Source organism: Cupressus sempervirens, chromosome 3 (assembly GCF_028749045.1).
Source record: "Cupressus sempervirens isolate cs-2001-9-10 chromosome 3, ASM2874904v1, whole genome shotgun sequence".
Taxonomy (NCBI): Eukaryota; Viridiplantae; Streptophyta; class Pinopsida; order Cupressales; family Cupressaceae; genus Cupressus; species Cupressus sempervirens.
Genome location: NC_143120.1, coordinates 602571613 through 602643701, shown reverse-complemented (window position 1 = coordinate 602643701; position 72089 = coordinate 602571613).

Here is a 72089-nt window from a genome sequence, read left to right as displayed (position 1 = left end):
TGGAGATATCCAAGAGGAGAGGACCACATCTTGATAATGTAAGTGATGATGAAGCTATAGCACCAAACCCTAATCTAGAATTTGAAAAAGATCAAGATAAGGAAAGATTGTTGAGAGTATTTTCTAGGGCACACTCAAAGCCATCTATAGAAGTTGTTACTTATGATGAAAAATTGGACACAAATGCTATGTTAGACTCAAACTCTAATATAGAGTTCTTTGACTTGAAATTTTTTTTAATAATAGGAAGGTGAAAATTGCAATTACTAGGCTAAAAGGTCATGCCTCACTATGTTGGAAGCATTTTCAAACTAATCGAAAAAGGAGAGGAAAGGAGAAGATCAGGATTTGGCTAAAATGGTGAATAAGGTAAAGACAAAGTTCCTTCTTGTTGATTACCAAGTTAGCTTGTTGAGGAAAATGCAAAATTTAAGATAAAGGGACACAACTATGAAGGAGTATACTGAGGAATTCTATAGATTGGACATTAGATATGGACATGTAGATGATGATGCTAAGAAATTTGAAAGGTACCTAAATGGATTAAGATCTAGAATTCAAGATAAAATAAGTTATTTGAAATTGGAAAGTATGGAGGAAGCATATCAATATGCCTTGAAAGATGAGGAGATCTTGACAAAGAAGCATGAACAAAGACAAAGAGGTAGGGGTGGAAGATTCCAAGGAGGCAGAGGTAGATCTTATGGAGAAGGTGGCTGATCTAAGAATATTGTGCAAGATAAGGGAAAATCCAAATGGAAAAGATAATAAAGGAAAAACCAAGTGGAAAGGTGATAATTCTTACCAAGGAGGTACTGTTTCTTACCAAGGAAGAAATAGTTCTTATTCTAGAGATTATTTTCATGGTAATTATTTCAAATGTGGCAAAGAAGGACATAGATCTTTTGATTTTAGATCCTCTGGTGATAATGAAAAAGGTACAAAAAATTCTATGGTTCAAGGAGAAATTGAGGATTCACCAAGTGGACCTGAGGCTAGAGAGAATATGATGGTGAGAAGAACTTTATGTAATAAGGGAAGTGATGATGAACCTATTCTAAGGAGAATTCTTTTCAATACCAGATGTATGATGGCTAGAAAATGCTCCAAGATTATCACTGAAAGTGGAAGTTCTTTGGCATCATAAGAGCTAGTTACAAAGTTATAGTTAAAGCCTAAAACATCCTAAAACCTATCATGTTTCATTAATAAAAGATGAGTATAAGATATTGGTTAGTGAATAATAAATTGTGCGTATCAAGAATGGACATTAGTTTGATGAAGTTTTGTGTGATAATATGCCTATGGACTTTTGTCATATTTTGATAGGTAGACCCTAGAAATATGATAGATATGTTATGCAAGATGGAAGGGGTAAAAGCATAGATCTGTGTCACCGTTTGTGATACCAAAACCTGTTTTAGTCAAATCTCATTTCTCTATCAAAACTCATTTTTTTTCAAAAACTAAAAAATACCCTTTTATAGATCTCAGATTCAATATCATCATTATATAAATTTTTGAGTGTTTTGATTAGTTATAATATGTTATAATCTCAAAGTATTATAAGTTGATATTTCAACATTTCAGAAGATGTTCCCTCAAAGAAGGAAAAAAAATAGTAAATCATATCAAAAAAATTTAAAAATTATATTTATCTCTAGAGGAGAGAATCCTCTTCACGAATATGTAATTTTTTTTCAAGAAGGTATAGATTTGATAGGAAAGTTTTGAAGGGAGAAAAAAAAGTTGGATTATGATAAGGTCAAACTTGAGCACTTATAACAAAGAAAATATACATCAAATTTTTTTATTTTTTTTTTGCACTAGCTATACATGTCATCTATAAGATATTTTAGAATCAGAACAAAAAAAGATGATTTGCATATACTTGTTTGATGAGAACTACACCCTATATTTTTTACAGTGAAAAAAGGGACTTCAAAATAAAATAAAATGAATAAATTCATACGCAAAAAAATTATAAAAAATGATAGGCATAAAATTCATCCAATTCTACACATTTCATCAGTTTACATCATTTTCATATTTTAAACACAAATACCATTTTTTTTGTCACTAATGTTGAACTGTCACATTTTGATATCACATTTCTTTATAAAAGGTGACACAGGTTTGTGCTTTTACTCGAAGATTGAATCAATATACATTTTGGGTGAATGGAAGAAAGAAAATATTGTTGCCTTTCACTAAAAGTCTAGACAAGGTTAATTGTAGTACTACTATGAGAATTTGCATGGTTAAAGGAAAATAATTTGAAAAAGAAGCAAAGACAAATCAAGTATATTTTTCCATAATTCCTAGGAGATGGAGTTGTACCAGTAGAAACTCAATGACAGAGTATAGTGGTAATCGAGTGCCAATCAGTAATAATCGAGTGCTAGTCAATAATGACTGAATGATAGATAGTGGAAACCGAGTAACAATAGCAACTAGTAATATTGATCGAGTACCAATAGAAATTGCAAATTTTTAAAATGAGTATAAAGATATTGTTGCAAAAGATATACATAATGGTTTACCAATAATAACAAGTAGAAGTCATTGTGTGGACCTAATTCCCAGAGCTAGTTTTCCAAATAAAGCACCATATAGATTGAAACCTATAGAAAATGAAGAACTTAATGGACAAGTGAATGAGTTGTTCTAGAAAGTTTTGATTAGAGAAAGTTTGAGTCCATATGTTATAGCTATAGTATAAGCACCTAAGAAGAGTAGAGAATGGAGAATGTGTACTGATTCCAAAGCTATTAACAAGATCACAATGAAATATAGGTTTCTTATGCTGAGATGGATGATATAATGGATTGTTTGAGTGGAGCAAAATATTTTACCAAAATTTATTTGAAGAGTGGTTAGCATCAATTCATAATTAGAAAAGGTGATGAGTGGAAGACCGTTTTCAAGAAAAATGAGGGTTTGTATGAATGGTTGGTAATACCTTTTGGTTTGACTAATGCACCTAGTATTTTCATGAGGTTGTAGTATGAAGTTCTCAAGAGCTTTTTGGATAAGTTTGTGATTGTTTATTTGGATGATATTCTAATATTCAATAATACTAAGGAAGAAAATATTGAGCATCTTAGACAAGTATTGTAGAGATTGAAATAGTAGAAGTTGATGTGATGCAGGAGCATCCAAAAGTATAAGGGCAATCCTGTGTCAGCCCAAAAAATTTACTTAGACTTAGTTTCTATTTCATGTGTTTTTATTTCTGGATACCCATTTGGGTCAAATAAAGGTTCCAACTCTCACAGTTCCACTATCAATGTTCTAGGATAGAGTATTTGAACACCTTGGGATATGTGTAAATGCCAAAAAAATAGGAGTATGTAATTTAGCCATCATTTTGGTGAACTAGAAGATGTAAATTGGTTGGAAGATTGTCATTGTAATTTAGAGCATTCCAAAAAAAGAATGAGGTGTTTGGAGACATCCTAAGAATGCTTCAAAGTTAGTTTAGGGGCATTAAATGACCTCAAATAGGGTTGAAAAATGGAGGATGAGCAAAGCTCTCCATAGGGCTATAGAGCGCTTTGAGAGCTTTCCGAAAATGTAAATGGTTTTTCAATTGGAGCTATGGTTCAAAAGTTATGCCTCCTGAAAGTTCAGTTACCATTTCTGGATTCTTCTAATTTTGCGCCAACTTCTAATGTGACTTCTAGAGCCTTCTATTTGGTCAGTGGATGCCTACTATCACTTTCTAGAATGTATTCCTAATCCTTAACCCTCCAAGGTCTATTTAGGAACATTTCTAGCATTGTAAAAGGCAGTTCGAAGTGGAGTTTGAGAGGAGGTACTGAAAGGAGAAATTATCTGCAGATTTATACTATTGTAAGCCCTTAGGGCATGTTTTGAAGTCTATTTTCTTTGTACTGAATGTAATAGCATATTTACATAGTTAATACAATTTTCCCTTTCCTGTTGTGTCCATTCTGTGTTTGGGTCGTGTCCCCATCATGATGATTAGCTTGAAAAAGTGTTCCTTTATGCAAGAGGAGATTGTGTATTTGGAATTTTTGATTTCAATTGATGGTTTGAGAATGGATCCTAAGAATGTCAAAGCAATTTTAGAATGGCCTACACATGAGAATGTGGGCAAGGTAGGATCATTTCATGGTTTGGCTAGTTTCTATAGGACGTTTATAAAGAATTTCAGTTATGTTTGTAATGTTATGAATGAGACAATGAGAGGAGATAAAAATGATTTTAAGTGGACACATGGAGTTGATAAGAGTTTTGAGATTTTGAAACAAGAGGTTGTTGAGATACCTATATTGGTTTTGCCTGATTTCAATAAAGCATTTCAAGTTGAATGTGATACAAGTGATAGTTCAGTAATTCTATTGAGTCAAGAAGGTAAACCTATTTCTTTCTTTAGTGAAAAGTTGAATGATGTTAAAAGGAAATATTTTATGTATGATCAAAAATTTTATGCAATTTTCCAAGCCTTGAAGAAGTGGAGACATTATTTGATTCCTAAGGAGTTTGTGTTGTATATTAATCATAAAGCTTTACAGTACTTGGGAAGTCAACATAAATTGAAATAGAGATATATGAAGTGGGTTGAGTACTTGCAAAGTTTCACATTTATGATTAAGAATAAAAGAGGAGTTGCTAACTGAGTTGTTGATTCATTAAAAATATGTTGTTTATTGACTGAGATGAAGGTTGAAGTTCTTGGTGTTAATAAAATGAAAGAGTTGTATGATACTAACCCTAATTTTTTAGAGGCAGGTAAAAGCACATATCTGTGTCAGCATTTATGATACAAAAACCTATTTTGGTCAAATCTCATTTCTCTATCATAACTCATTTTTTTTCAAAAACTAAAAATACCCTTTTATAGATCTTAGTTCAATATCATCATTATATAAATTTTTGAGTGTTTTGATTAGTTATAATATGTTATAATCTCAAAATATTATAAGTCAATATTTCAACACTTCAGAAGATGCTCCCTCAAAAAAGGAAAAAAATAGTAAATCATATTAAATTTTTTTTAAAGAAATATTTATCTCTAGAGGAGAGAATCCTCTTCATAAATATGTAATTTTTTTTCAAGAAAGTATAGATTTGGAAGGAAAGTTTTGACAGGAGGAAAAAACTGTTGGATTCTGATAAGGTTGAACTTGAGTACTTATAAAAAAGAAAATATACATAAAAAATAATTATTTCTTTTTTTATTCACTAGCTATACATGTCATCTATAACATATTTTCAAATCAAAATAAAAAAAGATGATTTGCATATACTTGTTTGATGGGTACTACACCCTATATTTTTTATAGTTAAAAAAGGGACTTGAAAATAAAATAAAATGAATAAATTCTTACTCAAAAAAATTATCAAAATTATAGGCATAAAATTCATCCAATTCTACACATTTCATCAGTTTACATCATCTTCATATTTTAAACACAGATACCATTTTTTTTTGTCATTAATGTTGAACTGTGACATTCTGATATCATGTTTCTTTATAAAAGGTGACACATGTTTATACTTTTACCCAAGCATGGAGAGAGTGTAGAGCACAATATCTATTACATCACATGAGTAAGTATAATGAGTATTTCATTCAAGAAGGTATGTTATTCAAAGGAATCCAGTTATGTATACCAAGAAGTGCTATGAGAGTTTATTTATTTAAGAACAAGCATTGTGGTGGATTGGCTGGCCATTTTGGAATTGATAAGACATTGAGTTTACTAAAGGATAAGTATTATCAGCCACAAATATATAAGGATGTTCAAAATTTTGTAAGGAGTTGTGGAGTTTGTCAAGTTGCAAAAGGAGTAAGCCAAAATATTGGTTTGTATACACCTATTTCTATTCCTGAGAAACCTTGGAATGACATCAGTATGGATTTTGTTCTTGGATTACCTAAGATAGTAAAGGAGCATGATTCCATATTTGTTGTTGTGGATATATTTTCTAAGGTGAATCATTTCATACCATGTAGGAAGACATTAGATGCTGAGCATGTTGCTGAAATTTTCTTTAAAGATATTGTTAGATTGCATGGATTACCAAGAAATATTATTTTTCACAGAGACAATAAGTTTTTTGGTTATTTTTGGAGAACTTTGTGAAAGAAGATGGGTACTAAGTTGAGATTTAGTTCTACATTCCATCCACAGAAAGATGAGAATACAAAGGTTGTGAATAGAAGCTTGGGTAATTTGTTGAGATGTTTAGTTGGAGATAACCCAAGTAATTGGGAGCTTATATTGGTACAACATGAATTTTCATATAATAATTCTATGAATAGGATTATAGGGAAAATACCTTTTGATATTGTTACTAGAATGTAGCCTAGAGGAATATTAGATTTGAGGGATGTTGTTGGTGAAGAAAAGAGAAGTGTTGTAGGGAAAGAATTTCCTAATTTTATTGTGTCTTTGCATAAGGAAGTGAAGTTGAGTTTGAAACAAAGTAATCATAAGTATAAGGAAAATGCTAATAAGTCTAGAAGACATGATGTTTTTGTTCTTGTTGATTAGGTGGTGGTTTATTTGAAGAAACATAGATTTCCTATTGGAAGATACAGTAAATTGAGGATGAGGAAGTTTGGATCTTGTAAGATCTTGAAGAAGTTTGACAGTGAAAATACTTATGAAGTTGAGTTACCTAATGACATAGATATATCTCCTATATTCAATATTGCTGATTTGCATAAGTATCATGAGTTAGATGATGATTTTTTTTGTATCAAATGATTATTCTAAGAAGAAAATTGAAGAGGTTGAATAGATATTGGATCAGAGAATTCATAAGATCGCAAGAGGAAAAGATTACTATGAGTATTTAGTGAAATGGAAGAATAGACCAGTTGAAGATGCTATATGGATTTGCATAAGTATCATGAGTTGGATGATTATCCTAAGAAGCATATTGAAGAGGTTAAAAAGATATTGGATCAAAGAATTGGTAAGAGCACAAGAGGAAAAGATTACTATGAGTATTTAGTAAAATGGAAGAATAGACTAGTTGAAGATCCTACAAAGATTTCTCAAATTGATTTGGATTTATCTCAAGTTATGAAACTTGCATGATTCAAGAGAATCAATTCTTCAACCCTAGTCATCTAATCTAGGAGCATCTTGGGTTTCTTTTTAATCCTTCACTTTTGTTCATTCCAACACTTTTGATCAATTTCTTTCGGACCATGTCGAGCTCTTTAGTATGAACTAAGTTGTTCCTTTGGTTGTTGAGCTCTTTGATATGAACCAAGTTGTTCCTTTGGTGACCGAATTCCATCAGTGTGAACCAAGTTGTTCCTTTGGTGACCGAATTCCATCAGTGTGAACCAAGTTGTTCTTATGTTGACCAAGTGTGTCTTCATTTTCCAAGTGAACCTCTGTTGTTGACACTCAAGCCCTTCTTTGATCGAGTTGTCTATGCGTTTGGTTCTCAGTTGGAGCCGACTCTTGCATTTAATTTAGATTGTGAATTTAATGATAGGATCTTATTTGGGGATGAGTGTTTATCATTTTGAGTTTGGCCTTTCTTTGATTTAATGCTCTAAAATATTGTGTAAGCCATTTTGGCAAGTATAAGTAGAGGTATTTGGTTTAGTTTAAGGGTAAAACTTAGAGTATTGGGAGTCAAAGAAGATGTTGCAAGTCTGCAGCTAAATATAGAACTTAGGGTTATATTTTTCATTTGTTTGTAACCTAGAAGGCCTTACAACTTGGTATGTATGTTGAACATTTGATGAATCAATAAAAGTATTCTCTCTCTCTCTCTCTCTCTCTCTCTCTCTCTCTCTCTCTCTCTCTCTCTCTCTCCTTGTTGTTTTCTATGTTTTTCTTCTATTGTGTTTACTAATTGAGGTGGTTGGACAATTGGGTGCACCTTTGGCCCTAGATGTTTCATCCCTCACACCACTTTGATAACTATACACCTTCTACTATTGAGTCTTCTTTTAAGTCATGACTAATTCTTATCTAAAAGAAAGACAAACATGTAAAGAGTGATAGTGACAGTTCTAATGATGAGATTGATGAACTTGAAGCCTTTATTAGAAAAATATTTAGAAGAGGCTGAGATAAATACAAAGTAAAATTACTTTTAATTTTATGCAACAAGGTTGGTCATATTTATGCTAGGTGTCCTGGCAGAGAGTACAAGGATGAAAGAAATGAAATCAAGTACAAAGGAAGAAGAGATGACCAAGAATACAAATGAAACAAGGATGAAAAAGATAAGAAATCCTGTTATATTATTGAAGAAGAAATTGACAATGAATTTGAAAGTACTAATGATGAAATTGTCTATATTTCTATGAGAGAAGATTCTGATGAAGATGATAAAACTACATTAATCTCATATCTAATCAACACTAATAGATGGATAATTGATAATGGATCCTCCAATCATATAATTTGTGATAAAGATAAATTTTAGGATATAGATCCATACAAACTTGGATATGTCAAATTTGGTAATGATATTCCATGTGTTGTAAAAGGCAATGGGACTATTCAATTGACTGACAAGATCAAATGTGATAATGTTTACTAGGTTGAAGGATTTAACTATAATCTATTCAGTGTTTCATAGATGAATAAATAAAGTTATAGAGTTGAGTTTCATCTCAAGAAGGCCAAGATATATGATGTTGATAGTAAGCTAATTGGAAGTGGTGATCAGGGAAGAGGTAACTTGTCTTATCTAAATTTATCTAATGAGACATGCTTCTTTGCACAAAAAGAAGATGTTTGGTTATGACATAAGAGGTTATGCGATGTGAATTTTGACAATTTGATAACTATTAGTAAAATGAATAAAGTAAGAGGGTTGCCTAAACTAAAGAAGCTTGACAATGCTATGTGTAAACAATGTCAATTGGGAAAATGATCAAGTCTAGTTTCAAGAGAAAAACATACACATCTATTGATTTTTTGGATTTGGTTCATACCAACATATGTGCACCTATTGATGGTAAAATCTATTGTGGAGATAAGTATTTCATTCTATTTGTTGATGACTATTATTATAATGCCCTACCAAGAGATCCTTAGAAACAAGGATAAATATAAGCCAAGATAATAATTTTTTTAAAAAATAAGTACGGATGCACATGGCATACAACATATGAGGATTACAAATATTGCAATAGAAGACTAATCAAATATCCTAATGCCAATGGATCTATCAGAAGCTATCCTAGTAGCTAAGATGTTAGATAAATTCAAGAATAAACATCTAGACATTATTTTGGTGTAAAAAGGAAAAAATCCTAGATGCTGGAAATGAAGTTTTAACACTTAGGGAAATATTGGATTTTTGCAACCTATCACCAAGGAATTTTGGTGCATAGATGCACTTTTTACAAAGGTGTGTTGACAGTTTTCAAGAATAAGTGCATTAATAGTTAACTATCAATTCCTAATTTAAAGTATTCTATGCACTAAAAACATATTTTGATGGTTGTTCAACTCTCAAAAATGCCTAGAGAAGGTCAAGCTTCCATTTTTAGAGCTTCTAGAGACTTCCAAATCATCTCACAATTTCCTTCTTATTATATTATTATTCTTTCATTTTTTTGTGTTATGTAAAGGCTCGTGCACCCATTAATGGATATAAACAAGGGTGGAGACCTATTTAGCACCATTTAGAGAGTCAATTTGTATATAATTAGATTTGTTTTATTAGTTTTTAGATTGAGTTTTCATTTTAAGAGCTCACACTCCTAACACAAAAGAAGGACATATTTTCTCATAGATACATGGATGTAATATGTACTCTAGGCCATTATTTTGATGCAATAATATATGCTATTGGAGCCAATGGATTGATTGTGTTATCATGATTGTGTGATCTTTTAGTTCTGGTGTTTTCCTCATGTTAACAAATTTCATTAATGTAATGAATTGGAGAAAGGATCATCTTCCTTCTTGCATAGCGTCTTGTCTCACATGAGTGCACTTTCTATGGCCTTGCAATTTTATGAAACATGAAACATCTTTCAGTTTATATTGAGTTCCCATCAACAATTGCATCAGTGTAGTTAAGGAAGCAGTACTCCTCATTTCATTGGTTTCCTACCTGATCCTTTTTGACAATTTAATTTACAGATGTGTTGTTACCTTGATTTATGTCTGCTAGGAATTTCCCTTAAGTTATTTTCTTTAAACTCTCCATAACTTATCTTTTTTATTAGCTTTTCTAACAATTTTTTAAAATAGGAATTCATATAGTTGCATTGATAAATTGCATTCAAATCAAACTAGAAAATACCAAAAATATATTTATTTTGTGGTTACTTTTTCAATTCCACTAGATCAAATAGATTATCCAAAATTGGTTCAGACCAACAAAGGTGTCCCCATGAACACACACATTTATCGTTAATTGAGTAGATTTCAGTAGGTTGTAAGACTACTTGGAACCTTGAATTTGATCTTTGATTAGTTTTTCAAAAGAGGGGTTCAAAAGGGTCCTTGTTGTTTAGCATGATGCAAAATAATAGCTCAACAAAAGTGGCACTAGAAGGGGGGCCTACAAACCATTCAGATAAGAACAAAATAACTTGTTGTTTGAAAATTTTGCAATTTTTGAAAGTTTGGAGAAGTTACCATCTAACACTATCAGAAGTTGTGTAGGTGTGTTGTTTCAAAGAGGTGCACTTCTCTAGAAGTGTGTTTTTCTAGAATTGATGCAAATTGGAAGATCCTAATCCACCATATCTATTGTAACAAGATTTACAATCTTCAATTGGTACACACGAGTTCCTAGAACTTAGTTATTTTTGCAAGCCTCGCAGTAATAAAGGATTGTCAAGAATTTTATCACTTCCATTCCAAATTTCATCATCTTCATCTCTACCTCTGAATCAACAACCACCTATCATTCCACCAAATCTTCCACCAATGAACTTCTTTGCTAATGCAATAGATTCACCAATCAACTTTGAAGTTACAGTCAATGACCTTCCCAAGAATTCTAAGAAATTATGCCCAAGGTTCATCTGTGAAGAAACACAAATAGCTAAGGACCATATCAAGGTATTCAAAGATAATTGCAATTGCAAATAGATTCAAGAAGAGAATGTGGTCCTATGTTTATTCACATACTCATTAGGAGAAGTTGCCTTTAACTATTACATGGATTTCCACTAGGATGTACCCAAAATAGGAACAATTTCAAAATTTTCTAAACCCAACTATGATACATCATTGGTTCATATCAATCAAGAGGGATCTAGTGAAAACCATTTAAAACATTTCGATCATCTCTTTCACATGGCCTACAATAAGTTGGAAACACCTTACACCATACCAGTTGAAGTTGCAATCCAAATTTACCAAAATACTATGGATCATCTTACAAATATTTTCTTAAGAAGACTACCTGCTATAGACATCAACACATGGGACAAAGTTTTCTCAGAAGAAATTACCTTTACTAAACAAGCCAATCCTAATGGAGGGGGATTGATGCTTCCAGCTCAAGCTACTACAATAGTACTAACATATCCTGTTGGAGCATAAGTGATGCCTAGTTAATTCATTCCAATAAATCCAATTCCACTATAATAGGCACCAACTATAACACTTCTAACCATAGCTTACCTAGGATACAAACCTCGAAAAGATGCTTTCTTTGAGCAGAAGGTAGCAACATCCGCTGAAGTAGAAAATAATATTGCATCTGAGATCAACCAAATGAAGAAGACCATGTCTCAAATTACCAATGAACTAACCCATTTGATGTTGTCACAAGGTCAGAATAATAGATTTTAGAGAATGAATGAAGGCCCCTACAACAACAACTATGGTCAAAATTACAACAAGAATTTCAGTGTAAATAACAATGTAGGGAATAATTTCAATCCTCCAAATCACAACAACAATTTCAAAAGATAGAATTGATAATGGAACATCTGTCCAAACAATGGAAGCATCCCATAGATAAAAACAACAATTCTTAGTTTGTAGACATCAATAAATACAATAGTAATCAAAATGTACCCAACAATGATGGCACATATTTCAATGTAAATAAAGAAGTGAACAAAAATTCACAAGGAAAAAATAACAAGCCCCTTATGCAATTAAATACCCTACTATTAGAATCTTATGATTCTCCACAGAATTCAAGGATGGAAGAATAACTTATTAAAGAATTTACTTTTCCATTTAGTCAAGAATCAAATCCTCAACTAGAAGGGGTGCTTACATTTTAGAATGACAATCAAAATACTTATAACTTGTGGTATCAAAGGGAACCCATGACTAATGTGATTCCTCCTTCTTTGCAACCAATGCCTTCAAATCCAAGGGCTAATAAAAATCTAGTACCTATCAGAGTGTTTTGTGTTGGACAAAAAAATGAAAACCAAGGAAATGTGCCTACAATACTGAAGAATCCTTCTTGATCATCTAAAAAGTATAGTGCAGTCGAAGATTTAAAAATAATGAAGTTCAATATATCCTTATTCGATATGCTACAATTTTTCCCTAATCAAAGGGAAGAATTGATAAAAATTCTTGATAATTTAAAGGCAACACCTAGTGTAGGTCCTCAAAAGATAGTATCACAACAAGTCAACACTTGTGAGGCTATGTCAACCATGTATAAAGACAAGTTGGGAGTGCCGCCTTTCTGGCTCAATATCAAAATATTTGGAAGAAACCTTAACAATTGTCTCATTTATTCAGGAGCTTCTTGTAATGTATGCCAATTTTGATAGCTCAAAGGTTGGGAGTCACTCCTCAACCTATGAATCAAATAGTGATTCAACTCAACAAGATGGAAGTAAAATTTATTGGGGTATTGAAAGATATTTGAATACAATTAACTACAGACCCTAGAATTTTAGATATCATAGATATACATGTGGTGGGAATTCTAGAAATATACAAATTGTTGTTGAGTAGAGAATAGATAAAATGCTTAAGAGGATAGTTCTTAATTGATTTTACTCAACTATGACTATGTTGGAAAGGATTGAATAATCATATCAAGATCAACTCTGAGCCAAAACTAGAGAAAATGACCATATGATACAATGCAACAATCTGAATAAAGAATCTACGATCCCTACCCCAAAAGAAGAGGTCATGACTTAGTTCATAGACATCATGGTTATGAACTTACAATGCTTAGGCAAAGAATCAGACCCAAATTTTTTTCTTCTTCCAAGATTTTGAAGGCTATAGAAAGTAAGTTATTTGAAATTTAAATTCTCACATTACCAAGAAGCAATCACTTGGATACTAACTCAAATAATGCAATTAAAAAATGGACAAATTTTGAGGGAGATACAAGAAGAAAATTTAAGTTCAACATGTGAAATTTAAATGCTCTCATTACGAGGAAGCAATTTCTTGGGTACTAACTTAGATAATGCAATTAAAAAATGGATAGATTCCGAGGGAGATACAAGAAGAAAACTTAAGATCCACATGCATATCTGAAGTGGTGAACAATGTTGAAGAGGAAAAAGATCTTAATGCATCATATAGTGACAACTCTTTTGATGGTGGGGGTTTATCTTGTCCCCCATTAGGGATGATGAAAGTACTTAGGAGAAGATATTTTGTAAAAGGTCAAGCTTAGACCTCAGTATTTGTTCATCCTAAGCCAAAATTTGATTAAATCATAGAATGGATTGGGGAGATTCAATATCAACAAGAGAAATGGAAAATCCCCATATCAAAGGTAACCAATGGAAATTCACCAAGCTCGCCACGTGAAATATTGTAATGGATCTTGAAGAAAAAATCCTTTAAAGTTCAAGTGAAATAAAAGCTTCAAACAAATAAAAATAAGTCCAAATAGCCCAAAGAACAACCAATAGGAACACTTACGTTTGATGACTCTAAATAGAAATTAGGAGCTGGTGTAGATATTGAATTAATTATTCCCAAGGGTGGGTATTTTATGCTACATATCATTTACAATTTAGATATACTAACAATGTTTCAGAATATGATGCCTTGATTCAAAAACTTCTCTTCGCACTAGAGAAAGATGTCAAAGCTCTCATAATAGAACGAGATTCTCAATTGGTGATTAGACAGGTTAAATCAATCTACTATTACAACAATAGAAGACCACTTTCTTATTGGAATAGAATTTGGGACTTGATGGAATATTTTAAAGAATTGAACATAAGGTCCATCCCAAGAAGGAGAAACATGGTATTTGATGGTCTTGTGATTTTAGATAGTGCATTAAAACCCATTGAAAGAAAAAAACTCAATAGGTTTTTGGTTGAATTGGTTGGTGCCCTATCTATTTTGGAAAGCATTATGAACTTCCAAAATGACCAACAATATATTCTCAAGTTAATTATATGCAATAGCCTTTTCAAAGGAAAAGATGTTGATGGTAAACCCAAGGACAAAGATCTAGAAGATGAAGATGGGAATATAAATTTGAAGACCAATACTATTCCTAAGGGAATGGTAGATTTGGAATGCATCTTTGATTGAGATGCATCAACATGTAGTAAAAAGAACTGTTGAAGAAAAGGGAAGTGAAAAATGTGATTCATCTAATTTCAGCATGGAAGAAGATCCTAAGATGGTAAGAATTGGAAAGACATGTAACCATCAAGAATGAGAAAATATGCTTCAATTACTTATAGAATATAAAGATTTTATAGCATGGAGTTATGAAGAACTCAAAATGTATGATCCTAAAATCATCACCCATGACATGCCATTGAAACCTAATGCCAAACCTTTTCATTAGAGACAAAAACTAGTGAATCCCATTATTGAACCATTAATAATGAAAGAGGTCCAAAATTTTCTTGATTCTAAAATTATCTTTCCAATCAGACATTTGGCATGTGTTTCTAACTTAGTACCAGTAAGAAAAAAGATGGGAGAAATTTTCTTTTGTGTGGATTTTTATAATTTGAACCTAGCATCCAAGAAGGATAACTACCCTTTGCTCTCACTTGATGAAGTATTATAAATTGTGAATAGTTATCAAATGATGTCTTTTCTAGATGGATATTTAGGATACAACTAGGTGATGGTCAACGAAGAAGATAGGTTAAAAACTACATTCACAACAAAATGGGGAAATTTTGCATATAGTAGAATGCCCTTTGGATTGATCAACGTAGGAGCTATCTTTGAAAGGGCCATGGAAAAAGAATTCAAAGGGTAGATCAATAAATGTATAGTTATCTATATGGGGCACATTATTTTTTAAATTGGGATATCCATTGATTTTGAAAGGGTAGAAGCTAATCTAAAGTTGTTACCTCCTCATAGTCATAAAGAGCTCAAATATTTCTTTGAGAAGATTAATTTTGTGTGTACGTTCATTAGTAGATTTGTTGAGATAGTACACCCCATCAATTACTTGCTAAAGAAGAGAGAAAAAATTGAATGGGTCCTAGAAATAAAGAAATATTTTTAAGACATCAAAGTAGCTATCTCTATGCCTCCAGTATTTGTAAGTGCAAACTATGATTTTCTTTTCAAATTTTCATTTTATTTTATAGAACATTCATGTGCTAGGATTATTACTCAGAAGAAAGACAAAGAAGATGAGAGACCCATCACAATCAAGAGTTGCCATTAAAGAATGTTGAATTGAACTACTCCAATATTGACAAGCAATCTTTCATTCAAATAAAGGAAGTTAAGAAATTTTTCCATTACATACTCAGGAGTAAGGTATAAGTTATTATGCAAATCTTAAAATCAAAACATTTCTAATGTAGAATGGATTAGGTGAAAGATGAGGAAAATGGATGGCTATATTATAAGAGTCAATTATGGAGATTGAACCAATGAAGTTGGTGAGAGGAAAAGGACTAACCAAGATGATAGTTGATAATCAGGTCAGTACTGACAATGAAATTAGATTTGATGAAAAAATTAGTACTAGTGATGAACAAAATATCATAGTGTCTTAAGTGGACATTGAATAAGGAATCATCACAGATGTTTGGTATCAATAAATTGTGTACTATCTCTTTTAGAATCAACACCCTAACTAGATGAATAGTTCTCATCGCAGAGGACTCAAGATGAAGTGTGAATCCTATATGCTTCAATATAGGAAAATTTACAAACAAAACTATGAGGGAATTTATCTAAAGTGTTCAAATCATGAGGAAGTGAGAGGTATTGGAATAGTATCATGATAAGTATAGCATGAGACATGGATAAAAAAAGGCTAATTTTGAGATTAGGTTACTTTTGGCATGAAATATCTCAAATATACATTTGAATATGTATGTTCTTTCCATATTTATTAGATGAGTGCCAACTAGGAGAGACATCTAGCTATGCCACTACAACTAGTGTTTAAGGTACACCTTTTTGCCAAGTGGGGGTTGGAATTTATTGGACTAGTAAACCCACCATCATCCATAGGACATATGTTTTTCCTCATAGCTATAGACTATTGCACATGTTGGACAAAAGTTGAGACTTATAGGAACTGAATAGTAAAAGTAATTATTGATTTCTTGGAAGAGCATATTATTACTAGGTTTGGGATGTCATTCTTCCATGTATACAACAGTGGGTCATCTTTTGTGTCAATCTTCTTTACTCAATGGCCATAAAAAAATTAGGTTATAATCAAGTTCTCATCTAATTACTATCCCCAAGGGAATGGTATGGCTAAGTCCACCAATAAGAACTTGATCATGGTGATAAAATATTTTCTCAAAGAGAAGCCAAATGATTGGAACACTTAATTAAAATATGCATTGTAGATAGAAAAAGTTAGGATAAACAATACTTTGGGAACATCCCCATATCTACTCATCTACAAACTTGAACTAGTATACCCACTCAATCTCAAGATTCCAATTGTTGAGGATGCTAACAGAGTTCAAATCATATTGATGAATCTTTTAGAATTGGATGAGAAAAGGATAGAACCTTTAGAGAACATGTCAAAACCTTAGGCTATCATAAAATAGTTGTTCTAAAAGTAAGCTACAATCAAATCTTTTAGAAACTTAGACCTTGTTCTCTTGTGGGACAAGGTAAAAAAAAAAGTCAGGTAGTCACACCAAGTTTCAACACTTGTGGATTGTTCCTTATCAAATTTTGGAGATTTTGGGAGAAAATACTAACCTGCATTACAATAGGTGTATCATAGTCATGCAATAGGCATTTCTTAGGAATAATTTATTCAAACAAAGGACTATTTCTCCCACTACGAGGTGCATTTAATCTTATCAACCTAGGGACATATACTTGAAATGGTCGGCACAGTATGTGCACTAAGTCTCCTAATGAGCCACTAAGCTTATGTTGCAGGAAAGTAAAAATGCAAGGAAAAGAACTTACACTATTTTTGTAGGAAACTAACACACTTAACTCTATGAATACTAGAAATACAATGAAAAGATAACAAATATTCCAACTTGGCTCATCCAATAAAACTATTCTCACATATGCTACAGGAACATTCACAAAGTGCGATGCTACAGGAAGGAACTCACAACTTCTACTTAAGATAATATGTATGCTTGAAAATAAATCTATTCTATCCTAATCTAATCCACCTTCCAAGTGGGCCCCCTTGGTTGGCCTCTCTAAACTACTAACACAAGATAAAAGTTGAAAACTATTTCATTCAATTTAGAAATTCATTACATAACACAGAACTGTAAAAACACAACTGTAAAAGTTAACAATCTATTCTCAGAAACTATTTCTTCTCATTGGTTCAAAAACTTAACACACTTGGGTCAATTCCTATATATATAGGAAATAAACACTTATTTCATAATAGAAAAGAAAATGACCTAGCTTTAAATCCATAAGAGAGAAAATAGGAGGATAACAACTGAAGGCAGGAAGAGAGAATAATGGCTTAAGGTGGGACTAATAAATTCTGAACATCCACTCACCAAAGAATAAATGCAGAGAAGGTAATAAGTCTTCATAGCTTCTCCTTTCTCACTATTGTGTCTTCTGGAACCGTTGCAGCTTTCATCCACTATGGCTGCTCCTTAACGTTCTCTTCTCCTTAAATCCTATTGGTGCTTAACTTTTGAATTCCTCTAATCATCTTTCAAACTTCATTAATAGGTTAGTTTCAATACAAAGACACATTTAAAAATAAACATTTATCAAATTAAATTCAAATATAAGAGCACACATTTTGATAACTATATGAAACACTGCATACTATATATAATATTAGCAAAAGATAGCGCAGTTTCTACCCCATAGGTTTGGTAAACATAGGTCCACAAATGCTTTGACAAAGATAAAATAGAGTATCAACAAATTATCTTAAACCTCATAAAATAAAGGCAAATTTTGGTCTCATCATTTTTCCCCTACCAAACTAATGCTTGTCCTCAAGCATTCCATTTTCTTGTTAGTGACCCGAACTCTCCAATTTATGTTTTTCCCTTTCTATTTCTCTTAAAAGTGTAGTAAAATCCTCTAGTTCTCTCCTACACTTATCTCTTGTGATCTTCCTACAACTTGTCAACTCTATCAAAATTAATGTCATACAAGGGCCATAGGAACATTGGAGGTTGCATTGTTAAGGGACACCACAACTCTGGTCTGGGCTACTTCCCTAATTCTAAATATTTTGGAACTCTGTGAAGTGCTACTTCCAAGTTAATAGGGTTGTGTGGTTCTGACTTCTTAAGAGATTTAGGTAGTCTGGCCCACCTACTCCTAGCACTAGTCATGGCTCTCAAAAATGCAAAGTAGAGAAAATTTTGATATTCAGCATAAACCTTAGTTCTAGTAGCAAATATATTCTCCCTCACTTCTAGATTCTTCTTTCCATAGGTCAATGTGAACCAATCCCTGAGCATTTCATCTGGCTTACTACTTTTTGCTCTTAAAGGTAAAGGTTATGTTCTTTCCTCATCCCTATAGTTATTCAACTTCCTATCATAATTTTATTCATTGGACATCCATGACATGAGGGATTTTAGGTGTACATCTCCTATGTAAAGCAAGGGATTCCATTCAGTCTCCAAAGGAATAACAAAATTATGAACATATAATTCACACAATAAGTTCTACTGCCATGGTAGTAGAGTATGATATAGTCCATAAAATTCATGTGCTGATTTAAACTCTGCATTCACATTCTTGAGGGTTAACATTAATTGAAATGAAAGAAATCGCTCTTTCAATTAGAGAGCATAAACTCTAGATGGTGGCCTACAAGCAAGGGCCTGGTCAGCTAGCTTAAGAGCATGGTCCATGCGTTATTTTTGGCTTTCTAGCTATTCCTTTAATTCTGCAATTCCCTCATTTTGAGATACTATAATCTTATTCATCTTTTTATTTTCTTCTTTCCACAAAGCCTCAGCAAACAAATACTATCCATACAATTAAAAGAGGAGTTTCTATAGTGTGATAGCATTATTGTCTTCTTCATGATCCTGTTTCCTCTTTCTTTGTTCTTGCCATAGATGTTGTGCTAAACCAGTGATCCATGTTGATCTATGTGTAACTAAGGTAGTATTTGGATCAACATATTCAAGAACTATCTAATACCTACAACTAGAAGTGTCTGGTAAGTCTGCTGGGGTATCATCTAGATTTTCTTTAATTTCTTCCCTACACTCTTCAGTAAGATTATTAAGAGTGCTTGTAATCTCAAGATGAGGAAGAGAATGATTGGAAACAATTTGTAAAGGGGATTCTCTAGTGTATGTTTTAGATAGAATAGGATCCTTAGAAACTTGCCCTCTCATTCTAGGGCTTCTCCTTATAGGGGTTTCTTCCTATGTTACAACCTTTTGCCTACTTTTCCCCTTGGGTGTTTCTACTATAGGAGTAGTTACTGCAAGACCCTTCTTTGTTCTCTTTTGTTTTACAATTGTAGGGCTTGGCTCTTGCTGAACATAAATTTCTTCTGGCAATTTTTGTTTCCTCTTAGCTTTGCTGATAGTAGGTTTAGGAATTTCTTGTATAGGTAGAGGCACATTTTCTTGAATAGGGGTAGTTTCTTTTTCATTTCCTTGAATCTTTTTAGTTTCAGCCTCTTGAATGTTTTGTTCGGCAGGCTCACTAGTGGGAGCTACATTTTCCTCACTGTGTTGTTCACTAGGGCCAGCTTGGGGTTGCAAGATTTTAAATTGCACAAATTCATCCCATGCTAAGGGGGATACATCCCTAAGTGACCTCTCTATTAACAACTTAATTAAAGCATGATGAGTAACATAATTCTCTTTTCCTTTTTGATTCTCCTCCACAATAATGCAAAGCATATTATACAAGAAATTTGAAATATTCTTAGCAAGATTATTCCTTACACAACTAAGTAGCTTGAAATGATGTACATGCAAGTATGAAAATCTGCCTTCATATGTAAAATACTTGATTATGTGCATGGCTAATTCATTGTATGGTTAGGGTAGTGACATTTTGTTACAACCTTGTTTTGTGACATCCAATTGAGGATCAGGTGGACTAGTAAATTGGGCTCTTGCTGACCTAGTATCATGTGTGCTAGGGTAGTGTTCTCCAACCGTAGGTAACCCAGTTACATCAGCGATGTGCTTCTCTGTTGCAACTACTATTAATCCCCAAAAAGAAGCTTCACCCTCATCAAATGTCCTTGTAAATTCTACAACCGCCTCTTCATCATCTACGATTAAACTCAAAAAATACCCTAGCCATCCACATGCATTAAACCTTCTTATAGCTTCTACATCTGAGAGAAATACAATGTGCTCTACTAGCTCTCTTCTTTGCAACTGCCCACCCATTTCCTTAGCACTTCCTCTGTTAACTCTATTTTCTCCCTTTTTGTATTCAAGCTTCAAACTGCTATGTTATTCTTTAGAATCATCACACTTCTTTATTTTAGGAAGCAATTAATTGTTATAACAAGTTGTTATGGACAATAATTAAGTTTTGAATGAAGGTAAATCATAAACTTGTGTGAGAATCATTTGGAAACAAGGTTCAAATGATGAAAAATATTAAACATAGGTCACATCACAGCTTGACATAGAAAATCATTCAAAAATAAGGAGTACAACACCTCACTTTGCGTACTTATGGCAATAAATTTTCATAAATGAAGGGTAATGAAAAGATTTTTAAAATCATCACAAATAAATAGAAATGCCTTTGGATATTATGACCTTCCTTACCTCCTGCTAAATTTAGACAACTGTCCTCACTTGTCAGACCTAATACAGATAAGGGATTAGCATAAGCTGCCATTATATAGATTATGCAGTATTAAATATAATTAACAAAATTTGTGGACTGTAAATGAAATATAATTTGAAAATGTTATACCTCTCAATTTGATTGTCACACATACCAAAAGGTGGCAGAAATAATATTAGTGGCAGCATCCTTCAACATTCCACAAAATTTTATTGAAAACATGGAAATTTTGATGACATGGAAAGTGGGTGGATGGAAGATAAAGAAATGAGATGAGGTGGATGGGTGGAAGGTAAAGAGATGAGGTGGAAAGAAAAAATGAATACAAAAAAAAAATGAACTTTATGCGAATATAAAGTTGTTATTATGAGCATGCACACAAAAAAAACTAATGTTGATGTGCAGCAGTCAGAAGGGTGACACCTTTGGCTATAGGAAGAGTTACTTGAGTTGTATTTGAATCCAACTATTGGAACTACTATAGGAAATCTTCTTTTGTTTGTGGTTGTTTGTATAACTTGAGTCGGTGACCATTGACTAACAATTTGAAAGGTACCTGATCAATTGTAGTTAGTTGAATAGCTCTATTCTGAAAGACATGACTAATTGCACATGGTCCAAGCCATCTTGTCTGTAGCTTCCCTAGCATATCCTTGAATTGAGAATCATATAATAATTCCCAATCACCAACTTGAAATCATTTACTGATAATATGAGAATCATGCCATTGTTTCCTTTGTTTTTGTAGTAGTTTAGCATGTTCCAAAGTAGCTTTGCACATCTTATCCAAAGAGTTAAGATGTAGAAGATGTTCTCTTTGTGCTATAGGGAGTTCAATATCCAATTCCAAGGATGTCCTTAGAGTTTTATGTTCAAATTCAATTGGAGGCATTGCCACCTTTCCATATAGGAGCTCAAATGGTGTGAATCATGTAGTAGTCTTCCAAGTTGTTTTGTAAGCCCAAAGAACTTCTTGTGATATGCTGGTCCAATTTCGACAGTGCAAATGGACTATTTTTGTTAGAATATTTTCCAACTCCTAGTTTGTAACCTCTACTTGTCCATTACCTTGTGGATGATAAGGACTAGATTTTTAGTGCTTGATGTTATACTATTTCATCAATTTTGAGATTAGATTAGAGGTAAATTGTGCACCTTGATCAGTGACTAGCTCTTTGGGTACACCATAGTAAGTAAAAATCTTTTCATACAAGAATTCAACAAATTTTTCATCACAAGCATGCTTCATAGCCTTAACTTCAACCTATTTTGTCATGTAATTAGTGCACACCAGAATATAGGACTTCCCATTAGATGGAGGAACAATTGGACCAATGAAGTACATTCCCCATTTGTTAAATGGTGTTAATGCCATCTGAGGATGAAGATGCATTTCATCTATTCTGGTTGGCTGGCCCATCCTTTGACACTTGTCACATCTCCTTGTATAGTTGACTGCATCCTTGTGAAGTGTAGGCCAATAATAACCAGTTGTCAAGATTTTGAAAGTTGTTTTTTTTGCTACAAAGTGTCCTCTGCATGGTTCATTATGACATGCATGTAGAATGTCATATGTCTTATCTTCTCTCACACATCTTCTCATAACTTGATTAGGTCTAGTGTGGAACAAGATATTATCTATCTAGGAAAATCAAAAACTTTTCTCTACAAGTAGCTTCCTTTCTTTGTAAGAAAACTATGCTGGTATTTTATTGGCTGCAATGTAGTTAGCAATGTCTACATACCATGGAGTTTGAACAACAATATGAAACAAATGCTCATCTAGAAATGCATCATCTACCAAAGTAGTGTCATTATCATCATGATGGATTCTTGATAAATAATTAGCTACAACACTGGCTTTTCCAGGCTTATCAACTATGGTTATGTCAAATTCTTGCAACAATAGTAACCATCTTGCTAACCTACCTATTATAGAAAGTTTGTTCATGAGATATTTAATTGGTACTTGATCAGTATGAACAAATATGGAATAGCTAGTTATGTAATGCTGAAATTTGTTTAGGGCATAAACTACTGCTAGCAATTCTTTTTCAATCACAGTGTAGTTTAGCTCTGGTCCATGAAGGCTCTTACTAATGTAATAGATGGTATTTTCAAGATTTTGGGATTTCTATGCTAGGACTGCACCTATGGCATAATCAGAGGCATTTGTATATATGTGAAAAGGTAAATTCCAATTAGGGCCTTGCAAAACTAGTTCTGTGGTTAGAAGTTTCTTAAGCTGTAGGAAGGCTTCATCACATTCAGATGTCCAACTAAATTCAACTTCGTTTGTGAGTAACTTATAAAAAGGACTAGATTTTTTGCTAAAATCTTTTATGAAACATTTGTAATATCCAACATGACCTAGAAAGGATCTTACATCTTTTGATTTTGTAGGTATGGGCAATGTTTGAATTACCTCCATCTTAGCTATGTCCACATGTATTCCTATAGCGAATATGAAATAACCAAGTAGCACGCCCTCCTGCATGAGCATGAAACACTTTTCACTGTTAATTTCCAAATTATGTTCTTGACATCTTACCAAAACCTTTTCAAGATTCACTATTGCTTCTTCAAAAGTGACTCCAAATGTTGTGAAGTCATCCATGTAGATTTCCATACAATCATGTGATATATCAACAAAGATACTAATAATTGCTCATTGAAATGTTGCAGGACCATTGCATAGACCAAATGGTAACATAAAATATGCCAAAGTACCCCATGGACATGTAAATTTGGTTTTATCTTGATCTTCAGAAGCAATACTGATTTGGTTATAACAACTATACCCATCTAGAAGAGAGAAATACTTCTTTCCAGCTAGTGTATCCAAAACTTGGTCTATGAATGGTAAAGGAAAGTGATCTTTTTAGTAGCCTTGTTCAATTCTCTATAATATACATAGATTCTCCATTTTCCTCCTTTCTTAGGCACTGTGACCAGAGGTGATACCCATTTACTATTAGACATAGGATAAATGAAAGCAACATCAAGCAATTTTTGCAATTCAATTTTAACTATTTCTCTAAGGCTTGGATTTATTAACAGAGTGGTAAACAACCTTCATTAATGTATATCCTATGAGTGCATAGTGTAGGACTCAACCCTTTTATATCACCATAGTCCCATGCAAAAGCCTTCTCATGCCTTTGAATCAATCCTTTTAACTATTCCATCTATGTGGGTGTTAATTTGGGATTAACATGAAGTTTATGACCTTTGGTTAGTTCAACAGTAGTAATGGAGTCCATCATAGTAGCTTCAAATATTGGACTTTCTTCTAATTCACAAGGTAGGAGTGAACAAATAATTTTAGGCTCTTTGAACAAAGTACAATTCTTATCACATTCCTCATATGTGATCAATTCTAACACAGAACTTTCAGATACATCTTTTTCTACCACACAAGTATTAGTGAGGATACTTTGAAGTACTGAATCTTCCTCTTGAAATTTTAGAAAAGACTGTCTATGCAACATCATGAGTTATACTATAAAATTTAACTCCTCTTCTTCATCTCCTAAATCTGGCCAAACAAATGTGCTCAAATCTAGTAATGGTTGGGCTAGAGGATATACATCAAATTGCTTTATGGCTTGGCCATTTGATATGGTCATATTCCCTTATCTACAACTTATATTTGCATTAGTTGTGGCTAACCATGGTCTACCTAAGATGACAAGATAACCAGATAGGTTAACTTTAGGGGACAAAATCATGAAGTTTGCAAGATACTCTAGAGAATCTAAGGTTACAACTATGTTTTCCATCATCCCATCAGGGGTGACATTGGTACTATCTGCAAGCTATAGAATGGTTGGTGTAGGCCTTAATCCTTCTATTTTAACCTTCTTCATAGTATCCTAGGTCATCACATTTATAGCAACTCCAAGATCTATTAAAGCATTTTTAACAAATTGACCATTTATACTGACATTCACTACTGGACTTCCTAGATTAGAATATTTTGGTGTAATCAATTTCCCTAGCATGATGTCAGCCAATTGTCCCACAACATGGATTGTGGTGAGGTCCTTCTTCTTCCTTCCAAGTTTCTTCAAGTAGGCTTCCCTAATCACTTTTCCATAGATTCAAATGTCCTTAATAGCTGTAAATAGTGGTATTTGGAAATGTATATTTTCAACTGATCAATGGTGTCAAAAGGTTGTTCCTTAGTTTGTTCAAGTATCTTTTGTATCAGTTTTTCTAGAAAAGGAGGTTCTACTGCTGGTTGAATTGATATTGACATGGTGACATTAGGTGAGTGAACAGGTTTAGCAACTAAAGGTTTTGATGTTTCTAGTATTTTAGTTATAAGAGGTGGTTTAGGCACTGGTAAAGTCATACCAGATCTCAAATCTATATCTACAACACCCAAAGCATAAGTAGGATATTGCTAAGTATCAGCACTATACATAGGCTGCTATGGTTGTTGGCTACTTATATTTGGTAGAGGTTGTGCTAGTAATTGTGTTTGCTTTTGAGGTCTAGGATTTGCAGGTGGTGGCATTAGAGTAGGTTGTTGAACTAGAGGGGGTAATTGTGGAGCACCGGTATTTTGGTTGGGCCATTGTTGAGATCCCTTCCATTGGTTCATAGACTACCAATTCCCTTGGGGTAGTTGCCATTGGTTCTGCTAGATTTGCCAGTAGTTTTGTTGGTTTTGTTGGTTCTGTGGCCATTGGTTACTCTATTGATTAGGCCAAGATGGTTGGGAATTTTAGGGCCATTGGGATTGTTGTGGGTTATTTTTCCCAGCATTGATCCAATTGGATTGATTTTGTGGAGGACCTTGGAAATTATGGTTTTTCCATTGATTACCATATGAATTTGAACTTTGCAAGGGGTCCTAATGCATACCTTAATGTTGTGCCCATGGTCAGCATTGAGAAACAAAGAATACTTGCTCATCATCTCCATCTATCTTGATGTACTCAGTTGGAAGATGTTGGTTCTCCATGCTTGTGACCAATTTACATTGGCAATCCTTCTTTTGCTTCTAGAAATGAGGGTAGTATTTAGCCAGTTGTAACTCAATTTCAGCTTGCTTCTTCTTTGCAGTCATCATATCTAGCTATGTAGTGACATCATTGATGATATCTTGTTTACAATCTGATAATAGGTTAGATATCTCAAGCTTCAAAATGCCTTGAGTAATTCCTTTAGTACTGTGGAACGAGGTCATCGGCCTTTCTTCATGGTTGAACTTGAATAGTTCTGATAGATCTTCTTGAGATCATCCCAAGAAGCTTGATATACATCACCACCAGCCATCACATCTAATGCTTCTAAGCAGTCATCATTCGCACCTCTCATAAAGACTAGCTTTTGTGAATCATTAGACAATGTATGCTGAGGGTTCTTTTGCAGTGTGTATAAGAAATGTGAAACATAATCTTCTAGTGTTTCTTCCTTCTTCTATGATATCCTAAAGATATCATCCCCTCTTGAACCAAATGCTTTGCAATATTCTTTATATTTATCTATAAATAGAGCTTGCATCTCATCCCAACTTCTTGCTGCATTGGCTCCTAAGCCCATGAACCAGCATAGAGCTTATTCTTTCAATGCTACTAGAAACAATTTAAGCTTATGGGCATCAATGTTGTAGTCAAAACTACAAAAAAGGATATCAAATTCAAGTAAGAAAGTATCAAGGTCTTCAATTGCAAGGCCATAGAACTTTGGAAGAGTAGTACGAGGTATGTTCTTTAGATTGGCATTGGTTACAAGACTTGGATTCGAAAATGGAAAAGTAGGTTGTGCCATGATTGGAGGTATTAGATTTTGAGGTTGTTGCTGACAAGGGACATTGGGCACTAGATGATTAACAACTGGTGAATTCAGAGTAGAGTTATCAAGAAAACTAGCCAAGAATTCGGTGAAGGGTTGAAGACTGGTTATCTATAATGGTTCAGCTCTTGATGATGATGTTGTGGGAAAAATAGGACTTGCGTCTTCAAAAGGTAACTCAAATTCTTCTTCTTCAACTTCTTTGTTCAAATTAATAGATCCTCATGGAAGAAAATTACCATATTAATCTTGTCATCTTCCTCTTTGATGCATGCAATTAAAATTTTCACACTGGTGGAAGAAACTTCAAACTAGAGATTTCTAAAAACTTTATCTAGGAACTATGACTCAAAAATGCTCCTAGATTGACACCATCCCCAGCAACAGTGCTAAAAAATGACCCACCTCACAATAGGTGCATCATAGTCATGCACTAGGCCTTGCTTAGGAATAATATATTCAAACTAAGGACTATTTCTCCTACTATGAGTTGCATTTAATCTTATCAACCCAGGGACGTATACTTGAAATGGTCGGCACAGTATGTGCACTAGGTCTCCTAATGAGTCACTAAGCTTATGCTACAAGAAAGTAAAAATGCAAGGAAAAGAACTGACACTATCTCTACAAGAAACTAACACACTTAACTCTATGAATACTAGAAATATTATGAAAAGATAACAAATATTCCAACTTGGCTCATCCACTAAAACTATTCTCAAATATGCTACGAGAACATTCACAGAGTGCAATGCTATAGGAAGGAACTCACAACTTCTACTTAAGATACTACGAATGCTTGAAAATAAATCTATTCTATCCTAATCTAATCCACCTTCCAACTGGGCCCCCTTGGTCAACTTCTCTAAACTACTAACACAAGATAAAAGCTGAAAACTAGTTCATTCAATTTAGAAATTCAGTATATAACATAGAATTGTAAAAACACAACTATAAAAGTTAACAGTCTATTCTTAGAAACTATTTCTTGTCACTAGTTCAAAAACTTAACACACTTGGGTCGATTCCTATATATATAGGAAATCAACATTTATCCCATAACAAAAAAAGTAAAATGACCTAGCTTTAAATCCGCAAGAGAGAAAATAGGAGGATAACAATTGAAGGTGGGAAGAGAGAATAATAGCTAAAGTTGGGACTAATAAAGTCTAAACATCCACTTGCCAAAGAATGAATGCAGAGAAGGTAATAAGTCTTTATAGCTTCTCCTTTCTCCCTACCGTGTCTTCTAGAATTCTTGCAACTTTCATCTGTCGTAGTTGCTCCTTATCGTTCTCTTCTCCTTAAGTACTATTGGCACTTAACTTTTGAATTCCTCCAATCATCTTTCAATCTTCATTAACAGATTAGTTTCCATACAAAGACACATTTGAAAATAAACATTTATCAAATTAAATTCAAATATAAGAACACACATTTTGATAACTATATGAAATACTGCATACTATATATAATATTAGCAAAAGATAGCATGGTTTCTACCCCATAGGTTTATCATAGGTTCGGTAAACATAGGTCCACAAATGTTTTGATAAAGATAAAACAAAGTATCAACAAAGTATCTTAAACATCATAAAATAAAGGCAAATTTTGGTCTCATCAAATACTTTTAGGCTAAGTTCTATACAAGAGGAATTGGTCCCATTTCCATTTAATGTTTAGTTTCTAAAACATTATTTTGAGTCCTAAAAGAAGAAAACATTAAAAATAAATAAAAAATTACTTTATGCATGTGTATTTGCATTAAGTCATGCATTTATTTTATGCAAGTGTGTTTTCTTTAAAAGCTATGTCTATCTTTTCATGTTAGTCTGGGGGTTAGCTACAATCAAGACTCATTCTTGATGCATTCAGTAGATTACTCCATTTGGTTTCCACTTTAGGGAAGAGGTATTTCTTAGTCAAAGCATTCTAATGATTTTATTTCTTGTACCAGGTGAAACTAGACATGACTTGTAGTTGTAGAGGACTTTCGATCTTAAAATCAAAATTATAGATTGATAGCTCTCAACACGTGATGAATTTAAGAATTGACTTTCCTAGTGATTGTCAAATCTAGGTTGAAAGTAGTAAGAGATAATCCAAAACTTGCCAGTTTAGACAAAGGGTCTCTTCAAACAACTACTAAGATCACTGTTTGGTGTGAAAGTTTTTTGAAATTTCATTAAAAGAGGAATGCATGGGTTGTCAAACTAGAGATAAAATCTAGGAAATGACACCAATGCCTTGGCCACACATTCTAAGCATGGCCAAGGTATTAAAAAACCAAAAATAATTATATATGGTGTTAAATCTAAAGATTCCAGACAATTCAACAGGTTACTTAGATAAAAAGGGATATGCACTCCAAAATGGCTATCCTATTCTATACAAAATTCTTCAAGGAAGAATAAAGTTGAAACACATGAGCTCCATGAAGAAAATCAAAAGAGACTATCAAAGATTCAAAATTAAATAATTGATAAGTCACTAAGAGTCCTAACAAAAAATTCTCTCATCTAGTTAGAGAGTGATTGATAAACAAGTTTTACAAGTATTCCTAATGAATGGACTAGTAGAGCAAAAGATTTTCTCCAAGTTGCTAGAAAATCATGATGGACTACACGTCAAAAGGAAATGAATACACTAAGCACACATTGAGCTTTAGGATTCAAGATTCTAAAGTTTTGACTACCAAGGGACTAAAAAGCTATTTAAAATGTTCAAAATTTAGTTGTCACTTGACACAAGTCAGAAGAATGTTTGTTGATGAAGAAATGCATTTTTTATTTCTTCCCTTTTTTTGGGGCTATTTTTGTGGTTTTATAACACATGCCCCATTCTCATATAAAATGGGACCCCCTAGTAAAAATTTCATAGACCAGGCTCCTCATTCAAAGTTGTGGTCATTTTGGACCCTACCCTAGGTTTGGGTTAAAGCCTCAATCTCTAACTGGAAAAATATAGAAAACAAGAGAAGGAGAAAAAATTATGTGATTGGGCTTATATATGCTTCAAGTGTGTATATGTGCATGTACACTAAGTGCACAAATGCACACTAGATCCTTAGTCTATAGGTGCACACAAGCACACATGTGAATGTGGGCACCCTCAGAGGGTGCACACATGTAGGGGTGTGCACTAACTTCCTAAGGTCTATATAAGACCCTAGACCCCCTACACTCCTTCACTCACCTCTAGAATCCTCCCAAGAGTACACCTCTGCATCCTAGACCTCTATGCAATTTTGCACTCTACCAGCTCCTTCACCTATACAATCATAAACAAAGATTAGACTTCATTAGGTGTGCACATTACCACCTTCATGAGGTGTGCATATGTGCACCTAATCACATTAAAATATCAGAAAACCTAATTCAAAAAAACAACAAAACTAATCTTTAAAATCATAAGGAAAATCTCCATGCCGGAGAAAATGGATTCAAAACCTATAGCATTCATGTTTTAAGGAGCCCCTAAGAAGTCAATTTTCTGAGATGGGAATTTAGAGATCAAGGACACTAAACTGGGACACATAGACTAGAGCACCTTCCTTACTATTGTGGTTTCACAAAGCATGCCCCATTTCACTAAGAAATGGGGACCCCCTACTTAATTTTTTTATCATTTTAGATCCCCAGTCTGGGGTCTAAGCCTTTTTTAGGGTTTCACCTAGTATTTTCTCATAAATCTAGATCTCTATCTAGAAACCCAGCTTCTAGAAATCATGTTTCCAAAGGAGAAAATCAAATATTTTGAATAAAGGGGTACACTAGCAAACCTAGTGCACCTCACTAGGTGTGTTAGTGCACTATTCATTAAGGAAAAGTGCATTCCTCTTGGAAATATGTAGATGTGTACCTACATAGCTATGCACCTCCAAGAGGTATGTTGAATCCCAAGCCTATAAATCCTAAGACCCAACCTCCTTTCCTTATCATTCTCTCCTCCAACTCTTGGCCACCTCACCTTCGTAGCTCCTGAGGTGCATTGGTATGCTTGATCCCTTCTCCCTCACCTACACACAACACCACCAAACATTAAACAATATCTAAGTTTAAGGTGCACACCTTGCACACTTCTTGAACTATGCAAGGTGGGAACCTTTTTCATTAACTAAACTTAAAAAACTTAAAACCTAAGCTAAGACTAAGCTTTGCCCAAGATAAAGGTGCACACATGTGCACCTTTTCTATAGTAAGCCACTTAAAAAAGTATGAATAAGGGTGTGCACATAGTGCACCCCACAAGGTGTGCTAAGTCCATACCCTTTTCTTTTTGTCTTACCTTTGTACTATAAGGTTTTTTAAAGGAGGTGGGCCTAGTGCACTTTTGAGGTGTGCAAGGTGCACCCTTTTTCATTTTCCAAAGGTTTTCTATTAGGTTTCTAGGTTTTTTTTAATTGTTTTGGTTTTTTAGGGTTTTTGGGTTGTGTTTTTTTCATAATTAGGGTTTATGTTAGTTTTTTCTTCCTCTAAACTAATGGATATTTTTGTTGTACAGATTCCATGACTTACCCCTCATCTTCCCTTGCTACAAAGATGTCTCCAAAACTAGTAGTCTTCAAATTTCAATTTGTTCCAACAAAATCATGCTTCTAGGATAAATATTCAAAGATTTAGGGCATTGAGCTCAGCTATATTGACTATAACACCTTCTTAGTTTCATGCAACAAACCAACCAAGAGGTCTCCAATGTTATCTCCTCTTATTAGATCGGGGTTAGTTAATGTAGAATCTATAGAATTGATCATGGCATTAGCAGAGAACTATGTTTTAGAGGAAAGGGTTGTGAAAAGTATAATTGGATAGATTGTCCTCGATTTGAGACCTAAGAATGTAGAGAAGGTATTCCATCTTCCAAGAGTAGATCAGTACATTAGGTTAACATATCATCAAGTATAAAGGTGGTACATAGAGCATGGAGATGAAGCATTAGAAATCATCCAATCTTTATATCTCATTAATAAGATTCCTCTTGGATGAAAAGCAGGGAAAGTGGGCATGAAAAGGGGCTATATGAAAGATGATATTGGATATTCTATAACACTTTTGAGTAGATTCATGGGGTTACTAGCATCAAGACACCTAAATATATGGATGGTACACTTTATTGAGACCATTAGAACAATGAAGATTCCAATTGATTGGGCTTCAATTCTTAGTAAGAATTTAGATGAGCAACTAGTGGTAGTCAAGAACAATCAAAATTTCTATATGACATATTATTTGGTGTACCTGTTAGCTACAAGAGCAATAGACTATCCAAGATTTTTCAAAAAGGGTAACATGCAAGATGCAAACACATGGCCTTATGTGTTATACTCTTAGTTGGTAAAGAAAAAGCTTTTAGAGCATAGTAAGGAGTACAAAATAGTGAATTATGCCTTTATTTTTGCAATATTCAATTCATTAAGGGGGATTATGCAAAAAGGATGTCAGATAAGGTAGCAAAAAAGATTACAAAAATTGGCACCTACTAAATCCAATATAAGAAATTCACCTATTTGAGGGTAGCAAGTATGACTATCAATCCCAAGAAGCTCCCTAGGTATCTATGTGATAGGCTCATATTGTTGGAGATTGCATGATAACCCTTGTCTACATATGAGAGAGTAAGGAAGGAACACAAAAAAACCTAGGTATGGCCTATAACTATAGGCTTTCTTAGTGTTTGGAAATAGGATCTTGTGACTTTTGAGTCTAAGTGGGATCAGTATCCCACTAAGGAATATAACTCTCCTCATCCCTATTTTGATAACATTGGAAGAGTACAATACTTGGCAGGGAAATAGTTCCAACATGAAGATTCCATAGAGGACCACTGGATGAATGTAGTGGATGACTACGAAATCTCAATAAGGGATTATTGTAGGATGAATTTGTATTTGGATGGTAGTGCCTTGAAAATAAATTTCCCTTTAAAGATAGTGTAGCAAGACATTGAAGAATTCTTAGATCCATTATACAATAGAGATAAGATATCTGATTGATCTATCATGAATGCAAAGATTGATCAAGAAGAAAACACAAATATTAATCATAGGGCAAGGAATATCATCCAATTAACCCAGGATTAGATCAAAAGACCATTCAAGTTGGATCTAATTCTACAAACTATGGTTTTCCAAGATATTGCTCACCTAGTGAAAGGTAGAGGAGCAAAGATGACAGTTCCCACTTTCACATCTCAGTCCCTAGTGAGGCTAGAAATAGTGCACCAAATTGATAAAGAAATTGGATACTATAGGGTTCAAAAGGGTAAAGGCAAGAGAAAAAGAACTTCCCCAAAACAAGTCGGTCCTAGAGAAGAGGCAACTCAAGCACTAGAACAACAAGGGGTAGAGAATGTACAAGGGATAGAGAAAGTACAAAGGTTAGAAAATGTAGAAGTTATCCAGACTTGGGATAATCCTCAAGTGCCACTACTAGAACAAGGACAAGGAGCTGAAATAGAAAGACAAGAAGTGTTGTCACTTCCACAAGAGGAAGAAGCATCCCCATTAGTTTCCAAGAGAAGAAAGATGAAAACTCTGGTTAAGAGGAGACAAAAGGTGATAAGAAAAGTTATTCCTTTTCCATCAATTCCAGAAGTTATTCTAGAAGAGGAAGAAGAGGATGATGAAGATGAAGAAGATAACCTTCCCTTGAGTCATAGGTTTCAATATAGATTGAATAGAGAATAAGCTCCACTATTACACCACCATTGATTCCTACATAGCCTATGCAGGCTACAACTTCGGAGGATGAGTTGCATTAATGTATTGATGAGCAGGAGGATGAAGGGGTTGATGTCTTTCAGATGTCAAATTTTTATTTCATGCCTATAGACACTGAGTTGGTAGGTGACAAGATAAGGGATACTCTAACAAAGCAACCTCCATAAGAGGATTGGAGTTAATTTCCACCTCAGTGACTAGGACCTTCAAGTGCTCCACCATCATCAAGTCAATATTTATCTTGCTTGGATAAAGGGTCAACTATTCCTCTCTATCTGGGTAATGAAGAACAAGTGCAAGCTGAATGGGAAGAAGAGCCACAAAAAATACCTACTAATGAAGTGTCAAAGGAAGGGAAAATATATGGAAAACCTCAAGAGACTTCTCAATACATAGAGGTGAAGACTGTGGACTAAACAGATACAAAGATGCCTAATGTGGATCTCTCATAAAAAGAGAAGACTTTAGAGAGGAGTGAAAATGGAAAAAGCCTAGAAAAACAAACTCCTTCTTCTTCTAAAGGTAAATCTCTGATGGTAAATACTCCAAGATGGCTCAGGATAGAAGTGATGGTCAGAAATAAAAGGCAGTGGTATTCTACTAAGGAAGAGGGGATGGGAGAATTAATTGAAGCTCTCAAGAAGCTCGAGTCACCTATAGGTGATGCACGAACATTGGCCTTTGTCATGAGTGACCAAAATCAGTTTTGTTTTCCCATGTTGCTATCCCTCCTTGGGATCCAAATATTGAGGATTTGACCCAAAAATATCATCAAACCAAGGAGGTCATTCTTGGAAAACTCATTGTGGATACTTCCAAATATATGGTTACAACGGGAATCAAAGAAGTGTTTAGGCACTTAGAACAAGAAGAGATTGAATTGTTAAACCTTCAAAAGCATAATGAAAACCTAAGGGGATATCTAAATGAAGTATTTGGTCTATTAGATCCTAAAAATCTCAAAGAGACTCTAAATGTGGCACTTGAGAAAAGAGATAAAGAGACTATATAACTTGATCCATTTTTGAAGGTTTGTCAAAAATGGTAAGAAATTTTTGAAGAGAAAGGTGTATAGATCATATAAGGGAATCTTAAACTTCTACACCATATGCAAAATAATGTAGATATGTTGGATGTTATATTGAACCAAGATTTTGGGTTAGTGGATGAAGTACATACCTCGAGTAAAGAACCTCAAGCATTATAATCAATAAAGGGTCAAAGGTATCATATGTTGATTGATGTATATACATCAAATGAGTTGGATAAGATAGATGACTGGATAGAGAAGATTGTAGATGAAAATAAAGTAATGGAAATATTGCATGAAAATATTCATAAGCTCAAAGATCCAACCCAAGAGAAAATTTTGGAGGCAAAGAGACATTACAGTGATGCTTGCTTAGACATTTTTGAACATGATTTAGGGGATAAAATAATGATTGTAGAAGTAGTTGTTGAATAGTTTTGAAAGAATTTTGAAGAAGCTACCACCAATGATGATATCAAATAGACATTTAAGACTAAAGAGTCATTGCTAGATTTGGATGTGAAATTGGGAGATAGGTAAAATTTTTCATTTTTTGGACCAAGGTTCCAAGGTTCGCTAGGTGTGTGAGGTGCACTGATTTTGAGGTGTGCTTCTTTTGAGATGCACTAAAATATTTTAAATAAGTTAGAGGTGCACCAATAGTTAACTGCCAGTTTCAAATTTAGAGCTTTTCATGCACCAAAAATACATTCTGACAGTAATTTAACTCCTACAAACATCTAGTAAAGGTTGAGCTTCTATTTTTGGCACCTCCAGACACTCCTACATCATCTAATATATTTCTTCTTCTTATTTTCTTTGTTTTAAGAAATGTAAAGGTCATGCATCCATTAAATGATATAAATAAGGATGGAGTCCTACTTAGCACCTATTATAGAGTTAATTTGTACATAAATAGATTTTTTTTATTAGTTTAGAAGCATATGTTCGCACAAAGAGATTTCTCTCTCTCTCAACACAAATTGAGAAGAAGATTTATTATAAATTTAGGAATGTAATATCTATTTTGGGCCATTATTTTGATGCAATAATATATGCTTTTGGTGCTCTCATTCAAATTGTAGTTATTCTTTCCTAAGTGTGTTATATTTTGTGAATCTATGTTCATGGAGTGTAATGGAGCTAATAGTTTTATTGCTATTATTTTGATTAAATAATCTTTTAATTTTGGTGTTTGGTATGGTTTTACAAATTCCACTAACCTACTTAGTTTGAGAAGAGATCACTTTATTGTTCTTGCATACATTTTTGTCTTGCATAAGCCCTCTTTTCATGGCTTTGCAATCTAATGAAAAATGAAACATCTTATAGTTACTGAATTCCCATCGACAATTGCATTGGTGGAATTAAGTAAGTGTTGCTCCTATTTTCATTGGTTACCTACCAATCTTTTCAAAGGCTTAATTTGTAGACATGTTGTTTATGTAGCTTATGTTTGTTAGGAATTTACTTTTCAAGTCATTTACTCAAACTTCTTGTTACCCTATCTTCATTATTTTCTTTTACGAACAATTGCTTAATTTTAGAATTCATATAATTGCATTGTAAGATTGCATTCATTAAAAAATATAAAAATAGAAAAATATATTTCTTTTGTTTGTGGTTATTCTTTTGATATAGAAAGAAAATTCTACATCTTATCTGAATTGTTTAGAACCAGCAAAGGCCTCCCTATGAACAAATACATTTATCTTCAACTGAGTAGATTCTAATAGATTGCAAGATCGCCCATAATCTTGGAGTTGATCATAGATCATCTTTTCAAGAGAGGAGTTCAAAAGGATTCCTGTCATTAAGCATCATGCAAAATGATAGCTCAACACTTACCATATGCAACAAACCAAAGAAAAGATTGAAAATAGAATCAACACTCATCCAGTCAGGGCTTGTCAATGTAACATCTCACCCAACATTAGTTCAATCCTTAGAACTAACAATGACCTTAGCTGAGCACTATGAGACTAAAGAAAATGTTGTCAAGAGCATTACTAGAGAAATTATCTTGGACCTCCAACCTTAAAACATTGAGAAATCATTTAACCTTCTAAGGAAAGACCACCTACAAGTCTCATATTAAGAGGCAAGAGATGGTACAAAGAAAATGACAAAGATGCAAAGGAAAAAAGTTTAATCCTTCATTGTTAGAACACTATTGGGCCCTGTTGTTCATGTTTTCACTTCATGCTTTTCTGAATATGTCTCATAGTGAATGTTCCTAGTTCCTTTTGTATAAATTAGGGTTTGGTCTGTTTAAAATTTGTTAACCCTAAGAAAACCCTAATTAGTCTTTTGCAAAAATGTTGCCCTAAGCAATCTTTTTAGGTTGTATTCATTTTCCTTATAATCGAGTGGGAAAATAATTTTAAAATACATCTTTCTAAGAACCTTTTAAAAGATTATTCATTTCATTCCATAAAGTTTTCAAAATAGTCTTTACCGTCAAATCTTTTCAGAATATATGGTGTTCACTATGTTGTTATAAGAAATTGCATGCCTTATACTGATAGCAACATGGTGACCAAGCAACTCTTACTTGTGGGACCCAGTTAGTAAATAAGAATGGTTTCAAAGTGAATTGCCTACACCATCAAATATCCTTATGATCAATGGTAGCCACATTGTCACTATTGGAAATCACAAGGTCTTTACCCTTAGCGACATAGCAAGTGCCACAAAAAGGAATACAACAAGACCAAACCTAAAGATAGGCATTGTGACTTTAGTTTCCATTAATAATTCTCATCAACACATCAAAATGTCAAAAGTATCAGATGCATCTAAAGATACACACTAATTGTAATCAAGTAAAAATGGTCATCTAGACTATGAGCCCCATTTCTAGCATTTTTCATAATTTATCTAATGGTTATTTTTTATCAAATCCTCAATAATCTATTTATTCAATTATAACCTATTGTATGACCACTTTATTGCAAGTTTAATTAAAAGAACATTTCCCCCTTTTACTTAAATAAAATTCCCCACTCATCTCTTATCCTAAGTGTGATTGGTTGAGATGCTTGTGCACATGGATCACTCAAGATGTATTCTCCTCCCTTGATTATTCCTCTTTTTACTCTTAATCTCTACCATCCATTTTTCTTTAAAAGGGAGTCTCTCTCCTCATTCAAAAGATCTTAAACTCTCATGTTATTATTATGCTATAGGTTTTCTTGGAGCATTCTTGCATTTTTGCATTTTAGCTTAGCTCTCATTCTACTTACATTATGGCATATTTTTTAGCTTAGTTTCATGTATACTTGAGCTTATTTCTCTTTTTAAGCTTGCATTTCATTTAGAATAGTTTGCATTTGCATTGCATTTTATTCTAGATTCTTGGATATTGGCACTCTTGCATCTACTCTTTGAATCTCTTGTTCTATGGTGCACCTTACAAGAATTGCATAGTTTGGTTCATTTGATAGCTACCATCTCATATCCTTTTCACATCATATATAGAGAGCTATAAGCTGGCTCTTGAGACTCCCTCTTCCATGAGTTCTCTCAAGAATAATGATTTATAGAAGTGTGACACTTTTATGCACACATTTTTGGCACCCACCGTGGGGCTTGAATCAAGTTTCTAGCCCCTTTTTATTTCATTTCTCATTTCTTATTTTTTACACTAGCATATTGGATCTAATCAAGTAATTTTGTAGAGTTCTCACTTTGGTTTTAAGGTTAACCCATATGCAGATTGGTTTGAAGGCCAAAACCCTAGTTTTGAAAGATTTGATCATATATCCTAAACCACTTGGATTTTGGTTCTAAACTTCTTTTATTTGCACATTGACTATGTGTCCAAGATTTCATATTCCAATTTTTAGATCATTTTGATTTGATTTGTGTTAGTTATGAATTTTTCTTTGTTTTTAATAAAAAGTCATGTCTGGTCACAAATCAATGACTTTCTTAGAAAAACTTACATTTTCAAAAAGGTTTTTGAATTCTATAGGGGGTAGTTTCTTTGTGTTTTGAATTTTGAAAGCATATTAGGCCTCACAAAATTGATTTGATAAATCTGGTCTATTTTGACAAAATGTGTCCCTAGGGCACAAATGAAGAGATTTTTTTGAATTTCTTATATTTTTGGAAAGCTCTCTAGTTTTTAGTTGGGGTTTCTTCTTTTCATTTCTATTTTTGAATCCAAAATCATAGCAAACAAGTCGAATCTTGTTGACTAGATCAAAATCAAAGAGTAAAAAAGAGATCATTTTGAGATTAACTTGCACTTTCTTTACATACACTTGGTTGGAAGATAACTTGAATCTTTGAGGCAACTAACCACTTTATCTTTCAGGTCTTACTTGGTTGTTATGCCCTAACATTGGTTTCTTTACAGGGAGTTTCTCATTTTCATTGCTAAAAGGAATGCATGTCAAAGCTTCAAATGCACAAGGGCTACTAACACTTGTTTGTAGGGCTTCCCAACACATAAAAACCCAACTTTCTTTCTTTTTTCATTTTATTTGTGGCATCTACTATTTGTTCTTTTTTTTAGGCACATTAAACTTGTGATTGAGGTTCTTTGGTGATAGGAGAGTATGCTCTTCACCTTTGCGGTGAATCAAAAATCTTGACCCACCTTTTGATTTCGAAAGCAAGTGGATAAGTGAATCTTCTTGGCATGTTTGGGAGAAGAAATCAAGGTAGGAGAGTATGTTCTTCACCCTTGAGGTGAATTGGAAATCTTGACCCTTGAGAGTGGATCTATTTTGTGGTATTTAGGATCCTTTAGAGGCATTCCTCTTGGACAACTTGAGAGGAACGACCCAAGTGGGGATAAGAAAATTACCTAGCTCTTCCAACCCACTATAAAATCAAGGTTATCAAGGGCACAAAACCTTGGTAGACGTAGTGTTTTTCTTCACTTAGTGTAATCACTTATGGGATTTTTACCACAAGGAGATCACTAGGCAAGAATTCTTAAGATGCTCTTATAGCCGCAAGGTGGGGTGTCTCTTAATTGGGTGCAAGAGGAACATTACGAATAGAAGCCCTTTCTAAACACCCTAGGTTAGTAGCTACCCTATTTTTTTGCTCAACTTCTTGGTGCAAGGATCGATCCTAGTGGACTACCTAGATCACCCCAAGATTTTACACTCACCATATTTGTTCCTTTGGTTGTGTTTATGGAACTCCCATGAAAAAGCCAATATCTCTTGTTAGAAACTACTTGGTGTGAGGCGAAGGAGCATCAAGCATAGGCCAAGTTGTTGAGCAATGAATCATGACTTTTAGGTGGATATTTCTTGATGTGTTCTCAAATGTGCTAGACCTATGGAAATATTTTAAACAAACACATGACGATAGTTCTAGGGATTTCTTTTCAGACCTCATCTATGCTTGTATCATGCAAGGTTGTTTTGTCCCTTTCTTGATTGTTTGAAGACTACTCCATGTGTCATTATCTTGCTTGGAAATAAATTGCTTTTGAACATCAAACTTACTATGCTATCAACTATTGTCAAACTTTGTCAACCAAGTCAAAGAATCAAGTCTTAACATTTTTCTTGTGTTGCTTGCTGAGGGGAGTCTTATCATTTTATTTTTCTTTTTTATGTCTCTAGTTCTTGAACATGCTTAAAGTGACTCTTTGGTCTTAGTGCTATTGGTCTTTCTATCTTCATGGTCTATGTTTGCTTTCTAGTTATCTTTTTGCTGAAATGGTTACCTTGATTTCTTGACTACACTCTTATGTTGGGAAAGTTGTTCACTTGTCACTCTGCTTGCTCTATCTACTTGGATATTTTGCTTCTTACCTATATCTTGACTTGAGTCACTAGTGTTGTAAGTTACTTGGACACTTTCTTGACAAGTCACTTTACTCTATCTTTACTATTTTGGCAAGTGAACACTCTACCTCTCTAGTTTGCACATCAAGTTATCTTGTGTCACCTTCTTAGCTTCCTTTAGTCTCCTTCATGCTTGATTATCTATCTATCACTATGGAATTCAAAATTTGTGCTACCAAACCTCAACCAAAGCTAGATGATCATGATGTCCTCCATGCCACTAAAGAGTTTCAAGATCTATACGCTTAATACAAAGAACTAGAAGAGACAAATGATCTTTCTTAGCTTCATTTCTCTAAGCATGTGATAGAAATGAAGTCTAAACTTGAGAAAATATTAGAGGAGAAGATTTCATTATTAAATGAATCTCCCTTAAGACCTTTACATACAAATGGTTCATCTTCTTCAAGGTCTACACATTCTACTCGAAGACATCAAATATCTTCATCTTCTAGATCTAAAGACCTCCTCAGAGGGAAAGAAAGTGATACCTTCTTTGAGCCTATTCCAAGATATCATGATGGTCCTATCTTTGACCAATACAATGAAAAAGACATGAATTCATACCATTCACTTGAGAAACAACAAAATGTCTCTAGACCTACTTTTGGTAGAAATTTTTCTCCCTTGGAAGATTCTTATGATGACACTTTGCAAACACTCCTCGGCACCAATCTCATCACGTTACCTAAGTCTAGCTCATATGGTAACCCATTCGTGCATATCTATTGTTCTTATCATCAACATAATGAGCATAATACTTTAGATTGCATTGAGTTAAAACATAAAATCCAAGATCTTATTTATAATGGGATTATTGATACCTCTAATGACTCATGTGATGAGGAAACTTCTCTTGAGCAAGCTCATATTAATGAACATATGTCTAGTGATGGTTTCCATGATACCTCCACTTCTTCCAAAACTCATGCACCTCAACACTTCAAATCTTTCCAACATGCCTCTATTATATAAAGAACCTAATGCTTTTCATGTACACTATGCCTATCCTTGAGGGCTACCTCTAAAAGAAACTCAAGCTAACCTTCACTTGGCTGCAAACCTTTTCCATGCTACTAAGCCTAAAGATCCTCAACCTTCATGCACAACTATGCCTACTCCAAGTACTACTCGATTCACTCTTCATTCTCCCTTATCATTAGAAGTGGCTCCATGTAAAGAGGACTCTCAAAAAGGAAAAGCTATAAATGTCAAGAAAGATCAAGATCAAGCACCCTTTCATCTACTTCAAAATTTCACCCCTCTATATCCTATATCGTATCCACCTCCTAAGTATGATGAATATACCACTTCCATTATCTCCCTTGAGCTTGCTGAAAATTATGAGAAAATTTCTCTTCATATGCTATCCAAAACTACTTGTCAAGATCAAAGAATCCCCTCATGTTCTACTTCTCCATATCCACTTCAAAATTATGCTCAAGCTTCAGGTGCTCCTATTAAAAATGTTGTTCCTATCAAAGCTAATCATGAGTCTATTGTTAGCTTTGACCATGTTGCTCACTCTAAAGATTTTGATATCCCTTTCCACTATCCATTTGCATCTCCTAAGTCTATCCTTGGTCCTCATCCATCAAAGCTAAAGCCTTCAAAATTTCCATCTATATTGAGACCTTATGTTCGTTCATCTCCTACATTTTCCACTCCTAGCTCTCCCATCATACCTTAAGATCAACAAAGACACTCACCCTTGATGACCTTTTACCCATCTATCCATCTAAACTTGGCATATCAGCCTTATTCATCCACAAATCCCAAGTCCTTTGGAAGTGAGGATAAACATAAGAATCCATTGAAAAATGAATATCACTATGTCCCATCTAAATGACATGTGAATGCTAAGAAGGAAAATGTGCAAAAGAGACCACAAAGGTCCACTATTTAAAAAGCTAAATCAAAGCAAATATGGGTTTCTAAACCCATTGTTGAAGAAATGTGTTCTAAAGTACCCAGAGGAAAATCTGAAGCGATATGATTTTTAAGTCTCTATTAAAAGACTTGAACATTGAAAAGAAATCAAAGTTGACATTCAAGCTTCCAAAGGCTTCCAATCCATCTTCTTCCAAAAATCTTCCTAAAAATATTCCTAAGCCTTCCACTCCACTTTTTTCGAAATCTCTTCTACCACCTCATACATCTAAACCTCAAGCTATTTCATCCATGATTCCTCCATCATTCCAATACTCTTCAAGGTTTGTGTCAACATTGGTCTTGCCAAATATTTCAGCTAGCCTCATGAAATCCTCTAAAACTTACACTTACTTGCTACCCATGCTCGTTCATTTCTTTCAAGACATGAACCCTTATCCTTCATATACTCCTACTATCATCTCCCTTCTATCGCCCTATCAACATATTTGAGCATACTTATTTTTGGTCTTAGCTCGTCATGACTTATCCTTCCTATAAGAGCATTATCTAAATTTTTTTTTTTTTAAAGCTTGAACTATTTCTAAAAATTCCAAAAAAAAAAGGAAAAAGAAAATGTGCCTTAGTGAAAACCACTTCTTGTGGCACCTTGGTAGCAAAAGTAAAGAGAAATAAAATTCATCCTATGGTGAAAAATACTTCTTGCGGTACCTTGGATAAGTACCATGATGAAAACCTAGTAAACAAGCATCATGCATAGTTCTTCCATCATCCATCTATTCCCTATTCTCTCTTTGATCTTGAAAATGTTGAGCTATCTTTGCATATTGGCTATCTTATCCATGAGATTCTCTATTGTGCTTTCTCATTCACTCATAGCCTTCATCTTGAGCTTTATTCTTATTGCTCTATCCAATCACTATCCTATCTAGTTGACCCCTTGGTCTTGATCACAATAAATAAAACATGGTTCTTATAGGTCTCTCTACATGGCTACTCTTTTGGACTATATGCTTTCACATTATTGGCCTCCACCACTTATCCTACATGTTATCACACTTATTGGCTTCCATTGCTTATCCTACATCCTATTTCCTTTCATGGATTTCTCGACTTATCTAAGACCTACTTCATATGGCTATTTTTTCCTTGCTTGGGTACTCTTGAGAAGTTAGTCCTTGAGGATCACTTTAATTTGCTTCATAATCCTTTCTCATCCATCTCTACTTATCCACCAACTTGCTTCTCTATCACGTCTTACACCTTGCTAGACATTGGGAGAAAATGATGTCATCTTGCTTGAGAACTAGTAATCTCTAAATCATTCTTAAAAATCCTAAAAATCATACATGATCTTGAAAAAATCCTAAAAATTAAAAAAATGTCTTGAAAAAATGATCATCTTAGTGAAAACCTAGCAATAGGCACTTTGATGTATCACAATTTTTTTTTAAAAAAAATTTAAAAATACAAAAAAATTGAAAAAGGTCCTGAAAAAATCTATCAAGTGGTAAAAACCTGGAAATAGGCGCTACTTGAGACCCTTGCACCTATGTTTACCAATCTCAATCATGCATTTCACTACACATTTTATAGCTTGGGATTATTTCTTGTCCTCATCTTAGGGGCACAACTACTTAGGCTGTTGAGGTTTCCTTGTGCATTAGGGTTTCTTTGGCAACTCACACAATAGTGTTTCTCAAAACTACACCCAACTTGACATCAAGTGTATCTCAATACTTTTTAGATAGTTTACCTACGATCTTTGATGTCATGATATTTCTCACTATCAGAATCAAGTCTTGAAGAAATGGCCAAGTGATTTACACACATGCACTTAAACATTTAAATGACTGAGCTATGTTGAACTTTATCTTCTTTGTGTGTTATCTATGATGATTTCTTTGCTATGTGCTCCCTCCCTAATAAGTCTTTTGAGGATGTCATGGACTAGAAGACTAGGGGCATGGGGCATGTTTTACTTTCTTTCTTCTTGTGGGTATTCTTTGTTAGTCTAAGGTGTTTAGAGCATTCATGCTTTTCCTACTTGACACTTTGGACCTACAACGTATCATCCTTATCTATTTTTGCAAGAATTCACTCGAGGGTTATTCTTGCACTTATGCCTTCATACAGGTGTAATCATGCTATACTAAACTTAGGGAATCTAACTGCATAGTCACCTTGACCTATATGTCTTTGATGCATAGGTTGGATTCCCACATAACTATCTAACATAGTTCATATTCATATCCTCATAGTTTTACTAGTGATGATTGTATGATCTTATGATGTCCCTAATAAGGCTCGATGATAAAAACTAGGACCTGCTTATGTAACCCTTGCAATTGCACCTTTTCATACTAGCTTGCATTCTAGGGTTCATTCTAGCTTAGCTTTGCATTTTGCGTGTTGAGATAACTCTCTTCTTTATCTTTCATGTACATGTCAGCTAATTGCATTCATCCTTCTCTTGGATCGTCTCAATCTTATCTTATCTCTTCTTTCCTATTTCTCACTTCTTTTCTATCTTACCATCTCATCTATGTTTTTGACCTATCTTTTCTAATCTCGACGTCCTGGATCCATTTTCGAGATTGAAATCCAAATTTGAGTTCATCTTGTTAGTCAAATTGTATTACTTCTTTTAGGTAGTTGGATGACCTATTGAGGTCTAATCTTTGAATATTGTTGGATAAATCATCATTTCTTCATCATTTCTACTCTCTTCCACTCTTTTCTTTCATTTTTATCTCATCTTATTTCTTCTTTCTTCTTTCTTTGACCTAATTCTTATGCTTTATCTTTCTTGGTAAAAGTTAGTCAAACTAGAGTATATCTTCATTTCTTGGTGGTCACTCTTTGGTCTTAATTGTCTATCATCATGAACTTTTCTTTGTTCTAAATATATCAAATATAGCATATTTCTGCATCTCCTCTATCTCATTTTGATTTCAATCTCAAGAGGGCATGAATATTGTATCATTGTTGCAAATTGCTTTGTTCTACAACTATCTATTTTCTCTTGATCTATCTACTTTTCTTGGTGTTAGTACTCTTATTGAGTTCTTATATAATCTCTATCCTATTGTTAAGTACTATCGCTATTAGACTATACATTTAGGATTTTCTATCTCTTTCTACATTTCATTGTTCATAATCAAATCTCTTTATCATCTTAGATTCTTCATTCTTTGACATAATGTGTTCCTAGACCAATCACACATTAGTGAAAGAGGGGAAAATGTAATCAACTAAAAATTGTCATCTAGACTATGAGCCCCCTTTCTAGCATTTTTCCATAATTTATCTAGTAGTTATTTTTGATTAAATCCTAAAAAATCTATTTATTTGATTATAACCTATTGTATGAACACTTTATCCCAAGTTCATGTTTAATTAAAAGAACATGTCCCCCTTTTAATTAAATAAGATTCCTCACTTATCTCTTATCCTAAGTGTGCACACATAAAGCAATATTCCTATTTTAGAAATAAAAGAAAAGACATTTTTTTCTACACATGAATCCACAATTTCCTATGTGAGAGGAATCTTCTATTTTTAAAATAACTTTAATTCTCCTCCACACATTTCAAACCCTCTCAAAAGTCAGTCATTAATTGTGATTGGTTGAGATGCTTGTGCACATGGATCACTCAAGATGTAGTCTCCTCCCTTGATTATTTGTCTTTTGCCTCTTAATCTCTACCATCCATTTTTCTTTAAAAGGGAAGGCTCTCTCCTCATTCAAAAGATCTTAGTCTCTCATGCTATTGTTATGCTGGAAGTTTTCTTGGTGATTTTGGAGACTTGGAGCATTATTGCATTTTTGCATTTTAGCTTACCTCTCATTCTACTTACATTATGGCATAATTTTTAGCTTAGTTTCATGTATGGTTTAGCTTAGTTCTCTTTGTTAGCTTGCATTTCATTTAGAATAATTTGCATTTGCATTGCATTTTATTCTAGATTCTTGGATATTAGCACTCTTGCCTCTACTCTTTGAATCTCTCGTTCTATGGTACACCTTGCAAGGGTTGCATAGTTTGATTCATTTGAGAGCCACCATCTCATAGCCTTTGCACATCATAGATAGAGAGATATACATTGGCTCTTGAGATTCCCTCTTCCATGGGTTCTCTCAAGAATAATGGTTTATAGAAGTGTGACACTTTTATGCACACACTAACAAGAACATATTGTTGATCCATGCCATTAGATCTCCTCAAGATCAATAGTGGTCATTATGTCATTATAAAAACTTGCTTGATCTTTATTGTTAGTGACATGGAGACTAAAGGAAAGTTAGATGGACCCACCATATTTGCAATGGAATGATCATGGAGTGTTCATCGTCTGATCAAGGCAGCATCAATGATGGCCACTATCTCACTATGAGAATCTATTTGGTGTTTATGCTTAGTGACATAGCGAGAGCATGACACATGTCCAAAAGTGCAAGTGGGTCTAGTGTAACTCACTAGCATTGAAAGGAAAAGCCTATGTGGAAAGTTCTAATTGGGTTGACTGCCAATCTAAAGGATTGAAACTGAATCATTAATTATTTTATTCCTCAATCATCAAATTTTTAAAAATTGATAGCTTATTTTTAAAATTAGAAGTTCATGCCACCCTGTTTTCCTTACAATCCATTTATGAAAATTAAGGCTGCCCATCAAAAAAAAATGAGAGCTATATTGTAGATTTTTACAAATTCCTCTCCACACAAACAAATTTCAAATTTTTAGAGAGCCAAGAACCTACTAAAGAATTGTTCTTGCCTAGTTGAATTGCAAAAGAGTTTTTTGTATCTATTTTTTGTTGCAGAATATCAAAAAGAGTAGTAGAGAGCCAAGTAAGTATCTTAATCTATTAAAAAATTCAAATATTTATAGTATTTTGCATTATTATCAAATATGCCTCCAAAGAAGGGTTTCTCCAAAAAAGTAGAATATGCTAATAGGAACATACATGATGATTTTTTGCAATAGCTAACTAAGTCCACAAATGAGTCAGCTCAAATTAAAAAGATAATCCCTATGAACCCTAGGCTTAAAATTGTAGTTGGTTTATATGATAAAGGGAATTGGGTTAGGGATGCCATTACCTTAAAAATAGGACTCTAGCTTTTCAAGAAATGGTTCTCAAAGAGGAAATTGTTCACCCCCCATGGGAATGTTTGGAAATTTGATTTGGGTAAACTATTAGTCCCTATGGCTTTCATGGACTTAGACCTTCTTACAGCCATAGCCAAAAATTATGACCCCATAGCCAGGATAGTAAGATGGGGAACCTTTGATAAGGATTAATGTTGAAGAAATCTGATAGGTTTTTGGTTTGGAGCCTATCACATATTATCATGAACCCATTGATTTTCAAGGTTTGGAGAAGGAATACTTGTCTATGAAGGATTAGGTCAAGAAAGGTGCATTAAGAGAACACTTGGCCACAATTGGGAATTCGGCCTTTGTTATAGCATCAATTAAAGAAACTTTTAAGAAGGAATTTTTTACTAGCCAGGCCATAAATATTTACATGACTTTGTGTAGGGTTTTTGTTGAGGATGAACAAAATTTTATGCCAATAAAGTTCATGTATATGATGACATAGATTTCTTCTTTTGGTGTGGACATCATTTTTTGTTTTGCATCTTATATAGCAGAAGAGATTCATATAGGATTAAATGGGATTGCAAAGAGTAAGGTGGAGAAAACATTTTTCCATTATTCATTATTGATGTACATGTTCTTATTTAAAGGGGTTACCTACTTTAAAAAAGAGATGGTTCTAAATAGAGAATATGAGGGAGAAACTCTGCCAATCTAGTTGTTGAGTGTAGATATGACCTAGGATGTAGAGGAGACTAGCTTTGTTTGATTTGATAGATACTTTGCATCTAGGTTGAGACACCTCATATTAAGGGACAATCCTAGAATTACGAATGCATTGTTGGATTTTATCAGTTCTATGGACAAACCTTTCAGTTTGAAGGTATCCCATAATTGAGAAGATATTATACCCTACCCTATTTCTAAAATTTTCAAAGTGTATGGTTTCCAAGGGACTCCCCATGTACTTCCTTACCAAGTGCCTTTGAAGGTAGGTGTAGCTGAAATGTTATTGTAGATAGGCGGGTTAGAGGAAGTACAACTAACTAGTAGGTCTAGAGGCTCAATTTCCCCCTCTTGTACTATTGCCCACTAGTTCATAATCACTAAGAGTGGTTGGGTGTTCTTGTATATGTTTTTGGACCAGTATAAAATGGCTATCTACCATGCCTATTTTTGTGATATTGAAGGAATTTTTGATCTCTTTAGACAAAGGGCTAAAATTGGTACAAAAAATTAGGAACCTTACTTCCCTAAAGACATAATAAGGAAAAGTGGAGAGTTTACTCAAGGGTTTTTGAATTCATTAATTGTTTTGATAATAAGTACAAGCCTCTAAATGATGCAAAAATAGAGGTAGATAAATTAAATAAACTGATGACTACTTTTCTTGAGATTATCAAAGTTATGAACGAGAAGAAATTATTCTTTATTAATTCTTATCTTGATAAGGCCCAAGAGGTCATGAGAAGGTTATCTTTCACCCTTCCAATAGGATTAGGGAAATTAGGTGTTCAATGAAGACCTTGATACAACATAATTCAGAATCAAGCCCATAGTTGATAAAGGAAAACAAATAAAAGGAAAGATCTTATGAGCCTATGCCCAAGAGGTAGAAGGTAGAAAGGAACAAGTGCCTTAGATAGAGGAGTATTCACCTACTCAATCCCCATTACACATAGGAGATGAACAACTCACTAAGGAGTAGGTGGAATAGTTGGGATCCCAAGGGGGAGTTTTCATTACCACATCAGAATTGGAGGGAAATCCTCAGAAACCTCCTATGCCAAGCCTTGAGTTGACTATTACTGATTACAAAGGAAGGGAGTTGGACCCTGTGGTGGAACAAGGTAGCCAAGTGTTCATTTTTGATGACAATTTGGTTAAGTCCAAAGCCTTCTATTAATTTTCTTAGAGAACAAACATGGGACTTTTTGAAGAAAAATGTAGTAAAATGAAGACAGAGCATCTTGAAATGGAGGAGGCAAGTATGCAGAGTGACATCAAGGAGGAAATGATGTAGGAATTTAAAAGCTTGATTCCAGAAGAAGGAAGGAAAATGATATAATCGTCTAGGGTGTTGCTACTGTCCAACAGGGATATTGCAGATGCAATGGTCTTTAATTATGTTACCAAGAAATTAAGTACATATAAGAAGGCAAAGAAAGAAATGAAAGGTGCAAAATTTAGTGAGGATCATGTCGTACTAGTAATCTGGTCAATAAGAAAAGGTTACAAAACTAGCTCTTCCCTACTTGATGACACCAGCCTAATAGGAAACTTAATTGTGAAGAGGGTTGAAGAAACTACTAACAATGAGGCTATAGAGTTAGGTGTTGAATGAACCAATTTCACCTTAGCCACAACTCTGAGGGATAAAAGAGAAAGGTTAAAGTTGCAAGATAATTATGAGACAATTTTGGCTACCTATAATAAAGAAGTTCAAAAGATAATTGAACTTGAAAATAAATTTATGGGACACCAAGGGCAGTCTAGTAGGCCTAGGATCACTTATCATTATCCACTAGTGGAGCTAGTGTAGGGCACTTGAGCACTTAAGTAACCTACAATGGTGATCAAACATGGATCCTTGGAATATGATTGTTAATTTGACCTATGAGGTCCAAAAAAATTTTAATATGGCCAATAGATCCAAAATATGAAATGAAATGTGACAAAAAGTTCAAAATTTGTAAAATTGTCACTTTTCACAAACTAGGCCTAGAAAGGCTAGAAATGAGTCTAGGGGGTGAAAATGGATAAAATAGATGTTTTATGAATAAAATGAGCTTTTGAGGTTATATTATGACCATATTGATATGTTGGAGGTGATAGAATGGTTAGGGTTGACTTTTACAACTTTTTGTTGTGTTGAGCAACTTTTCTTGTCATTAAAAGTTGTCAAAGTTGCTCAAAAGTTGCATTTTGGTAGGTATAAGTTAGTTTTAGGTGGGATTTCAACCTATAAGGTATTGAGGGATATAAATACATTGGAATAAATCATTTTTAGGGATTGGTATTGGATTTTGGTTGGATTTTTGAGTTTTGAAGCAATAAAGTTTATTTTCCGTGTGCATTTCTAAAATTGCAGCATTTTGACAGTCTGAAATCTATTGTTTTGAATTCTTAAATGGAATAATATTCATTTATTATTCATTGGTGATTATTATAATTTTAATTATATTTCTTTTGAATTTATTTGGAAGTGATTTGGTTTTTATTCGAAGAATTATCAAACTTTTGGTATGGTTCATAGTGAGTTAGAAGATGCAATATATCATGTTTCTAGATTGATAAAAGGGCATAACTTGGTGGAATGGTGTATTATAATGTATTTTATCAATACATGATGAGTTCAACAACAAGGGAGAGATTTTTGCACATGTGGATGAAAGAATGGTGATTGTTATGACAATCAAAATGCAGATTTAAGTGAGACAATCGAGTAAAGTGGGCTTTGTTCACCGTGAAGATTGGTAGAGTGTTTAAGGGAATTGTAGACCTCGTGTAGAAGGTGTGAGAAGGTATATTTTTTAGTGTGGGAAGTTAGGACCCAATGAGTGTGGATAGAATAGTGGTTGAAACAAAGTTGTCAAGTATGTTGATGTGACTTATCTATGATAGTCAAAAACGGTGTTGGTGCAGAGCTATTAACTTTTTAATGCACTATTGGATCTTTCTAATTTTGATATGTCTTAGTAAAAATATTTTTCTAAAGTTTCAATGGTTGGATTGTCCAAATAATATTTTGGTTTAAAGTTACTAATGACTGAGTACGCATCTAGAAAGTGGGATAGTAAAACTGATTTTTCTCTTTTGTTTTGAAACATTGAAGTCTATGGGGAGGTTGATCAAGTATGATCACTTGGGTGTTTTTACTCATGATTTAGATCCACTTGACCATCTTTTAACCTTGTGCACTTTGATTTTGGGTTAGGTATTTAGGGTCTCTACGTCAGGAGCCTTTTAAATCCACTCCTCTTATTAAGATTCGAGACACACCATAGAGACTTCAGTATTACACTACAAAGGATTTTGGAGAAGGAAAGAGTAAACTATGGGAATTGCATGTATATTTAGAGATATAGGCTAAGGAAAGTGATAATTTATTTGGTTAATAAAATTGATTGGCCAACTTACTATGAGAAATTAACAAAGGTAATAAATATATAGGATGAGCTGAAAGCAAATGATGATGCCCTAAAGCCAATTGTAAAAAAATGGAGTAGAAGGACCAAAAATATTACAATTCAACATTTTTTTGTTATTAGTTTATCCTATGAATATATAGAAAAGACTTATGATTTAACCAATGATCTATCAAATTTGATGATAAGAGAGTTGTATTGCAAAAAAGGATCATAAATTATCTTGACAAGTATAAGAGTATTAATTTTGAACTCATCCCACATGCCACAGATAAAAAGGATAAGTTGAAAAATAAGGAGGAATGGGCCCAAGAATTGAATTACCTATTATGCCTTTCAATGAATAAGGTCATAAATGAAAAGTGAAATGCATGGTGGGCAGCTACAAATAAACAAATTGTAAAAGTTCAATTATTCTTTGATTCTTTGAGGGAAGATTTTGTTGAGATTGACAAAATTGGAGAGTATGTGATGAAGAAGTAGCATGATATTCTACATTTTAATTGGCTAGATGATATACATTTTGACAAGTGGGCGGCAGATTTTATTCATGCAAAATAGTTGGAGCTTGATGAAATTGATGATGAAATAGAACAAGATGAAGTTTAAATAATTGATACATCAATACAAGCAGAAAAGGACAAGAGTAAGCACCTAGCTGCAGTTACCAGAATAGGGACCCAAAATGATGAATTGGCAATAGGAGAACCAATGGTGACTATTAATCTGTCAATGCAAGATGATCTAGATGGAATGCCTCAAGTTTAGCTCAGCCTACAACTACTAGAACAAGGCCCATTACATGTAGTACAAATGATCACACACTTTGAGGAAGAATAACAACAACAAGGCCAATCATAAACTCCTCTTAGAAAAAAAGATATGTAGTAGAAAGTGCTCCCACCAAAGAATATTCATGATGAAAGACATTTTGTTGCATCAATTTTTGTCTTTTGTGACAATAACATTGTAAATATCTTTCTATCTTAAGGATAGCTGTCAGTATCCTCTATGCCTAAAGCTTGTTGCATCTCACACTATATAAGTGAGATTCCAAGGCTAAAGGACGGGTCTGAGTCATTGTATAACTTTAGTTTTATTAAGATTTGTTTGGTCCAATCCTTGATACAAGTTTTATGATGTACTTTCTTTGCAAAAATCTAAGAATATATGTTGCAAGATCATAGTGCATTATCCTAAGGTGCTTTGAGTTCTTTTTCAATGTTATATTATTTTCAAAGAGAATTAATACAAAGATAAACTATCCCCATATCTTTTCTCTTTGAATCTTGTCTCTATTTTTATTATCTGGCTATTGTGAGATTGTATGAGCAAAGCTTTTTCAATTGAATGCAACTAGGATAGGTTGTATGTTAGTTCACTATTTCTTTTAATTTAGTGAATTAAGTAAATGCTTTCATGAATATGATAGGATCTCCAAGAAATAATAAGAATATGTGTAAGAATGATTTTTAGTGAGAATTGCTAATAATATTGATTGTAATACAGTCACTTAGCTCATGAAATTGGATAGACTCTGAATTCCAATGGATGAGACAGTGATCAGTTAGTTCAATTTGCATATGAAGAATATCATGAATAAGCATCAAGCACAATTGTGAAAATCAAAATCTTTTTAAATTTAAATCTATGAAGAATGTCATAGCTAGTTAGTACTTGTTTACATCTAACCTCTGACTCTTAGTTAGTTGCTATTACCTAAAATTATTTGTAGATCTTAGAAGAATTACAACCAATTTTTTGTAGGGGATGAATATTTGTTATAAAATATCATGAAATAAATGAAGTGTGAATGTAGTATCAGGTTGTGAATCTCTATTCCCGTAGGTGCACCCACCTTGGTTTTGTAGAGCCAAAAGAGAAAAAAATCTTCGATAATTTTGTTGAAGTTGGGTCCATATCTAAAGAACATATAGTTGTTTATAGGAAGTAGCTAATCCATAGGTTATTGTGATCTTCACCATCTTGGTATTAATTATTCTATTACTTAGTAGTGTAAAAAAACCAAGAAGACATAATGGAAATATTATATATTACAAGGGGATACATGAAGGATGATATTAGATATGAAATTCTACTTCTAAGTAGAGTCATGGGTCTCCCAATTGCAAGTCATCTTTAGATTTGTATGGTCCACTTCATTGAAACAATCAAAATGGAAAAGATTTCAATTAATTGGGCTACCATCCTAAGTGATAACTTGGATGAGAAATTAGTAGTGGTCAAAGCTGACCCACACTTCTATATGACATCCTACATGGTGTACTTACTAGTGGCTAGGACCATAGATTACCCATGCCTCTTCAGAAAGGGAAGTATGCAGGATGCAAATTCTTGGCCCTATGTGGTATACCCATAATTGGTAAAGAAGAAGCTCCTACTACAAACTGTGGAACATAAAGTGATGAATGATGGGTTTATCTTTACAATTATTAGGTTTACTAAAGGTGACTATGCCAAGAGAATGTTGGTAGAGGCAACAACTAGAATCACAAAAATTGGTGCCTACTACATTAAATTCAAAACCTTCACATATTTTTGAGTAGCAAGTACTCTTGAATAACCCAAGAAGCTTCCAAGATACCCATAAGATAGGCTCATACTCTTGGATATCATGTGCCAACTCACTTCTACATATGACAGAGTGAGAAAACAACATAAGAAGACATGGGTCTGGCCCATCACAATAGGTGTCTTCAAGGTGAACAAGAAGAAAGATATTTCCACCTTCTACTCTAAGTGGATCACTACCCCTTAGAAGAATATAATTCCCTTCACCCTTTCCTTGATAATATTGGGATGTTACAACATCTAGTAGGGAAATAGTTTGTACATGTTGACGCCCTAGAGGATTATTAGATGAACACAATAGATGACTATGATGTCTAGATAAGGGAATAATGTAGAATGACTCTATACCTAGATGAAAATGCAATAAAGATGAATATTCCTCTTAATATTGTAGAAAAGGATGCCAAAGAAGTAATGGATCATTTATATAAAAGAGTTAAAATATATGATTGACTAATTATGAATGTTGAGATAGGTTAGGATGAAAATGATGACATAGCTCATTGAGCTAGGCATGTTGTCGAATTTAGAAAGGAATGGATTAAGAAGCCATTTAGAATGGATCCATTTCCTTGGGCCATACCCCTAAAAACCATAGCTAGATCGATCAAAGGTAAAAGGTGCAAAGGTCACCATGCCAACCTACCCAAATTAGTCCCCAGTAAAGCCAAAAATGGTTCACCAATACAAGTAGGAAGTTGAGTGCTGCAAAGATGATCAAGGAAAGAAGAGGAAGAGGGTACCTCCAATGGAAAATAGTCTAGAAGATTATGCTCTAGAATAGTCACAAAATGAATAGGCACAAGTTGAGCCTCAATAAGAAGAGTCTGCAAAAGAGCATTTAGAGTAGGCACAACCAGAATAGTCAAAGGAGGAACAAGTAGAGGAGTAGAGTGTTCCACCAGTAATAAATATAGATGAAGAAGCCACCCTCTTGGATCTAAAGAAAGAAAGAATTGAAACAAGTGTAGTGAGAACATAGAGGAGGAGACTAAAGAAGAAAAATACTTCATCACCATAGGTTCCTAAGACCATTCTAGAAGCTGAGGATGAAGAACAAGGGGAACAAAGAGATTTTTTTTCCCTTAAGCTAAAGGACCAACTTAGCTAAAGCCATAGAGGAAGAGAGTAGAAGAAGCTCCATAGTGAAACCTCCATCTACTCCAAGAGAGCCTATCCAAGTGTCAACTTCAAAATATGAACAATAGAAATGGATAGCTAAGATGGATGGTGGAAAAATTGATGTCTTCGACCTCTCTAACTTTGATTTTATGTTAGTGAGCTCTAAGATGGTGGGAGAGAAAATTAGAGATACTCCTATGGGTGAACCCTTAAGAGAGGGTTGGAATCAATTTCCACCTCTACCTCAAGGACCTCTGGGCATTCCACCACCATCGTCTAAGGATTTGGTAGTTTTGGATAAATGGTCAGTGGCTCCACTTTCTCTAGGCACCCAAAAAGAGATAGAAGAATAAGAAACCAAGGAAGTGGAGTTCCAAAAACAACATGTTGATGAAGTATTTGAGGAAATAAAAATACTAGAAGAAACTCAAAAAACTCCTTATGATATAGAGGTTGGGACCTTAGCCCAACAAGAGACACAAATTATAATTGAAGATCTTCCTCGACATGAGAATACTCTAGAGAGGGCTAATATGGGAAAGGATCTTGGTCAAGAACCAACCTCTTCAGCCAATTACATGTCACCCATGGGAATTACACTAGCATGGCTAAAGATGGAGGTTATGTTTCGTCAGATGCAATTGGACCTGACAACAAAAGAAAGAATGAAAGAACTGATCAAAGCAATAAATAGGCTTGAGCCACCTAAGGGTGATGCAATAATATTGCCCTTCATAATGAAGAACCATGATTTGGACTTACTTGAACATATTGTCATTACACATCCTCACACCAACACCAAAGAACTAATTTTGAAAGATTATCAAATCAAGGAGGTCATGTTGGGAAGGCCCACGGTGGACATGGCTAAATTGATGATCACCATCGACATGAAAGAGGTGTTCTGGCACATGGGCTAGGATGAGTCAAAGCTAAAAATGTTGTGAAAGAAGAATGAGCTATTGAGAGGCTATTTGAACAAATTTGTGGGCCCTATTGATGTAGAGAATCTAGAGATCTCTCTCGAAGTGGCATTAGGAAGAAAAGGAGTAGGAAAATAGTTAGATCCATTTTTGGAAGCATGCCAACAATGGCATGATAGTTTTGAGGTAAAAGGTGTACAAATCATACAGGGAAATTTGAGCCTATTGCACCACATCTAGTTAAGTGCCAAAAAGTCAATTTCTATATTGAACTACGATTTTGGGCTGATGGATGAAGTACATACCTTAGATAAAGACTTACAAGTGTTAAAATCAATAAAATGCCACAGGTATTAGATACTAAAGGAGGTATATTATGTAGACAAGTTAGATAAGCTCAATGATTAGATTGAGAAGGTATCAACAAGTAATAAAGTAATGGAGGGATTGTATGAAGAGATCCATCAGATTAAAGATAAGGCTCAAGAGGAATGTTTGGAAGGAGAGAGGTATTATAATGCCACCTTCTGTAACATATTTGAGGATGAGTCAAAGACCAAGATTTTTGAGGTCTAGTCAATCTTTCAACAATTCTGAGGAACTTTTGAAGAAGCTTCATCAGAGGATCACATTAAACACGCCTTCAAAACCAAAGAAACACTATTGGAAATAGACACCAAGCTTGAATATTTTGCAGAGACAATGATTAAAGTTAGTAATTACTAGAAAGTGTTAAAGAATAAATATGAGTCTTTAGATCTATTGGAAGGTATCCTAGTAGCTAAAATGATATAGAAGTTCAAGAATAAACATCCGAACATCATTTTTCTGTAAAAAGGGAGAAAACCTAGATGCTAAAAATGAAGTTTTGACACTTACAAATTTTTTAGAAATTTAGAACATGTCACCAAGGTGTGTAGGTGCACTGATATGCATGTACACTTTTTATAGAAGTGCACTAACATTTTTTAGGAAACAATGTACTGACACTTAACTGTCAATTCTTAATTTAGAGCATTCTGTGAACCAAAAACTCATTTTGATGATAGTTCAACTCTAAAAAATGCCTAGAGAAGGTCAAGCTTCCATTTTTAAGATTCTAGAGACTTCCATATCATCTCAAAACTTACTTATTCTTATATTCTTATTCTTTCATTATTTTGTGTCATGTAAATGCTCATGCACCCAATAATGGATATAAAAAAGGGTGGAGACCTACTTAGACCATTTAGAGAGTCACTTTATATATAATTTGATGTGGTTTATTAGTTTTCCACATGAATTTTCATTTTAAGAGCTCTCACTCCTAACACAAAAGGAGGAGATATTTTCTTATAAATACATGGAGGTAATATGCACTCTAGCCCCTTATTTTGATGCAATAATATATGTTATCGGTGCTCTCATTCTGAGTGTAGTTATTCTTGCTAGAGTGTGTTATATTTGGTGAATATATGTTCATCAGTAATAATGGGGGAAATGGTTTGATTGTGTTGTTATTATTGCATGATCTTTTAGGTCTAATGTTTTCCCCATGTTAACAAAGTCCACTAATATAATGAATTAGAGAAAGGATAATCATTTTTCTTTCATAGTGACTTCTCTCACTTGAGCACACTTTCTGTAGCCTTTTGATTTGATGAAATGTGAAACATATTTTAGTTTATATTGAGTTCCCATAGATTATTGCATTAGTGGAGTTAAGGAAGCATTGTTACCTTGGTTTATGTTTGTTAGGAATTTTTCTTTTAGTTATTTTCTTTGAACTCTCATTAACTTATCTTTGTTGTTTTCTTTTATAACACTTAGTTAAAATAAGAATTCATAGAGTTGTGTCGATAAATTACATTCATCATAAAAATAGAAAATAAAAAAAAGATATTTATTTTGTGGTAACTTTTTTAATAGCAATAGATCAAATAGATTATTTGAAATTGTTTCAAACCAACAATGGCATCATCATGAACATACACATTTATCTACAATTGATTCAATTTGAGTAGGTTGTAAGACTTCCCAAATCCTTGGAGTTGATCCTCGATTAGATTTTTAGGAGAGGGGTTCAAAAGGATCCATGTCAGTCAACATCATGGAAAATAATAACTCAAAAAGTTAAAAAAGAAACAAGGAAGAATCTAAAGTGTTTGAGATCTGATAGAGGTGGTGAATTCATTTACAGTGTGTTTTATATATTCTACAATGACAGAGGAATCAAAAGATAGATGTCAGGGCCAAGGACCCCTCCCCAAAATGGGATAAGTGAAGAGAGAAATAGATTAATAATGGACTATGAAAGAACATTAATGATAGAGAAGAATGTATCAAAGAAGTATTGGAGAGAAGCTGTAAGTACTACAGTCTATACCCTGAATAGAGTACAAGTCAAGAAAGGTACAAATACTTTACCTTTTGAAATATGGTATGGATATGCTCCTAATGTGAAATATTTCAAAATATTTGGAAGTAAATTCTATATACTCAAAGATAATAGGAATGGAATCTTGATGCAAAGGGTGATGAAGGTATATTCCTCAGATTTTCCACCAAGAGTAAAGCTTAGAAGTGTTTAAATTCTAACTCTAAAAAAGTTGTGGAACATGCAAATGTGAAAGTTGATGGATTTACAGAAACAATTGGCATTACTGTAATGAACAACCTAAATATTATAATACATTCATCTATGTGGATGATAATGCTCCTAGTACTCCAAATAGACAAGAAAACCAAGTTGTGTTTCCTAGGACACAAGAAATAATGAAGTGCAACAACAAATTATCAAGTTGTAGATAGTGGGTGTTGAGAAACAGACTGAAGATGTCAAGTCATAGACAAGCAATGTTGACCATCAAAGAGAGAATGTTGAGCATGCATAAATTAGACCAAAACTTGAACAAGAAAGAGAAAATGAGCTTGAAATTAGTTTTCAACATGAACCTATTGAAAAAAGAAGTAAACCGCCTCTGTTAACCAAATTGTTAAGAAGACATTAAAAACATAAACAAATCATAAGTGATGCTGAATCAAGTCTTATGATAAGAAAAAGATTCAAAGATGATATGTTCTTACTTCATGATTTTGAGCCCAAAACATTAATGGATGCTTTAGATAATGAATATTGGATTCAGACAATTAATGATGAAATTGAATAGATTAAGAAGAAAACAGTCTTGGACCTTAGTACCAAGACCTTAGTTCTAACAAGGTTTGGAATGGTGGGGGTGAATAGGCACTACTAGCCTAACTAGGGTAGAAGTGAAAATTATCAAAATAATCTTGAGGGAAGACTAGATAGAAGAATGCATTGGTTGTTTTGAAGGAAATGATTTTTTACCTTTGCACACAACATTTGAGTTTGGGTAAAAATTCAAGGTTGTTTCAAAGACACTAATAATAGGTATTTGGAAGGTTCAAATAAAACACCTTCTGAGTGAATGTATGAGCTACAACCTAGATTTCAACAATTTCTTTGAGATCACATGATAGGTCAACTTCAACACAAACCATTCTTTAAACATGATTGTTAAAAAAAGTTCTAGTTCCTTGCACACCACCTTACCAAGGGTTTGTACAATAGTGTGGATAAATGACCAAAAAGGAATATTGAGACCTAAAAACTCAACCAACACAAGGATCCTTAGTTTCTTGTCATATGAGACAAAGAAGTTTGAAGACTAGTAGTTAAAGATAAGTAGTGAAGACCTAACTGTATAAGGTTCATGGTTAAAAACCACCTCAACCTAGGAAGGGTTTGCAAACTAAAACAAAAAAAATCCTTGGTGAGGATTTCAACACATTCAAGATAGACCCCATCAGGAGTCAAGGCCTTGGAAACCCATTCTTTATGCATTGTTTTAGTTGTTCTATCCAACAATTCCCTATCAAATTGTGCTTCTCTAACTAGTCATAAGCATTATCAAAATCCTAAATTTTAATAACAATATTAGCAAGAACTTACCTCATGAAACACTTTTGGAACAAACTTGGGAGGGCATTTCATGAATGGAAGCACCATGACCATCCATCGTAGCAACTCTAGTGCTAGTATCAACTACTAGGCTAAAGTTAGATAGAGCCATATTGGAAACCCCTAATGCTACCACAATAAATCTAGTATGAGTGGCACAATACATAGAGATGAACTCAAAATTAACTATGTACTACATGTAAAACCCTAAAAGAGTTATTCCACATCAAGAGAGAAACTTTATCCATTGTTTACTTCAAAAAAATTATTTAAGAATTTACATAGTTATTGTTTTTATTATTTCAAAAAAATTATTTAAGCATTTACATACTTATTGTTCATCTTAATTTTGTTTATCTAAAGTTTCTAAATTTTATCTCATAATTTGACAAAATATATTTGGTTTCTTTGTATTTGATTTAGAAGCTTAAAGCTAATGTTTCAACTTTTGTGGAGTTATGAGGAAAGTGAGAGGATCAGTTGCGCACACAAAGGTTTAACTTGCAAATGACTTCATAGAATTTGAAGGTTTGAAAAATATGTGAAATCTAATCATGTACTATATTTTTCCCCATCTAGTGTTGTATTGGGATCAAAAACTTGTGAGTAGAGATTCTAATGTGAGTCTTTTCTAGTGGCCCACATATCAACATGGTTTGTCTATAACAATTCTTTTGGCACTAAATTATTTTTTCAACAAAAGCACATGCCCTCCATATTTTTTTGTTTTATTCATAAGACTTTTAACATATGTCATGTAATATGTTCCTAGGGCTTTTATTCAAATGTTATTATACTTTTCACCCCAAATTCTCTAACATATATAATATAATGGCCCTAAGGAATGACGCTCATTTTGAAATAACTCTTTGTAGCTCAATAATGACTAAAAATCCAAATTTGAAACCTAATGCATTTTGAGGATGACAAAAAACTATTTTTGAGACTCTTGATACTTAATAAATCTACCCCTAATGTTAAAGGATTTTTTATGCACTCAAAGCTTAAAAACATGTGTGTCTTAATAGATTTCAAAGATTCAAGCAATGTGCATGGTCTGGTTATACTACATTGCTCTCCATTTAGTGGTATGTACAATTCTAATATTTGATACAAGAACTTGTTATTGGCCCATTGAACAACATAGTGGATCTATTAGATTTCATTTAGTATTATTTTCAATAGTGACACCCACCTTCAATTTTTTTACATTTTTTTAATAGGCTTCTTTAAAAAAATTAGTGTTGCATGTTCCTAGGGCTTAAGCCCAAAGGTTAGCATGATTTTACCTTAGAGTAGTGTAAGTCACTCAATATGCTATTATATATAATATAATCATCTTGACCAATGGGGTTCATTCATTAGTATTTTTTGTAGCAATATCGAGCTTAATAGTTAAATTTTGCAACTTAAGGACAAATAGCCACTTTGATAATTATCTAATAGAGAAAAAAGAGTAATACCTAAATTTAAGCTCTTTGCACCATCTCAAATGTATTATAGTAAGGAGGACATACATTTATGATCAACACACATTTTAGAAAGATATTTTTTATTACTTTCAAATTTGAAATCATGGGATTTTGAAGGAATATTAATATTAAGGGTTGATATTTTTATGAAATAAGAAACAATGTGCCCATTTGTAGGTTAATTTTTCTACCAATAAATTATCTTCATTTTTAATATACAAGAATATGTATAGTACTTGTCTATCTTATTTTTAGACTCATATATATATATATATATATATATATATATATATATATATATAACATGTGTCACTTAACTAATCCTTAAATATCTCTAGTATTAAAACATAATATGGAGCACTAGTAAATATCATAAATGAAAAGACAAATTTATAAAATTAAGATAACTAAGTGTTATTCTTAAAGGATATAATAGAAAAATACAAAGAAGATGTATTGAGAAGCTAAACAAGGAAGAAGAATATTGTACATAAGACTTTGAATCATGCTAACTATGTGTGTGTGTGTGTGTGTGTGTGTGAGAGAGAGAGAGAGAGAGAGAGAGAGAGAGCATGGAAAATGTGGGATAGAGGCAATGAAGTGTATAGAATGAATAGATATGGAGAATACTTTTCCCTTGGATTCAAGAACTGATGTAGGAGCATCCTGGGTTGTCTTGCTATCTTGCTCATCTTTGTTCATTCTTCCTGTTGGAGCCGAGTGCCAGTGTTTTCCAAGTTCTTGTTTTTTTTTACCTATTCAATGTTGGTCAAGTTACTATAGCTATTACTGGTCAAGTTATTATAGCTTCTGAGTTAATGTAGCTATCAAGTTACTATAGTTTCCAAGTTCCAATTAAAGCTAAGTTGTCCAGAGTTGGTTGAATGTTCCTTCATGTGCTGAGTGAACCTATTATTTACTAATTCTTAATTACATCTTTGATTGAGTTTTTCTATGATTGGTTCTTAGTTTGAGTTGAATTATGTAATTAATTTGGATGGTGAATTTAATGTTCAGATCTTATCTTGGGATGTGTGTAGACCATTTTAAGGTTGACCATTCTATTATGTAATGATCTAGAATCTTGTGTAATCCATTTTGGCAATTAGAAATAAGGGTTTTTAGGTTTATGTTAGGAATTACTTAGAGAGTTGAGGGAAGATGTTTCTAGAATAGAAAACTTGATGCTGGATTATGGACTTTGAAGTTATATAATTTTGTTGACTACATAACCTAGAAGATCTTACAATTGGGCATCTATGCAAATAATTTGATGAATTAATAAAGTATTTCAAATTTTCTTCTCTCCTTGGTGTTGTTCTCTATTTTGTTTTCTTTTTTTGTGTTACTCAGTATGGTAATTGGATAGTTAGGTGTTCCTCTAACCCTAGCTCTTCAATTCCTCCTTGTGTTAGGTGGTATCAGAGCTTGAGGTTCATCCTTTTGGAGATTGGATCATATAGAAGCCTAATTTTAAGTTGGTTTTACGATGGAAAATATGAGGATTTGACTTATAACTTCTATAGGATTACGATCTTGTAGGAACCTATTTGTAAAGATAGTTTGAGGTAGAGAACAATTTGAAACTGCTATTATGGACATGTTGAAACAAATTGTAGCTAGATTAGAGGCCATAGAGATAGCCTAGAGGAGAGGAGCACATCTTGATGATGTGAGTGGTGATGAAGCAATAGCACCAAACCCTAATCCAAAACCTAAGGAATATTGGGATGAGGAAATATTATTGAGAGTATTTTCTAGGGCATATTCAAAACCTGATGTGGAAGTTGCTCCTTATGATGGACAATTGGATGCCAAATTTGTATTGGATTGGATCTCTTATATGAAGAAATTCTTAAAGTTTGAAGGTACTCCTAGTAATAGGAAGGTGAAGATTTCAATCACTAAGTTGAAAGGTCATGCCACACTATGGTGGGAGAATTTTCAAACTTATAAATAAAGAAGAGGAAAAGAGAAGATCCATACCTAGTTGAAAATGGTGAACAAGGTGAAGAAGTTCCTTCCTATTGATTAATAAGTTAGCTTATTGAGAAAGATGCAAAATTTGAGATAAAAGGACATGATTGTGATAGATTATACTAAGAAATTTTATAGACTAGACACCAAGTCTGGACATTTAGATGATGAGGTTGAGAAAGTTGCAAGATATCTAAATGGATTGAGATCAAGAATTCAAGATGAGATAAGTTTTGTGAAATTGGAAAGTGTGGAAAAAGCATATCAATATGTCTTGAAATCTTAGGAGATTTTGGCAAAGAAGCATGAACAAAGATAGAGAGGTAGAGGTGGTAGATTCTAGAGAGGAAGAGGTCAATATTATGGAGAAGGTGGCAGATCTGACAATTATATGCAAGATAATGGAAAATATGAGTAGAAAAATGATGAAAAAGGAAAGATAAAATAAAAGGTGGTATTTCTTCTCAAGGAGGTACTCCCTCTTACTAAGAAATAGGTAATTCTTATTGTAGAGGTGGTTTTCATGGTAATTGTTTCACATGTGGAAATGAAGGGCATAGATCCTTTGAGTTTAGATACTCTAGTGAGAATGAAAAAGGTAACAAAATTATTGTTATTCAAGGAGACCATGAGATTTCATTGAGTGGGCTTGGGGTTGGAGGAAATCTAATGGTGAGAAGAACTTGGAGTAATAAGGGAATTGATAAGGAACCTATCCTGGGGAGAAGTCTTTTCAAGACTAGATGTAAGATGGTTGGAAAATATTACGAAGTGATTATTAATAGTAGAAGTTCAAAAAAGCTAGCATCATAGAAGCTAGTTACAAAGTTAAAATTGTAGAGGTTGAGACACCCTAAACTCTATCATGTTTCATGGATCAAGGATGAGCATAAATTGCTAGTAAGTGAACAATGTGTTGTGAAGTTCAAGATTGGAAATTACTTTAATTAAGTCATGTGTAATGTTATGCCTATGGATTGTTATCATATTCTATTGGGTAGACCTTGGCAATATGATAGATATGCTATGCATGATGCAAGATTGAATCAATATACTCTTTGGGTGAATTAAAGAAAGCATGTATTTTTGCCTTTGATTAAAAGTCCAAATGAAGTTAGTTGTACTATGATGCAAGTTTGTGTGGTCAATGTGAAACAATTTGAAAGGGGGTTGAAGAAGAACCAAGTGTGTTTTTTTGTAATCCCTAAGGGACCAATTTTTGGTACTAGAAACTAAGTGAGAACTAAAGCTCATAGTGTTAGCCAAGTGCTAGTAGAAATTGAAAGCTTGCTGAAGATATACCTAATGGTTTACCACTAGTAAGAAGTATAAGTCATTGTATGGACCTAATTCCTAGATCTAGTTTAATAAACAAATCACCATATAGATTGACACCTATATAAAATGAAGAACTTAATAGACAAGTGCAAGAATTGTTACAAAAATGTTTGATTAGAGAAAGCTTGAGTCCTTGTGTTGTTTCTCTTATATTATCACCTAAGAGGAATGGATAATGTGTATTGATTCTAGAGCAATTAACAAGATCACAGTGAAATATAGGTTTCCTATGCTAGGAATTGATGATATGATAAATTTTTTGGGTGGAGCAAAGTATTTTACCAAGACTGAATTGAAGATCAGTTATCATCAGCTCATAATCAAAGAAGGTGATAAGTGGAAGACTTATTTTAAGACAAAAGATGGTTTGTATGAATGATCGGTTATGCCTCTTGGTTTGACTAATACACCTAGTACTTTCATGTGGTTGATGAATTAAGTTGTCAAGAGATTTTTGGGTAAGCTTGACATTGTTTATTTGGATGATATTTTGATATTCAATTAAACTAAGGAATATAATCTTGAGCATGTTAAATAAGTATTGAAGAGACTAAAAGAGGAGAAGTTGTTGATTAATTTGAAAAAGTGTTCCTTTATGCAAGAGGACATTGTGTATTTGGGATTTGTGATTTCAGCTTATGGTTTGAGAATGGATCATGAGAAGGTTAAAGAAATTTAGGAGTTGCCTACACCTAAGAATGTGGATGAGGTAAGAACATTTCACGGTTTGGCTAGTTTTTACAAAAATTTTATAAAGAATTTTAGTTAAGTTTGCAATGTTATTACTGCGACAATGAGAGGAGATAGGAGTTTTGAGACTTTGAAACAATAGGTTCCTGAGTTATGTATATTGGATTTTCCTTATTTCAATAAGGTATTTTAGGTTTAATGTGATGTAAGTAGTAGTACAATATGAGCTATGTTGAGTCAAGAAGGTAAACTTGTTGCTTTCTTTAGTGAGAAGTTGAATGATACTAAAAGGAAGCATTATGTGTGTGAACAAGAATTGTATACTATTATTCAAGCCTTGAAGAAGTGGATATATTATTTTATTAATAAGGATTTTTGGTTGTATACTAATCATAACACTTTATAGTATTTGGGTAGTCAACATAAATTGAATTAGAGACATATGAAGTGGGTTAAGTACTTACAGAGTTTCACATTTTTTATCAACAATAAAAGTAGAATTAGTAAGTGAGATTCTGATGCATTGAGTAGACAACATTCTTTGTTGACCTAGATAAAGGTTGAAGTTCTTGGTTTTGATGAAATGGTAGAATTTTATGATATTGACCCTAATTTTTTGGAGGCATGGAGAGATTGAAAACACCAAATCTATCAAGTAAAAATAGTAAGTTTGATGAGTATTTCATTCATGAAGGTATGTTGTTCAAAATAATTTAGTTTTGTATACCAAGAAGTTCTATGAGGGTTAATTTGATTAAGGAAAAATATTGTGGTGGTTTTCCTAGACATTTTGGAATTGATAAGACATTGAGTTCTCTAAAGGATAAGTATTATTGGCCATAGATGTATAAGGATGTTTTGAATTTTTTAAGGAGTTGTGGGATTTTTCAAGTTGCAAAAGGAGAAAGTCAGAATACTACATTGTATATACCTATTTCAATTCCTACGAAACCTTGGAGTGACATCAATATGGATTTTGCTCTTGGATTACCTTGACAACAAGAGGGTGTGATACCATTTTTTTTGTAGATAGATTTTCTAAGATGGCACTTTGATATCATCTAAGAAGAAATTAGATGTTGTGCATGTTGTTGAGATTTTCTTCAAAGAGATTGTTAGATTGCATGGATTACCAAAAAATTTATTTATGGCAGAGATAGTAAGTTTATTGATTACTTTTAGAGGACTTCGTAGAAGAACATGTGTACTAAGTTGAGATTTAGTTCTACAATCCATCCACAGACAAATGGAAAGAAAAAGGTGTTAATAAAAATAATTCAATTGTATTATTTATAATAGAGATAGTAAGTTTGTTGGTTACTCTTAGAGGACTTTGTGGAAGAAGATCGGTACTAAGCTAAGATTTAGTTCTACATTCCATCCACAAACAAATGGATAGAAAAAGTTGTTGATAAAAATTATTCAATTGTATATTTTCATTGATGTTACACAAATTTTATACTCTAACTAAGCACTACTAGTTGGAATTGAGTTTAGAAGACTCCACTATCAGTTAAGCATAAGTTCAAAAGAAGAAAAGTTTGGGGATTCTAATGTAAATTGAGCTAGGTGTATTACCAAAGGAGTTCACTATAAATCGAATCAAGTTTGTTACTAAGGAACTCAGTGGTAACCGAGTGACCTTGTGTTTAATTTTAGCTAATCTAAAAAAAATTAGTTTTATTTATTAGGTAGTTCATGAAAGCTAACTTATTGGATGTTATTTGTTTATTTGAAAGGGTATTTGAGTTGACTTGATATGGGGTTTCATATATATGAAAGGTCAAGATGTAGATTGACATATGAGAAAGTGGAGAAGAAAATAAGATGTGAATAAAGAAATATATCTAATTTAGAGTAGAGTGTCTAAGGATCTCCAAATAATATTTTGATTAGGGAGGATCCAAATGATAAGCCATTATAGTGATATGAATCTCCAATACAATTTCTTTGTCAATTAGGTCAATCATTGTTACTCTTTAATAATTGTATCAGGGAAGAAATATCTTAATAGAGTTGACCTAATAGTCATTTTGTAAATCCTCTAACCATGTGACTTTTGTAGATTGAAGTCTCTTAAGAGCTATAACAAGACCACTCGTAATAGGGTGCTTCAAATCCTTCAATAGGGTCACACCCAACAATGTTTTTTGTAACCTTTAACGTGGTTGGCTCCTAAAAGGGCTCACTTCAGAAGAGTGAAAAGTTGTAATTAGTTCCACCTTAAATCCTAATGTCTCATGTGTTCATCTTATTTTATTATTGTTTTATCTTTCTAAAACTAAGTTACTAAAGGTTAAAACACATCATTATCTTAAGATATTGTTTTTAACTGAGTTACAATGAATATAGAGTTCTAACTGAGCTATGAGTTAAAAGGAAGTTTGTATTTACATCTAAGGGATTTGGAATTGTTCTAGTGGTAACTGATTCACCCCTCCCCTCTCAGTTACTCCTCTTATATTTCCAATAATTGGTATCATAGTTTATGATACTTGTAGAAAAGGTTTCAAGGACATAGGCTAAAGATAAAGATGTCTTACAGAAGAGAGATTCCTAAGTTGAATAGAGATAGTGCCAATTGAAGACACTTATAAATACTTGTAGGGGTCCATAAGCTTAGCTCCTATTTGATGCTCCATTTAAGCCCACCCAAGCATATTTCAACCTTAATAGGTTCTCCCTCTTTAATTTTGGACCTTAGGCATAATTTTTGAAATTCCTCTATATAGGAAGCCAAATCCAAGTCTTTTTTCTTTAGACCTTTCCTCTTTCTATGAAATTGTACCTCATAATCTTCTGGAAGATAATTCTCCTTCACTTTGGTTACCATAGCATTCCAATTGGTTATAGGCTTCTTTTCCATACTTACCCTTTCATCCTACAAGTATTTCCATCATGTCAATGATGATCCTCTAAGTCTTGATTTGGAAACCTTCACTTTTTGTGCCTTTGTGACACCTTCACATTTAAAATGGTTCTCCATCCCCTCAATCCATTCCATCACTACATTAATGTCCATCTTACCACTAAAAGATGGAAATCCTTATAGGTCTTTTCCTCCTAGTGCTTTTATAACCTTCAAGAATGGCACTTCATTCAATGGAGGGTTTGGTTTAGGTATGATGTCATCCTCGTCAATCTTTGCCTTTCCTTTTTTATTACTTCCACCTTCTTCATCTTTATTCTTAGCTATTTCAATAACTCCTTCTAGATTAGTCTTGATTTCTTCTAAGGATTCTTAAACAATTCTATTCCTCTCTCTTTTTCTCACCCATCTCTTTGGCTAACTTTGCATTAGTCACCATGTTTGCTTCACCTACTAACTCTTCTATAGTCTAAAACATCTATCCAAAATCCCAAACCTTTTAAACTCTAATACCACTTCGATGTAAGGAGAAGTCTTGCTCCTTGACCCTAGCTTCTCCTAGGTTCTACTCTAGGCCTCTCCTCTACCCTTTCAGCGTTCTTTTAGTAACCCTAACATAGGAGAATCACACTCCTAAGCCCTTCTTTTTTCAACTATTAAACACCAATGTAAAACTTAACGTCAACCAATCACTACTCCTTAGATGCCTTACTAGCTCACCTTCACTAAACAACCACACATGGACATGAACTACTCATTATGGAGAGAGAATATTATCCCTAGGGTTTTAAGTCCATTCCAATACTCATCCAAAAAAACCCCATTGAAATCTCTATTGCTTTAAAGAAATTGCTCTAATTTAGGCCTAGAAGGGATATAAGGAATTAGGCCTCCAAACTCACCTTTTGGCACTTAGAAAATGCTTAATGAGGTGGAAAAATAAATTCATATCCTAACACCCTTTTGAAATACCTTTGAGATTCACTTGGTCTTACTTCCCCAACCTATTCATATAGTGGGATGTTGATTTTAAGACTAAATTTAAGGGTTGGAAAATTTGCTAAAAATATTCATAAAGGTTTGATAAAATCCCTATCTAGACATGTCACCAAGAAGTCTTCTTTGGCACAATATTTCTCCACTCGCCTGTCCTTCTCTCCACACACTTAGGCTGAGGGATTCACTAAACTCAATCATATTCATTGTTATTTCAAACATTGTGATCCCTACCCATGCTCGCTTGGCTTGCCTAGGGCATCACTTTAAAATGACCAAACTTTCTTTCTGGGGCCCAAGATCTTGCATGCTTATAGTATAAGGAGTCACCTCACACATTCAAAGGTACCATATGGATGCCATAGTGGAAAGGTGAGTTATGACCCCATTTTTAGAAATTACCTAGTTCAAGAAAACAATAGTTCACAAACCAAAGTATTTACAAAGAGGAAATGAAATGGATTCCACAAACTATCTAATCACACACAAAACTAGCTAATAACATATACAAACACATGAAAAAGGTAAAGTATGGAATTCAATCCATAAAATTCCCTCAAGAAACCAAAAACTCATACTGTGATAAAATAAAACTGAAATATGCTTGCTCATTCAACAAAAAAAAAATCACAATGTCATCCAAACCTTGTTATAGGTTGAGGGAGGCCTTATATAGGTTTATTACACTTGATCCAACTACTAAAGGTTGTTATAGAAACTTTTGATTGAAGTTGCACTTTTTTCAATAAAAGTTGTCATGACAACTTTTGCAATTTTGCAAAATTGTCAAGCAACTTTAAAAAATTTGTATTAGTTAGGCCAAACTTGGTCCGAACCCCATGAAACTCTACCAATTTCCTAAATATGTCACTGATGACATGAAAATTTCATTCCACCCCTTATTTTACTAATCTAGCCCTTAAGATGTACAATTGTCATTCTTAGCAACAATGACAATAATTTGAACATCACTTAATAACTTTGGATGACTAGCTAGCAATGGAAACCCAATTAGACCTCCTAATGGCTAAGTCCTACTCTAGGATTCTCTATCCCAATCTATTTCACCAATGGCTTGGATAAAGCCACTATAATAAAACTCAACTAGGAACCCTAGGTTGTTAGATAGCCTTACCTAGGTGCTCCTACACCATTAGCTCAAGTAGTCACAAAAGGTCTCCAATGCACATGCACTCAAAAGAAAAATTTTAGATAGAGAAGTGACAAGTGTTGTGGAATTATCCATAGATCAATGTGAAATCTCTCTCTCTCTCTCTCTCTCTCTCTCTCTCTCTCTCTCTCTCTCTCTCTCTCTCTCTCTCTCTCTCTCTCTCTCTTCCCGTGCATCTCCTTCACCCCCCATCTATATATCTCACTCTTATTTCTTTTATTTCTTCATAACTCGATGGGGTTATGGAGAACTAGAAGAAATTCTTCAAGTTCTTATTAATGTGACTGTGTTATGTTAAGCATAACATGGTTGCATTTACAATGCGATCATGTTGTTTCAAATTTCAAAAAAATCAATGATTTTTTCTTGGCTGAGTAACAATCTAAGACCCATTTGTAAATTTGATCAAAAGTACACATAACATGATCAAGTTATGTATACTTTTGACTTTTTTTCATGGTGTTTACTTTTTTGCACACCATCTTGGTGCATATGCCCATTGTTCATTCTACAAAATCTTGTTGTGTATTCCAAATTGTTGTAAATATCACATGCTATCACATTGTTTTCATATCTACATCCAAATTGATTAGTTTGTAATCTACAATCCCTAGAAATATTACCAAAATTTGTGCACTTGTAACACATAACTCCATTTCTTATGCCATTTGTTGCTCCAATACATCTACTATATGTAGGGTTATTACTTTGATACATTTTATTATTATTATACCTAGGTTTCCTACATTCATTACCTCTATCTCCATAAGAAATTAAATTATAACAATAGCTAGAAAATGGTTTAGAATACTTGCTTGTGCAGTTATTTTTCATATCACCAAGTTCATTGCATTAAAAATGTCTTTTATTAAATAATTTCTTCACTTCCTTAGGTTGTTTAGGTTAGTTAGGTTGATTTGGTACCTCCTTGTTCAGATCTAGTTGATGTTGGGTATGTGCAGGATCATGGTATATCAAACCAATGCCTTCAATGGCAATAAAAAATTAGCCAATCAGGGTTAGTCAATTTGATCTGAAATTTTGAATTAGTTATGAATATTATATCAAAAATTTGTAAGAGTACAATATATAGGAAATTGAATCTAGTCTCTAGACTACTAACACTTTTTTGAAAAACATTATTTTGTTGGTCTTTTTTATAGATTTCAATGCAGTGGTATGAAATTTTTATGAGAAAAATAAGAAGTAGGTGTAATTCTAACAACATTAATCACAATCAAATTGTTAGAAATGAAAAAATAAATATGTAAATAAGCAAAACTAGAAAAGAATCTAAGCGAGTTAATGCATGAAAAGATATTACCATAAGAT